Source organism: Ptychodera flava, chromosome 9, assembly GCF_041260155.1.
Source record: "Ptychodera flava strain L36383 chromosome 9, AS_Pfla_20210202, whole genome shotgun sequence".
In the NCBI taxonomy this organism is placed as follows: domain Eukaryota; kingdom Metazoa; phylum Hemichordata; class Enteropneusta; family Ptychoderidae; genus Ptychodera; species Ptychodera flava.
This window is the reverse complement of record NC_091936.1, coordinates 13761844-13820857: the sequence shown is the minus strand read 5'-3', so window position 1 is coordinate 13820857 and position 59014 is coordinate 13761844. Positions and strand designations below refer to the sequence as shown.

Below are 59014 nucleotides of genomic sequence, written 5' to 3'. Positions count from 1 at the left end.
ACTTTCACTGTGTATGGATTTTAATACACAGCTACATTTTAAAAAATTTTCTTAATCAGTCAGATATAATTGACATTAAATTGCTATAAGATCATTCATAAATTTGTGAAGGAAATAAAAGAGCAGCTTGATAAGTAAACCAGCTATTGGTACATGTAGTAGTAATTATGGTTATAGTGAACAGTTTTGTCACTTTGAGAGTGACACTGTACATCTTTACCATTTGATTATTTTCTACCAGACACAGAGTGATCTTGCAGCAAATTATATACATTTCTCTGAAACAGATAGTAGATTTATGCAAGCTGGCCGCTCCATAATACCGGTATAAGATCAGTACATATTTATCCTCACTTGAAATTTGTGATCTGTAAGCCAGAATCATGCAATTCATATGCAAATATTAACATTGGCATAGGTCTATAACCTGTCATGCAAATATTTGACCTTCATAGGCTTGCATACTGTGAATTAACATCAATGGTGTACACAGGATTCCTGTACCCTGGTATTTTATTATGTAATGCTATAGAGCTTCGGAGTGTAAATATAGGTATTTATTTTGCTCCTTATAATCTTGCTGAGTAACTCATATATGTTTGATTTTTTTCCAATGAAAAGCATTGAGTTGTTACAGATGGATTTAATAGGTAGTTTTCTCAACAACAAGATACATAGATCTACAAATCAGCAAAAGCGTACATGGAGAGCCAAAATTTTTCCAGTCTCTTGACTGACTATGACTCATGCGGGTTAACCTTGAGGAACAGCGCAGAGAGGGCAAAATCAAAGGACAAGCACAGCTGGTATCTAATCTTGATATCAGTCACGGGATTTTCAACTTCTCATGATGGATTAAGGTCTACCCTGTACGTATTAGAAAGTTGATGTGCAATTCAATGTGAACAAGATTGAAATGCATCAAAACAAAATGTGGCCTTGATGTCTGGCCAGGGTCCCTTTGTAGTCAAGTGTGGTTGATAGGCCGTCTGTAGTGAAAGAAAAAACTAATTTAATTACGTAAATGTAAGTGACATTCTTGCACTTTATCAAAGCCCCTAGTCTGATTCAGATACCAATTCAGATACCAATTATGTTGGTAGTTTTACAACAGAATCTCAGTTAATTGGGTGGTTTTACTGAGATCCCTAATTTGTGGTGAACAGATATCCACTTGACATGTATGGAGTTGTGACCCAAAGTAAGAAAACATTGGAGTTGAGATATTACAGATATGTAGACCAGTGTTGGTCTGTATTTTGTTTGCACATGCTGGAATCTGATCTCGAGAACATGGAATATACTTAATGGCCATCCCATGATCTTTCAAAAACTAAATCCAGCTTGCTTCTGCAAAAAATAACAATTGTGTGGTTGACGTTATTGTTTTATATCATTGCAATATTATACATAAAACTTACTATATGATAGAATGTTTTGGTGAACAGGTAATTCTGTAAACATGGTCCAATAAGAAAGACTGATGTATAACTTTTTAACAATGCAAGGAGTGAGCTAGACAGAAAGATCTGTCACTGGAGGGCTACATTCGGCAGATCGTCCATGTAGCCGACACGAACACGAAGTGTGTGTTACCGGCTATCAAAACTATGAAAAATAGTAAAGAATGAGCTACAAAATCACTATCAGTTTTAAGTTGCAGGTAGAATAAGTCTGTGCCTTTTGTAAAAAATACTAAAAAATAGTAGAAAGTGAAGAACCAGCTGAAAGTTAGTTGAGGAGACCATGACCGCATATCATTTGCATCTCATTGTCGGCTACATGGACTGTGTGCCCTACATTCCTCCAAGAGGGGGAAGCGCAGAGAGCATCCGTGAGTGATTGATCTTCCAGTCTAGGGGTGAGTATGGCTTACTGATAACATATGTAATTCAAAAGACAACAACTGACCAAAGGGCAGAAGTTGTGCAAAAAATCACAGTTGCTGACGTCTAATGAAACTGGGCAATTCTGCATTGATCTTCAGCCGCTGATAGGTAAGTATGACCTGGCACTGCTACTGTTTGAAGTCTACTACATTCCTTGTTTCTTGGTTTTAATAATAAAGGAGAAAAAAACCAGCTTGGATTGCCTGAGAGTGAAACAGAATAATAGACTGTAGTGGACACACAACCATCTACAGTAGAAGAGACAGAAGTTGTATGTATCTACACACTGTGCTATAGGTCCAATGACCTCAGAATGTGCCTTGAGGGTATCGGAAATGCTTTCATTTGTTAGAAAGCAAATGAATCAAATTTGCAAGTGAATATCTCCAAAGTCATTTAATAGGTCCAGCAAAGTACCAGATTTTTGCAGTGATCAGTGTCTCAAAATGGTTACCATGGTTTCATGTGTGTTACACACAGATATATATATATATATAATATATATATATATATATATATATATATATATATATATATAATATATATATATATATATATATATTATGTATTTATTTGTACAGTACTGAAATTTCAGTTCTCTGGGCCCGCTTTCTCTTGAAAACAATGGGCTCCTACATGTACCAAAGTCATGTGGCAAGTGATGTCTGCAACAGAGACATGCTCTATTGTCATTTAAATTGAGGTTACATTGGGTCAAATCATAAATTGGTAATTGCACTTTCTATTGTCTACTGTTTTTCTCCTGGTGTGTTGTCCATTTACATTCATAATGTATCTTGATGTACCATGCCATACTTTCTGTTAATATACGTGTCAAGTAAAGCAAAGATTGATTGGATTATGTGGATTATATGCTGGACAAGTGTCTGGCATCAATTACAGTATGAATTTGTTTTACCTCATAATCTAGCAATTGTTGCATATAAGACATGGTTAGGAAATAAAAAGACACTTCAACCAGTTTTCAAAAATTTGAAGTTTGTTTTTCTAGTCACATAATCGTACAATCAATAATTATCTCATTATCAGTGATACAGCAGAATACTAGCAGTTGGCAAATGTCAATGATTCATATCATTTTGAAGAAGTGAGTAAGGTAGACATTATAAGTGTGGCATGTTATTGTCATGACACAACAGAATGAAATCAGTTTGCAAAGGTCACCATAGCTTGTAAGACATCCATGTCCATATTACTGTATAGCAATTAGTAATTTGTAAAAAATGTCTACGGTACCTCATTTTTAACGCACTGTTATTGTGTTATTTTCATATTAAGTTTTCCTGTTCATTGCTTAGATTTGTTGGTGCCTGAGCCTTGTGCATACACTAGTTTTATGTATTTTTCTGCCAATATCATCAATAATGAGCTGAAGCAATATACACCCAGTGGAGTACAGAAACAAAAATGCAGCATTTTTATGTAAAAATTGATGTGAATGTGACTGACGTTGTAGGTTATTTCACTGGACAACAGTGAATTTTGTCCTGATGCCAACTCTTGTCCACTGAAACATGTTATATTGTTTGGAGGATTTTTGTATTGGAAAGCTGGCCAAAATGTATTGGTTCTACTGAGGCTGCATAGCAAATGGATCAGCCTTAAGTCTGAGTCAGAAATAGGACAATGTTAAAAGACTAAAAATCTTGCTTGAAAACTACACTCATTTCTTTTTAGCTATTTTCTGTACCACATACTCTCCCTAAAAGACAAACTACCTCAACCATGTTAGCTTTCTGGCATGATTTTCCTCCAAGAAATGTTATTGTTTCAAGTAAAATTATAGTCCAACATGTGTAAGTGCAAATAACAGCATATTTCATGAGCATCAATTCACAGACTCTTCTTAAAGTTTTTGAATACAATATCCATCACTTGTCTCGTAAATTGACTGGCAGACTTCTTCTGGCCAAGTCTCCCAGCTTCAATAACGATATATTTCTGCAGTTCATACAACAGGTAAAAAACTTGTCGTGTCTTAGCCTCGGGTGTCTCGTCACGTTTCTTCCCATACCCTTCCCAGAATGCTGGTCCTGATATATCGCAGTAGTCCAAGACAGCAAATTCTATCTCAGGGTCCCCCCACAAGGCCCTATCCCAATCTAAAACACCCGTGACTTGGCTGTTTTCATCCACCAGTATATTTTGATGCCAAATATCCATGTGGAGAAGGTGTGGCAATACAGGGCGGTCGAACAGTGCTCGGTGTTCTTGGAACAGCCCCGTCAAAGCATCCTTTTCCTTGTCTCCATAGTAACCAGTCATGACGATGTCATCGATGAGCTTGCCCCACATCACTTCAAACGCGTCCACCCAGGTGTCCTGTGGGTCCATTGGTTGGTGTTCACCTAAGTAGCCGTATTTCTGAGACACCGCCGTCAGAGAGTGGACTTCAGCCAGATGCCTCCCAACCTGAAACAGGATCTTCTCCCAGTCGGCGTTTTTCTGATCCGTGGCAAGCTTACCGGGGAGTCTCTCCATGAGCATGAAGTCTCGGTCAATGACCTTTCTCGTTGTATCATAAGCCACAATTTTTGCGACTGGCACGGTGGTTTTTGCCTGGATCAGCTCGTGCAGCCCCTGTTCCTGTTTCATCATACCACGTTCATAGAACACAAAGACAGAATCGTCAGGCGGTGCAACACGGACGACGAAGTTATTGTCAACGTAATATGATGAATTAAAAAGCCCAGACGAAATAGATTTCAGCTGAGAGGTCGTGGTAATGCTGGGAATGTGTACCTCAATGGCTTTAACCAGATCGCTCTTAGGAAGTTTAGCCATTTTTAAAGACTGTTCATAATACAATTATCGGTAGCACCCCGACCTAAAGGATGTCCACGGTTCCTACCCGCTAAAGGGCCATACTACTCGAAAAATAGTAGAAAGTGAACAACCAGCTGAAAGTTAGTTGAGGAGACCTTAACCGCATATCATTTGCATCTCATTGTCGGCTACATGGACTGTGTGCCGTCGCGCCTCTTCACACGTACAAAACACAATGACCTTGAATGCGTGTGCGCGACTCGACGGTTTGTTGACAAGCGAACCAGCTGATAATATGGACCATCTAACGTGACATAAAAATTACCCAATCACTGATGATGATTAGGGTATGACATATGGAGCAAACGAGGAAAATTCTCCATGATAATCATATCCAAAGGAAATTCGGACGTTTTTCATTCACTTATGCGGGGTTGTTGGACGTAAATACAGCATACCTGTATGTGATGCGGGCCAGCTATCCAACAAGTATTTAAAAAAAATACAGTCTTAAAGGGCCTTTCCCCACAATTCTGTGCGTGGGTATGGCGTCAACAACTTAACTGATCGTCGAACTCGGAGCAGCCAGTTAGCCAGCATCTTCAGGAACTCGAAATCTATCATCGAAGCCATATTGCAAATTAATCGAGCGAGCGCGCGTCGATAAGTGTGCTTTGGCGACTTGTAGAGTCTTTGCACGTAAGTACAAGTTTCATAGTACCGACGTCTTGTTTGAAACGCTGTCTGCAGATCAGGTCCCAAAAGAGCTCCATACATGCATATATACACAGCTACAGCAGCCACTGTGGCCAGCTATGCGTGAAACTGCTGGTCTGGTCGTAGTAAATGCATTGGCCGTCCTTGAAAAGAGCTGGCTTTGTAGATCGCGCGACACCACAGCCTTCATGACGTTCTTACGGACGATGACTTTGATTATAAACCGTAAGGTGACTGTTCTTTGTCCTCCTCGACTCTCGAGCGCGATAAAAACTTTCCAGAGTACACGTCATGGTGGTTTGTGTACATCTTGATTTGAATAAAAAAGGCACTCACCTGCAAGGCTGCCACGTCACTCATGGTGTCTCAAGGAAGACTTGAAGTGGCAGTTTATTGTTATGAAAACTGTATACAACTATAAGTGTCCATTAACATGATTAACCCGCCTTTTGTTATCGCATTGCACCAGCATTGTAACCGTATGTTTTTTGTATTCTATATTTGTCACAGTTCTTTTGTTTTCTTTTTTGTTTTTTAAATAAGAAAACAGTTATTTTGCTGCAGCATTGCAGACACCTTTCCAAGCAAAATGATCCCCTCTTCAAGTGGTGATTCCTACACCATTAAAGAATGGAAAGCTGGCCACTATGTGCCTACAAAGAAGAGATGGGTGTATGGAGTTCTCATCTTAACACCAAACTTCTTGCTGTTTCAAGACGATGACAAGAAAGAGCCCATTGATGATGTGATTGTCTATTTTGCGGAATTCACAGAAGTCAAGCGGGAGAACAGCAGTTACATGTTCAGATGTGTCACTGTCAACACCAACACAGGCAAGCACTGGTTTGGGTCGCTGCCTAACAGAGAGGAAGTGTTTCATTATGTGGAACACTTCTGGAAAGAGAGGCTGGTCGGCAAACCTGCCCCTACGATATCCCTCGGTGAGAATGGAGAGCAAACTGAACTTGGCAGGGAGCTGCTGCGATTGGCCTATGACTCTCAGAACACCCTGAACACAGCTGGGGAAAGACTAGCCAACCAGGGCGATCAGCTGGATTACGCATCGCAAGTTGTGGACGATATCAATAACGATCTTACCATAGCTGAGCACTTGATAGAAGGGCTGGATTCATGGCTAGGAAAGTGGAGCGCCGTGGCCAGAGTCCCAGACTCTCCGGTTACGGAAGATTCCAACAAGCCCAAAACCTACCCCCTGCTGTATGCGAAGAAATTCAATGACTACGCATACCCAGCAACACTGGAAATCCAAGAAGACAAGTTAGAATTCAAGGACTTGAAAGGAAAGAAGGTGCAATCCTTCAGCTTTAAGGACATATCCACCATGGTGATCAGCACACCATGGAATGTGAAAATCAGTCAATACATGATTGGTAAACCAGACATAAATTTCTTCATCACCTCCTCCAAAATGGTGCAGATTTTGAAAGCTTTAGAGCCAATATGTGGCCAAAAGTTTGAATATGATGAAGCCAACTTGCCTGAGAATACAGTCGACTTGGACTCACAGCCAATGAAATCATATGGAGGTAAGACACAAAGATAGACCTCTACCCATATAACTACAACGGTACAATTACAACAATAAACATTATCAATAAATACCAGGGTGTCCCCACACAATATGTAAATGTCTGTATATTTGTGCAGTCTAGTCAAAATAATATCTGTATAGACACTAGTGTCAGTCTCAATGTTAATTTGCATGACAATAATGTGCCATGAGATAGTGTTAAAATTTTATTTATGAGAAAATGTTGCTTGTTATATTGTGCATGTGCAATGAAGGTCAATTACCCTTTACTGTTTGCAGAAAAAACATGGTACAATGGTGTTTTGTTTTTTTATCACTATTGTAGGGGAAGACCTTGCCTGACTAAGCTGATTGTGTCATGAATAAATTATCATCTAATTTGTCTGATTAGGAAAACATTACAAAAGCTTTCACTCATCTCCCAAAAGACAGGTGACATAATACATTCCAGGTGTCAATATTGCATAATTTGTTAACTGATACAGTGTGCATCATTACCTAAAAAAAAGAAATGCGTCACAAATAGCTCAGTGAGTGACATGGCTGGTACTCTGAGAGTGAGTAGTAAATGGTTACAGTATGATGACCTTTCCATCTGATTGAAATGCCTGCCTAGCCTGTCAAGGTATGGAGATTGTTAACGATGATCTGTCTCAGAATCATGTGACTTGTAGCTTCCACGTCACAGGGGAATCTAAGCCAAACTGTGCATCATAATAATAGACAAAAATAGAAATAGCACTCATGTCAAGCTGTCATTTACAGCTTTATACCATAAATTTTGGGTGTAGAGAATTAAATAACAATATTCATGTTATATTTTGACAAATTCTACAAGGGTTTCTAGTTGTATTACCAGGTTTAATTAATTATTTGATATGCAGAGGTCCAGGAAAAATCAACAATCAGAAATACATTCTCATGATGACTAAAAAAAAATCATCATAATTAGCATAAATGAAAATTCAAAATGTGAAAATTCTGCGTATGTTTGGAACACAAATATAAGGAAGAATGTTTTCAGTCATCAGAAAAACGGCAAATTTCTGCAACATGAAAAAGTAAAAGATATCATGGTTCACAAACTTTGCTTTTTTCATGCTTTATACTGAACTCCCATCCAGAGTTCTTTCAGTGACGCTGACTTAGAACATTATGTATGAACCAACATCAGTATACGCAAGCATTCAGTTTCCATGAAGTCACGGTTTACTTTTTCAAATGGAACTGTTCAAACTTTTATGCTAATATGGATATGCTGTATGTTTATCAGCTGACATTTATATCAACTTTTAATATATTTCTCAAAGAAATTTTAATGCGTTTTTCAAAAAATGACATAGAGAATTTCTATAAACAAGCAGTTCAGTGTTGTATTTTGAATTGGATAAATGTACATGCCATCAAAAGTTAGCACAAGGCCATTGTACCAAGGTTTTCATTTCATTGAAATACTTCAGGCTGTATCCTTTCTTTATAAAAAAATTTTATGTTATGAGACTGACATTGCACAGCACTTGTACGGAATCCTTGGTTGGATTACAAAAAGGCAGAAAATTATGTGTCCTGTATAAGTTGTTTGATGTGAACAGTTAAGTCAGTTGGTGTGGAGATAAGTTTTGATAGTGTGTTCCATCATTTGATCCTTTTGTCATACTCAAATCACTTTATTCTGTGAAACATACGGAAATAATTTTTACAGAGACAACCTCAAATTTCCATAATTAACAAAGTGTCATTTATGATGTGTTAAGATTTGATACTACATTATTGGCCTAAAGGAAGCAAATACAGTAAACAGCTGTATTGATGTAATTGCTATTGAATAATGCTAGTATGTCATCAAATTGTCAATATGTCATTTCAGCTCTGTGAAATAAATGTCATCTGATCAGTCGAGCCATAAGTCAGAGGAAAATTTTTCTAAAAGTTTGCATGTTACTGAAGTATAAACTCCTGTTCTTCAAATCTTTGTCGTGTTTTGCAATTGGTGTTCCTCATTGTGAACTCAGTTTCATTTTGTTGAACTTACACAATAAGCTCACCTCGTAAAATAGAAATGCTATTGAAATTGCTTTCAAACTAAAGTCTATTGACCCTTTCCTCTGTTTGAAATCGGTAAGTTCCATAATGATTTAACTACATGTAACAGAAGAAATCAACTCTTTGAAATACCTACTCTTTTCTTTGCAGATCTTGACACTGGTCATGAACACTACGGTGGAAGTCCACGCGTGAGGGCAGGACACCAACAGAGTCACGCGCAGAAAACATCTCAGATTGTGTCCGACTCAGAGGCTGATGAGCTCAAGCAAGTGGTCGGAAACCTGAAATCCATGGCACTTGATATACAGAAAGAGCAGGACTTACAGAGTGAGAAGATAACCCACCTGACTGGAAAGGTTGAAGACACTACAGAGAGAGTTAAAAGTGACTCTAAGCACATGAAGAGGCTGTTGTAGACTGACATAGAACCCAGACATGGTATTTTGTACACTGTGTTGGGTTTTGTGAATTTATCTTTCCCAGAGTACTTGTTTGCTATTGGCAACATTCATGTGAGGCTTTTTTGCAACAGCATATACATAGATATGTTTACTGGTAAATTTTGTGCTTTACCACATGGTAATAGCAATGAAGTGTAAGATGGAAAAAAACCCGGACTGCTTTTATCTGTCAAAGCTTTGTTTTCAATACAACAGAAGTACTGCAACAATATACATCACTCATCAGTCCTAGATTTATCTCTGATCAATGCATAGGACTTTCTTGATGACAACTCATGACTATAGGCTTTGAACTTGATGTCACTGTTTTACTGCACATGTCACCATGACATGTCTAGCTTTGCAAAGTGCAAGTTGTCTGTGGCGTCCAGGAGTTAAAAATGTTAGTGATTTAAGAGCCAGGCCAGCAGATTCAGGCTTTGATCCATGCTCATTTTGTGTTGGCGGACCGTGAAAAAAAGGAGTTTGTATTTTACTTAAATTTTCTTCACAATATCAATTACTTTGTCTTTAGATTAAGTTACCTTTTTTCAGTAATCACAGTCTGAGCTATACACTGATAATTATGCCGACAGGCCAATGTGCAAAGTTTTATCAATTATTGTAATTAACCATTGTTTTGTCATTTGAGATCAATTCATTTATCAAATTAGGTGCAGTAAACATACAAGAAAAAGATCAAGGCTTCTTGATTGGGCCCTCTGATATATCAAAAGGCAATATTTCAAGCTGTTTGTAATATCCCTCCTTCCACAAACTCTGTTGGAATAGATACTGGCTGAAAGGTGACAAACTGCCCTCCTCTGAATTTTGAGACAAACTCTTGTCATCTGCTGCCTACAGTAATCCAAAGCACTCATTACATGTTAGTCAATTCTTAAAGGCCCATGAGCTGCAACTCTGCGCAGTTTGTCCAACCCCAAGGTACCTCCAGTTTCCTCAGATATTCATTGCAATCTGCAAATTGAATGATGTAGTCATTAACTATGCCTCAACAATGTTTGCTTGTGGCAGAATAGGCAAGAAATTGAACAGATTTTTGTTCATTTTAAAGTTCCCGCCATTTCCAAAATCTTGCCAGTTGTACGAAGCCGACCATATTTTGGTGCGGCACCCGTTTATTATTTGTCTTACTCAAACCTCCCCATGTAGTCCCACTCGGTGGATAATTATACTTGAGTAAACATCTCTGAGTAAGAACATCTCTATGGACTGATTTTAATCTAAATATAAAATCATGAAAACAATGCCAAAAGTTGCAGCTCATGTGCCTTTAACCGCTTTAACACATAGCTGTCTCCCATTCAAAGTTAGTTTTTCTGCAGATATAAAAAAAATGTTGGAATAGTGTTTTTAAGCCTTATTCTCACCACATGTGAGACAAATGTGTCCTGTATATTGTCAAAAAAATATCTTAACCATTAATAATGTGAGAGAAAATGTTCAATCTGTGATAAAATATCTCTCTATGCAGCAGTCTACACTCTGCTTTAAAATGTGAATAGTTTTACCAAGTTGAATGTCCTGGTAATTTACCCAGACTTAAAAAGTTATATAAAATTTTCTTTGTAATGACAATGTAGTTTAGTGCACCTGATTTATAAAAAAAATGTTTGTTTGCTCCTGATAACTAAAATGGACATTTTTATGTAGTTTTAAGTTATTGAGTAGTCTTACATGTTTAGGAAATGTGAAATCTCAAGAGTACAAAAACATAACAATGCACCATTAGCTGAACGTAGATACCATCCTTATCATTTGGTTTTCATCTGAAATTTATCTACAAAATAATCTGTGTGAAAATACAACAGCTGTTTAGTTTTAACGTTAAGTTTTAGATTAAGAAGTTGTGAAATTTAAATAGCATCAGAGCTGTATCAGTAACTATAAGTGACGTGTTTTATAAATAGCAACAGCAGACAATTGATGATGTGTTGGCAGAATTCAAGTGTTTACGTATCTCACTTCAAAATTATGGCAAGTGTTGGCCTCAATCCCTTGGGTTTAATATGTAGTTTGTCTAAAAAGTGCATGACTTCATTTCTTGCCAAAAGTGATCACTTAATAGACAAATGCAATATGAATAACATGAATTAAAGTCTATGTGCAAAGCACACCAGTGCATGTACTGTGTGTGTGTTTTATCAGTTGCAATATGAAATTTGCAAGGTCTGTAGAATTAGTTGCAGAACGAAATATTTGGACTGCCTAACACTTCCATAATGCAAATATATGATACAGTAACAATACAAAATTAATAAAACGATTTCTTATTTGCTGTAGCTGGTAGAGCAAATGTTTATTTTGAAATGATGAAGACATTAGGTAGAGGTAAAGCATTTGTAGTGTCCAATCAGGTGAATAAGCAAAAATAATGTGAGATTTTGTCAATCCAATTGTGATACTTTGAACTGTCAGTCAGGTCAGGATAGCTTCTTGTTTATATCTTTAATTTGCACCTTTTTTGAAAACTTTTGCCGATATTGAATAATTTATGTTGATTTTATGTATCAGAGCTTCCTTTTCTGTTTCAACGTACACACTATAGTATTGTCAGATCCTCATTTTATAATGTATAATTTTAGCCTCATTATACCAGTTTCCAAGGTAACACATGTACTGAAATGGAAAGCAGGGCACTATTTACATCCTTATGAATTCAAGTTTCAAAATTTTTGAGAGTTTGTACTTTTGTAAAATTGTATTCACCGTGAGAAAGCTATTATCCCTTGAAGACAGAAATTATGGGAATGGTGGTCTGTAGATTCAAAGTACAAATTGACCCTAACAAAGTTTACCCACAAGGTAAATCTTTTCACACCCAGTGTACCTGTACATCTTTTTTAATGTTTTCTATGTACTTTATCCTGATACTTAAGTTTCGCAGGTGGTGGCAGTATGGCAAATCACTCTGTGTGTTTTTAAGTCACTCATCTCAGCATACAGATTGTAATGATAATAGATCAATGTGTTGTCTGTATGAATGGGGATCAGGGCATTGGTTCTCTTGTCCTGAAAAAAATGCATGATTCACCTCATTCACCAGCGTCATTCATCTGCATATTTTGACAGAGACGTATAGAAACATCACTTGACACAGAGTTATTCACTGACTTTTGAAGGTAAAGTTTTTCGTTGGAGGAAATGTTTTTAAAAAGGAACTACAAATTATATTTTGTATTAGGAAATAGTAATACAGCAGTTGGTGCTTTTATGATTTACGTTGTTGTGCTATGTTGAAAATGTTTTTTCTTTCCCAATACTGCCGTTTTATTTTTTTCATTTTTTGCTTCACAATCTATAGCAAAGTTGTTCTTTGTTTTTTTCAGTTTAACTTTACTGTACATTTTGAAGAGAAGATTTACAGACATTTAAATGCCTCTGTTTTCTTGAAAAGATTTTTAAACTCCTTGATAATTTGAGTAGACTCAAAAACAGACCTCCCGAGGCATTCTGAGCATGTTTGCCACTGGCATCTGATTATCAGTGAACAGACTGCAATGTAAATTTTCAAACCCACTGATAAACTTATAACATTAAGGCACAATATGGTGACTGTATTTGATAGAGTTCTAAATTTCATACATGGTACGTGGAATGTTGGTAAATTATTCCAGATGTGATAAATCAGAAATAATTTCAAAGGATTCAAAATTCAGTGACAGAATAGACCTGTCAAGTTGTGAATTAGATAAGTACACCTGTGGAACAATAGTGTTGATACAGAAAGATATGCCTCAGTCTTGAAATGAATGACAATGGAGGTAGGATCATTCCTGACTACCATGCTTGGGTTGATCACTTAGTGGTTTCACATTTATCAGTCGGAAACTGCCAGGGTTGTGACAGTTGTCTGTATGAAGTCAATACCATCACCTGGAACATGCAAACAGTTAGACAACAGGTCAGGATACAGTGACTCAAAACTACCAAGGGTTAAAATAAGGGAAACATTGATCCAGATTTCTGTCTATTGTAAAATATAGCAGTAGTTTTTGGCTGAAATTAGACATTGTGATTGATTAGTGAAATTTTTTGCCTCTGTATTTCATTATTTTGACCATCTGTGTTTTGGAAAAATTAAATATGGCACAGCTGTTGAGATAGTCATGTTACTGTGTATTTCAGACAACAAAGAGTACCATGATTAATGCCAGAGGTCAGAGTTCATGGTACAGGCTTTTAAGTGGCTGTCCAGCAAATGGTAAACCAAAATTGTCAACAGATATCTCTTCATTCAAAAATCATGTATTACATTTAGATGAAAAAGAATACTGCATTTCTGTGCATAATGCATATGACTTAAATGCTTAGAATGGCTGAATTCTTTATTTTCCTTATGTGCTTTTATGAACATAGGCATTTATTTTTGAAAATGAACTTGCTATTTTCATAACTGCCTTATTACACTAAGTATTGTAAGTTTTTTTGTCGTCACAAACACTGCAACCTTGCAAAGTAATTGGCAAATAAAGTTCACAAGTAATTTTAAGAAATTCTCGCGTGTAACTTTTGATTTCTGTAGTGAGGAATTACTCAGTGAAGAAATATAAAAGAAGATGCAATGATTGAAGCACAGTGTGGGTTGTCAGTCAATTGAATTTATCACAGTAGTAATCTCTTGGTAACAAAAGTTTAGTTTGAATGTGGTATGTGTAAGTATGTTTTCAATGTCATGGTCAAAGACACTGAAAATTATGGCTTAAAATTTATAATATGGCAGATTTCAAAGTTAGCTCATGTATGTAGTACACATAACATTTTCATGATTATCATGATTCAATGGAAACCATACCTTTTATCATACTGTGCATTAATAGGGTCTGTTTAGGGTTCTTGCTTTCAAACCTCATCACAAGTATACAGTCTCAGTTCATTATATTTCCATCTCTACTGATTTTAACACTAACATGTAAAGAGAACTGATTCATATTGAAACAGGAAAATTTTGATGCCCTTTTCTAGCAAATTGCCTTTTTGAGTTGTGATATATTGCATGCAACACAGTAAAGGTATGCATGAAGTGTGCATATGTACACACATATGGTACAGATCTTCCCTTGATTAGTTTTAACAAAATGCGACGATGGATTGAGTTGCTATTATTTGAAATTAATTGAAATTCCAATATCCTCAAGGATATGTTGCGTGCATAACTAGAATGTCATGTCATATTTCATCCACTGCTGATTTCGTAAAACTGCCATATGTTGATGTTGACAGTTACCATATCAATCAGATTACATAAAGAACTGTTCTGAGATTGGTATGACCATGAAGAAATAATCGGGAAGATGTGCCACTAAAGAAACTAAGTTCAACTGATTTTCTTCACAAGTCTGGACATTATATATGTAATTTTTATCGAACGTAAGTTCTTTCTGATGATCAAGATGATACATGCACTGCGTTGTGATGGCATGGAGGTTAAGTCGATATGTCACCATGACGACTAATAACGTAAACCACAGTCCCTCTATGGATAGAGGGACTGTGCGGAAACATAGAAATCCAGCAAACTCTACATCATCAACGACATATATATTACTGGTGTTCGAGACTGAAAGTGCGCTGTATACCGCCCTCTTACGACCTTAAGTGCCGATCTGTCTTCTTTCACCGACGAACAACCTAGCAGACCTACACAGCTACGCTACCTACGTGCTCCTGGGAGAGGACGGTCATGCAAGACGCTGATATGCAATTTTTTCATGTTCAAAAGTTGGCTGATAATATTTTTAATATTTTTTGCAACAGCATGTATACTTTTTTATACATCGCGTCCAGTGTTTGTGTAGTTTTGCTCATCAAGGCAATTTTATGAAAGATCTAGACAAAAAAATGTTCTCCACTGCTTCGAAAAAAACAGAGGGGGCGGCCCAATGTACTTTTAATTAAAATGCTAACTTCGCACGTTTTTTTCTAATAATGTTTCTTTTTTATGGTTATCAACACATGGGTGGATCGCTCGGAAAACAGAGGGGTTGGCCATCCCTCAAAATCTTCTTCATACATGTTTTCTGTCTATCTCTGTCTCTCTCTCTCTCAAAGAAAAAATCAAACAAGCAAATTAACTTTTGTTTTAATCATAGACCTTAAAAACGGTCTATGTTTTAATCCATGAAAAGAAAAAATCAATGTTCTCGAACTTGTACCTGCTTGTACTTGAACTTGTACATGAATAGAAAACATCGTTGAAACTTTCACTCATTACTCCGAGTTCAGCAATTGCTGATGTCTGAAATGTACATGTAAGCTTACTGAAGAAGAATATGAATTCTTTGCAATTGTTGGTCAAAAAGTGCACAGAGCCAGTTTAATAGTGTCTTTCGTGTTTCTTATGACAACTACATAACATTGAAACAACAATATATAGCAATGTTCGTTGAATTTTATTGGGCTACGACATGAACACGAGTAAGGGGCAACATCAAAAGTTCAATATAATAAATCTAACTTACTTGCTTAAGTTTGGCCTCAGACCCCCCACCCCCACCCCCCTTCTAACTTAACTGACCTAAAATTGAAAAACATTGCGGACTCGTACCCTGTACTAATTCTTTCAAACGACGTACCGATGTACCATTGAATTAAATAAAAATTGAAAACCATTCTAAAGTAACAAAAATATGGGTGGCTGGATCGGTTTTAGCGTACAAAAACAGCCTTGAAATCGTAAAATTTGCCAAAAAGACGTTAAATCGTTTTTGACTGCACAGAAATTAATTTGGCCAAAAACCCCCCACCCCCAAACTTAAGCAATTAAGTTTTTTTTCAAACATCGATCTTTTGACGTTGCCCCTAATATAAACCTAAACATCAATACAATCAACAACAACAACCAGATTTCTGGGTTCCCTCAGCATATAGAGCTATCAGTGCACGGTACAATTTTAATACATGTCAATTGTTTGGTTTACACTCCACAATCTTGCATAGACCATAGACCTTCTCGAGGGTCTATGCATAGACTAAACCATCAGATGCAATTTCCTTTCTTTGACGACCTATTTCATGTATTTTGTGGAGGATAGTGTAGCAGCTGGGCCCAAAGAGATTAGCAGTTTCGATACTACTCTGAAGGGTGTTCATCTGGTCAGATCTAAACATCTGTTCATACGATTACGAGTAGTATCACATCGAATACACTGAATTATACAGACTTAGTCAACGACTAATGTCTGAGGTAACGGAAAAGAAGCGGTATCTTGTCACAGGTGAGCGTGTGTCATCACCGAATCACCGTCATCGTTTTTCGACAACATATATAGTAGTTTAGCCTCTCTCTGGCAACTCATTCCCGCGCGCACTTCTGCGCACTGGACTCGTTTTCAAAAGTACTGGCAGTGCAGTGCGACGGTCTAGAATGCCAATTTCGGAGAATCATATTGGAAATGAAAGGTGGTAATATCAATACACCTCCTCCCGTTATGCAAATTCCTCCTTGTAAGAAAGCGGCTTCGTAAGCGTGAAAGAAACAATAACCAAAGATGAATAGCGAGGCCCCGGGTCAATAGTAATAAACATTTCAGGATGCCAAAGACTTTTTGTTAGATATTGTTTGATTGGACGTCACCTTTAGAAGCCATCTTATGATTGGCTAGCTTGTCGTCACATGGTATATGTTGCTATGCACTTACAACACAAGCGGCAGTATTTAGGAAGTGGGTCCGATCGAACAAGACGGTCGAACTGTACTGCTGTGCTGGTGAAGCGGCTGCCCAACATAAAAAGCGAATTTCGGTGAGTTTATGATGAGTAATGTAGTCACTATATCGCACTTCATGTTTTAAAGCCCACCATATGTTTTGTATCGGAGCAAGCAACGCTTCTTTACGCTGGTTTTGTCCAAAATAAGTTGACGATCGGCCCTTCGTTGCGTGCACGCCGCCGGCAAATCGAATCAGCTGACAAGGCCATTGCCCTCTCATGACAGTGGCACTGTCAGTATTGGAAGTCGTAAAGAAGTTAAAGTTTTGTGAAGAAGGCCGCTTGTAACTGATTGTCGTCGTAACAGTGGCTATTCGTCAGCCATTCTTGCCTTGCATTCGGAATACAATGGTGTACTTTAATCATGTCGATCGAAAAATAAATCTGAAATATTCATGTGAGGGGTGGCGGCAGCCATTGCATTTTTTATGCCACCTTTCAGTCGGGCTCATGTACCTGACCACGTTCAAATCATGGTTGTTCTAGTATTTCAATTACGTGGTACAGTTATGACGAATCCTAGAAATAGTCTTCAAACGACGGTTTGCCCATTATGGCTGTAATTTTTTTGTAGCTTGGTTCCTTTCGAAATGTGACACAACTTAACCAGTTACCGTAGAAAATCAATGTCATCCTCTTGTCACATCAATATCAATAATGCAAGGTAGACCATAGACTTTAAAAACGGATGGGTAGACTCGGTTTGTGTTTGATTCCAGGGTATCACCAAGCCATCTTAGATACACCTTTTCCATTCCCCTTCCCCGGTGATCGTACAGAAAAAAACTTAATCGTTTTGAATTTTCTCTGTCCAATGATGAACTAATTTTAGTAAATCAAACAGGATCATCCATAGACTCATCATGCGACCAAATTGTCTCTTTTTACATCCGTGATTGTACCTAAAACCATTGTTCAGACTACAGGGTATTTAAATACCAGTGACTGTTGCCAACCAAACCATTCTGAATAAATTCTTACAAAACTTTGTACCTGTGCCATATTAGAAGTGTTCTGACTGTGTTGTGTTAATTTTGATCCTATAAAGTGTTGTGTTAATTTTAATCCTATAAACAGTAACTTGAGATTATTTATTGACTCTCACATTTCATAAACCATTTATTTGAGACCACATGAAAAAATATTTGATGTGATCATACTTGAGAAACCTGCAATGAACCTCTATCAACAGGAATCTAGCTAGTTATCACTTTGTTGTAATTTCATCTAGAAAAACAGCTGGTCATTCTCTCACATGTGAACTGAGGACAAAATATCCAGCAACAATCTTTAAAATTGTGGCTGAATGCAGAAGCCATTTACATTAACAGCAGAGGGTGTCAAAAGCATCTTTGGTATAGCCACTCTGTGTGGCATGGGTCAAGTGTCTATTGCCATCATAGCAGTAGATACATTTATATTCCTTGTGAAGTGGCAGTGGCAGCAACTGTGCTCCTGCCACCCATACCCAAGCCCCTTCCTCAGAAGTCACAATGTTAAAGGCATGCAGACATTGACAGCAAGTTCCCCGTAGCACACTGGATGGCCAATGCATAGCTGCTATTGCCACTCTATGCTCAGTATAGTTCCGATCGAGTTACCACTCTGTGTAGCACTATAAGTGTGGTGTTTGATCTTACATTCATTTCATTGTTCCACCAACTCTGTTCCCTAATTGCTTACCTTACAGTTACTAACTGTGATAAGATTTGCAAACACAGATGAAACACACATACTGTGAACATATATATATTATATATGACATATTGCACCTGTAGAACACCACATAACTATGTTCATTTGGTTTAATCTATTGTAATATGATATCAGGTTATATGATACTTCAAACAGCTGTCCAGTGAGTCTGCCGAAATCTTTGATGATTTCTTGCACATTCTAAGATAAGTTTCAAATTTTTTGGACAGAGAAAGGGAGCGGAAAAATAAGTAACATTGCACTCTACATCAGTAGACCTGGCCAAGGTGACATTGAAAAGTTTCCAGGCATTGTAACAGTAAGTGTACTGTTAAAGCTGTTTACTGTAAAGAGAGGGTAGATGAGATGTCTCAAACATATCATTGTCTCATGACATCAGACTGAAACTCCAGGAAGATTATGTTGCTAGTATATGTTTTCAGTTTCATCCAGGTCGGAAGGTGTCACTGTCCTGAAGTAAAAGCAGATGCACTGAGAGGGTTTATTGTCAGTTTGTAATGCAATCGCATGTACCCAGAGGGTTGCTGCGAAGGTGTGATCATATTTCAAGCTTGTCCATTGGTCTGAATTTTAGGCTCACAGAATTCACTGAGAAGGAACTAGCTAGCCTACACTCTTTATTTTACATGACTATGTTGCCCCTTTTGCTACATATTTTTTTTGAAACCATGGCAACAGAGTAGTGATGAAAACACTTATGAATCAGCCTCTCTCTTGTGCACTATAATTGTGTTCTTTATTGTTCTTTTCCGGTGGTACCAACAAAATTAATGAGCTGTGAATTTTTTGCCGGTTACTGTGGTACACAAGTAGAACAACATGTCCCCTCTGTGAAAAGACTGTGAATAAATCACTAGAAATAATGTGAATTCCCCTTGTAGTCAGACTAGACATTGTGTTGGAAATCTCTTTTGACATGTAGCAAAAATTTACCCAGCAATGGAGGATGTGAGATCAAGTGTCGCCGTGATATTCAGGACGTGAAGCGAACAAGGAAAAATGAAATCATTTGTGCTTTTAATTTGTAGATATTGTTATTTGTTATCACATGGATCCACGAGGGCTTTAGAAGGTCCGGAGTTAGAAGTACATTGTGTAGTTTATTTATAGGGATCTTTGTTAGGTGCTTTGCAGAGACTGGCATGCCTAGCAACACAGGCTGGTCTGCACCATGTGTTGTACGGCAGCCAGGCTTCGTTTAAATCAACATAGGGATTTCTGACTACTGATACAAGACAAACGGTCAGAAAATATTTATGTTGACGTGGACTGTTTCATGGTAACCTTATGCAGTATTGTAGCCTGGAAGATGGTAGAAACAATTAAACTTTTGTTAAGATGGGAGGAAAAAATTCTTACCAAGAATGTTCCAACCTATCTTGACGTTACATGCTGAATAACAGTATTCGTGGTATCGTATTACATCCTGGTAAGTTACAATCAGTCTGTGAAATACTGATAATTGGAATGTAATTCATGGGCAATTAATTTTGTTAATGGATTAATGGCAAACATAAAAATTATTGAGGAAGGGTCAGAGTTTCTCAAGGATGTAGAAAATAGCAGGCAGCCGGCAAAAACAACTGGCTGCTAGCTAAAATTTGCCGGCTGTAAAAATTTAGTTTTAGTAAAATTATATCAAGACATTTTGTGCAAACTTTGTGCACTCACACACCACTTACAGTGTATAACCACCTATACTTTTCTTATTGCCACGTGTAACCAAAATATTCTACATCCCTGGTTTCTTTCTCAAGTTCATTTTTATTCCTTCACACCCTAACTTTCATTGCCGATGTAAAGACTTCCATGGCAATACATTGTCCTATCCTGTTCATAGAGAACGTCATGGTCAATGTCATAGTAAAATGCTACATGTATTTTTGTACAAATTCAAGGACAGTGAGTGAATGCGGCAAAGGTAAACTGCTAGGAATCAATTGGTAGCGGCACTTTTTTTCAGTGTTCACAATGGGATAAATTTGAAGTTAGATTCATTGTCCATCTACTTAAATACTATTTTCTATTGTTTATGTCAGAATGTTTTCCTTGTTCACATAATACTGGTCAAAACCATACTAAAACTGAAGTTAAATAAATGTGTTCATGCAATCAACTATACTGTACATGTACTTAATCTCATCTCCAAACCTAAACATTTTTTAGAGCGTTTTACATGTAATTAAGCAGTAGGACAGTTTTGCCATATTTTGCCCCCTTTTGATAGATCATCTTTTTTGATGTGTCACACCTACCGGGGAGGTGGGGGTGTGTAATTAGAGATAAAATAAACTAAAAATACCCAACTGACCCCCTCTGTTTCCTCAACTCATGTAAAGTGGAAATATGCTCATTATATACTAGTATAAGTTTTTTGGGGCCTCAATAAAATATAACTTAAGTTCTGCCCATTGGTACTGTTTCCTCTGTTTGATATGATCATTTTAGTGTGACAATAACATTATTAACTTGACACTGATGTGCCAAATCAGTAATGCTAGACAATAGTAATTGTAAAGGATATCAAATGCATCATATGTGAGCTTGTTGCCTCTCTCATGACTCATGAACACGTCACTAGGGGTTGTGGGTAGAAGCAATTGTAATGTGAAAGGTCATCAGTCAGTTGTTTTCGTTCAATTGCTTCTTTTATGACCCTAATTTCCAAGGACCAAGAACAATGAGAACAATAAGAGTGTGACCTTTGACCAAGGTAACAGTTTCCTTTTCTAAATGTTTCTAGTCCTACATGTAGATTGTGTATTTCTTAACAATTTTACTGAAGTCGTCATTGTTACAGTATTGACCCTGAGCCTTCCGACAAGAAAGGTTTGTGTTTGTCAATAATTATTAAGCTTTCCTCTGACTCTTCAAAATATTCTTTTTTATATGTGACAAATTTGATTTTGCTCATTTACGCATACTAGCTGTTTCAAAAAGAGGCATATCACAGTGATGAAATTCAACAGAAAGCAAATTGTTTCAACCATTTTAGAATTCAGTGGAAAACAAGAAGGAAGTGTGAATTAGAATAGAACACGCAAAGAACAACGACTGTTATTGTGTACCATGCCAGGAGAATGCCCCATTGAGAATCACCAGCTATATCAAATTGTCAAGTGTGTGTGTATATTTACTGTTTATTTCACTGTAAACAAGAAAACTGCAAGCGAGGATGACTCTGCACACTGCCTTCTAAGTTTAAATGTTGTCTTTAGATGTACCTGCCCTTGGGACTACACTGTACATTGTAATGGTGTTCACTTGGTATCACTGTTGAAATATTTATTTATGTAATAATTTATTGTTTAACTGAACAATGGTGTTGTTTAGTGATATGGGTTATCAGTATTGGGCACCAAATATGAGCGCATACTTTTGTTCTGTCCATGAAGATCTGGAAGTTTGGCGTACTAATTTAATAATTTCTACAGTATGTTTCCTATTGTAGTCCCTTTGCCATGGAAGCTATTTGCCATATGTGACCTTTAACCTTGTGCCCCACAATACCTGTTGTACTTGGGAGAGGCGGTGTTCACCAGTTGTGTACTGTACTTGAGATTATATCAGATATTGATAAACCATAGATTGGGATTTAATTCACTGCTTGTATAATTAAAGAGCTGTCAACTTTAATAATCCAATATCCCTGGGTAAATTTGTACCATAATCAAAATCATAGGAGGAGGCGTATGGTGGAATGTTTTCATATAGATGTTCATATTGCGCTTTAATCCCTGATTTAGGATAAGATCTATATGGACCGTGGATCTATGATGTTTTGTGGCTGTTTTGAAATCTATCATATTCCCCTAGGTTCAGGGTTTGTCTACCAGACACTTATGTCAGTACCCTCTAGTATTTCTCATTTTTGCTGTGACCTGGATTGATGTGACAAGGATTATTCATTACTTGTTACAAGGTGTGATATCAATCCTTGCAGTTTCCATATGTAGCGACTCAATGACTGATGTGGACCATTTTATCACAAAATGACGGTTACTTACTTTGATTTACTACTACAGTCAAAAAGTACTGTCAAAATGGTGTACCTGTCACATTCCATTTGGAAAAAAATAGTATTTTTCGTTGGTTATTTTTGAGAAAATAACTGAAGAGAATATAAAGGAAAACCAACAGCAATTACATGTAGATTATGTTACTTTTAAGAGAATTCAATTTCTACTAACTCAAAATTTCAATGTTATTTTCAACTTCGGAGAACAGATATGTCAACGTCTGATTGATAACATGTACCGGTACATGTGTTGCTTGGGATACAGTTGCTAATCAAACCTAAATTAACATGCAATATTCATCTGAAATCAAAACATCACGTTTGGATCCAAGATCACAAACAATATAGTGTTAACTTAAAGGCAAATTCTTTCTTTGTGAATAATGTACACAATATATTTTCAATACATTTGACCACTTTGGTGTGTGGCTCCAAAGTTCTAAGTTAACAATGTGAATTGTTATTGCTGAATAGGAGCAAGGACTTGGCCAAACATACTTTGCAGCCGAGGCATTTTTCAATCAAGGATAACCCTGTGACCTCTGTCTTTGTATTGTCATTTATAACAATGAAACCAGCCCCTGTGTCCATGACATTTCTGCCCAAGTGGATGAGAATTCAGCCCCTATGATTTTCAAGGTACATGTATGCGTAAATGTACCTGTCTGTAGACTCATCAAAGCCGTGTTACTAACCACCACTCCACCTCCACTCTCTGACCCCTCTCCCCCACTTTAGCTTTTTTCTCGTTCATCGGCAAGCTCACAATCCCAGTTTTGTGAACATCTTCAGCAGCAGTGCAAAAATTTCACTATCAGTGAGCAACGCATTCAAAGGAGATACATCTACATGTTAAAAGTGATGACAAAATAGCCAGCATAGGCTAGCACATACATGTAGATGGTGAAACCCCCACCCCTCACCCCCCCCCCCCCCATTCAAAGTCTGTGGGCAGCTATCACAGCCTGTTCAGCATTGTCTTGCTTCTTCATCTTATCACTTTTAGTATAGATAAGATTCGATAACTTTCAAATAGGACTGATCGCAAATGATCATTTTTTTCTCTTATTAATATGCATAAATAAATGAATATGTCTACATTTTCCACATAAACAACAAAAATGAAACCTGTTAGTGTTATATTGGCTACTAAAAGACACACTAATTTGTATGAATTTATGGCTAAGACTACAAGCCGCAACAACAGCCGTGTATGCAACAACAAAATTTGTCCAAATTTTGACCAATTTCACGCGCAAGGAGCTATATTTAGTAACAAACCTGAAATTGCAATCAACGCTTTTGGCAACTGTGGTTTTCCCAAACACCAAATGTTATTTCATGTACAAATGAAAGTACATGGAAGTTCAGACTTCGTAATTTGTATATCTGCGACAGTGTTCAGGATTTCTAGTTTATGATATACCATCACGACTACACTTTTTACACTCTTACTGTAATGTATTTAACATTACCAGATATAATTTGGTACCATGTTTAATTCTGCACTGAATTATTTTGCATAAATATTATATTAAACTTGCAGTGCATATTGAAATACCCAACATGTAGCAAAGGTTCATGTTTTTGACAGTGTTGGTTAAAGTTCAAAATTTCCACCAGAGGAGTCTCTACATCTACCTCTGAGTGTGTGTCAGTCATCTCAGTCGATAGCCATTGCCATGATAACAACGCAGGAATGTGCCAAATAAATGGATGTTGCTGAATAAATCAATATTGAGTAAATTCCACCACAGCCTGTAAGTGTTCTGAATACCAAAGCAACTTCTAAAGACTATTAACGGGGAACGATGGTCAAATATTTGTATTTTTCAGAGTTATTGACACGTATGGCTTTCACAAAAAATTACTGGTTTAGTTTGAATTCTCAGACGAGTATTGTAGCCCAAAGCAAGCTTTAGTCAGTCTTCAGATCAATAAATGTTAAATGTCATGGAAATTTAAGGTCTTTGAGAATAGCATTTTGAATTCTCAGACTAGAATTTTACTGTGTTTTCACTGTCTCTTGGTTGTTGCAAATATTTACACATTTTACTTCTAGCACTGTTATTGTGAAGTGCAAATAAGGACTTGGAAGATTAGTTTTAATGTTCTATATTTTTGAAATGGTTAGCAAAATATGGCAATCACCCTTCTTCCCAGCTAGAATTTAAACAATAAGAATACACTAGGAATAAATTTCTTCATAATTGTAGATGTCATACTGTGGTTGGTTTGTGGGAGAGATGTTTGCTCACACTGTAGAAAAGCATACCACTGCCAACCGAGTGTACCTTTTTATTCCCTCTCCAAGTTCTTCTTGAACAAATTTGTCTTTTCGATTGGAAACACTTTACCAGTAGATAACTCAAATTGATTTTCATACCCAGTTCAAAGGAAATGGAGGATATAAATTTACATTTTCTCATTGTAGACATTGGGCAGTAAATATTTAGACATGTAGGACATAGATTTGTTTCAAGGCAATGCTAAATAACTCTCCTATCCAACAACCCAATAAAACTGCCAGTCACGTTCAATAGTCAAGGTCACTTTTATGTGTGTCTTGCCCACTTTATCGATAAAAAAAATATATAGCATCGCATTTTGTACATTCTATACCAATGGTTAGAAGGACCTAGTTGAACTCTGCACGTCAGATAATCAATACATATGTGAGTTGCTAGGTGCCGGTTGTGGAAACGTACACAAATTTTCTTCCAATTACAGACGATATTGTCGGCAATAGGTGTACCTTGCAGCAGCGATAATTGCATTCTTAACATGCGCAATTGTCTTTCTGTGTGAAACGGACCATGTTTGCACATTTCTGTGTCCCGTACATGGTAAGGACTTTACTTTTAAGGTTTTGAGTTTTTTGTGAGAATATGTAGATTTTATATCATCGGATCAGGCAGTTGTTTGGTATTACCGGTATTATTGTGTGTGTGTTGACAGTCTGGTTGATGTGGTTCACCTGAAGCGTATGATCATTGTTGAAGTGCTCAGAATTTTACACTGGTGTAGCATGTATAATCCCGCACAACCCCTGTGCTCACAACATTGAATTTAATTTCAGGAAAAGATATCATCTGTTGTAGTAAGCTAGAAAAAAAGAACGAGTTGACCATATTAATTTTGTAGATGCAATCAAATGACGGTTCAGTTTGCAAATTTACATATCTTCTATGTATATCAGACCCAACTGTGTGTGGTATAAATGGTAATTATCACTATGACATTCATCTTCTGTCATTCCGACAATAGTTACCATGGCATCGCCTTCATACAAATGTAATCACCCCAACATTCCGGATCCGAGAAGATTACGACCCACTGATGCGAGCATCTTTGTCGGCATTTAATTTAGAGGATTTTTTTATGTGTGGGTTTGTGTTTCTGCTCTTCTGGTGATGATCGGTACACTGACAAGTAAGGCCAGGACTCTACAGTCAGATGTGTCTGGAGAAGCTTGTACTGTCTGATCAGTGGGTTTGATGGTGAAATATTAGGGATTAAAACGTAGTAAGTACTGACTCATTGTGTCCTCAAATGCCATTGTATACCAGCTGCATAGTGGTCGTACTGGTAGATCAAAATGTTGTAGATGTAACTTTGAGTTCTACATGTTGACGTGAAGTGTACCATGATGAAGCTTAGAAGATCAAAGAGAGTGTTTTGATGAAAAAGGCAATTCTGCTGTGCTGATCACTACATGTAATTATAGGTTTTCCACTAAATATGGCATACACAGTATTGGATGTTACAATGTAAATTTAACAAATTATGTTTTGCAACATGTTATTTCCTGCTTTACTTGTCTAATCCCTTGACTAATATGTCACTTTTATGCTTTTCATTACAACATTGGTGGTAAACTTGTACATGTAAACAAATTTCTACAAAGTCAATGTCAGAAATTTCAGACAAATATTTCTATACCTCAGTGATAGAATAGTGACTTCAGGGGGAATCAGCTGGATTATCCTGTATTTTGTTGTAATGTCTGAGTAGCAGTTTTAAAATTCTGAATTGTGCTCTCCCCAACGCACAGGTTACCTTTTAATGTTACAAAGGAACAAACACAAGTTGTCATGTTTTTTAAAGCCAGCCAGACTCACATGTAGGTGCTGTAAATTTACTGTTGCTTAGCAACAGTCTGTGAAAGATTGAGTGTACATGTACCTGTCCCTGGGGACCTGCTCATATTTGTTGGACTGCACTGAGGGTTATGCATTACTGGTAAATTCTGAGTGAATGCATCTAAAGTGTTTTCATGAAAAATGCTCCTTCGGAAACGTTTAGTGATTTGTAAATGATATGTGTGGATGTTGAGGAAGACAGAAAAATGTCACTGTTTTGGCCATGCCAGTAGCAGATATGATCTAGCCTACATGGACACTTTATTTGAGAAATCGACTTTACTGAAGACACATCAACTTTACTGAAGGTTTCTTATATCATTATTGAGACAATTGTTGCTTTACATAGAGACAAAAATGGTACATGTGTTAATTTTCTGTTCTCAGAAAAATATATAAGAAACCATGCATGCAAGGCTCACATGAAATTCCTCCCATGGCAGTGCCGCATATTCTGTTGTTAGTCCGGTAGTCGCCAGTTTGTGTAGCATTGTAATGAGCCTTTGGGCCACATCTCTTGCAGTGCAATCTTCTGGCGTTCAACATTATATGGCTGCCGTCTGAAAAGAACCTGACATGTATTTAGGTGAGGGTACATTGTTGCATTAAATGAACAATGACACCAAAGTATTTTACAAAATCAAATGATACCTTCGGTTAGCTGATATGCAACAAACAGAACATATTCCGCGTGTAGTAAGTCAGTTAATAGTTTTTATCTGTTCGTGCTGGTATGTTTTTTGATATCATGTACTCCACAAATATACACATACACACACACATATTCACATACACACACGCATACAAATGTATAAATATATTATCATATGTCTATCATAAGACTAATCTATCAACCACTTGGTATTGATTATATTGTACAATTTGTAGACAGATGACATATGTACATGTAAGGTCTCTTCTAAAAATTGTACATTTGCAAATATTTGTTCCCGAATGTGTGTCCACTGATCAGGCAAAAAGACTGATTCTTCACTTTTCAATAAGAAGAGGCAGTGCTAGATAACATTCTTGGCAAAAAATCTCTATGCTCTGACTTCTACCACAGTTACTCTACCCTGCAGTAGAGTAACTGTGCTTCTACAGACATACAGTAAAGCTGTTTGTGCAGACTTTTGAAGATTTCTGAAGTTCCATTTTGCTTATTTACTTCATGTCTCCTAAACTGTCCCGTTCACAAAATCTCACACAAAAGAGGCATTGGGGTCATGACGAGAACCATACAAAACTGGTATTGATTGCCATCAAGATCTCTCTCCACTAAAATAACAATGCTTTATTGTCGTTCCGTACAGTTATCACATTGTACTCAGCATTGCTGTGTCTGCCTGAAACGCCATTATAGTGCACAGGGACTATGATTTCACCCACCAGTAAACCCCCCTCAGTTACAATACATGTACCTCTTATGAGGTCCATCTTGACAATTGGGAGAAACCAAAGTAAAATACAACGTAAAGACACTTAAAGAGGTCAAAACCATTCTCTCAGTGTTAATAACAAGAACGAGATGAGAATATCATTCTCCAATAGTACTTTAATGTGCCTGTCATCTTTTTTTATTTTCTTCCGTATTACCAATGGGGTTTGGCTTTGTTGTTGTCATGTCCTTTCATTGAACTTCGTTTCTTGGGGATTTTTCTTTTGTTGAATTGTGTTCTGTACAAAGGAGGTTTATGATTGCTTGTACTTGGTAGGGGAATAAGACCACTGTGTTTGTTTTTAAAGAGTGAGAAATTGATTTATTTTAATGTCCACTATCATCCAAGTTGATTTGTAAATGAAAGATCTTGGATTTACATGTTTTCTCGGTGTTTATGATATGTAATTTAACAATAAAGGCGTTCAAAGATACTATAGGAAGTTTAGAAAGCGGACTTGACTGAACTTTTTGTGCATTTGTTAATGCAGACAAAATAGACCATTAATGTCGGTGTTCTTGATATCTGATCATGGCCTGCTCTTTTCATTGTTTACAGGTAACCATGGATACAGGATGAGAACCGTCAAATCAGACTGTGTCAAAATGACAGCGTGCTTGGTCACCATGGACTGTATATAAGCACCAGTGCTTTCATCAATTTTACTGGTTTTATTCAAGTTTAGAGGGTAAAAAGGGGCAAGTGGATCGCACCATGGCTTCAGCCAGTGATTATGAACAGTTGCGAGCCAGCCTGCAGAGGGGCTTGGAAAATCTCCTTATATCAAATAATAATAATCAGAAACAGTTACCTCTGAGGCAGCAAACTAGCCGCCCTGTGCTGAAATATAATAGTTCCAGTACTAATGCTTCAATCAGCCCAAAGCCGCTGATTGTAAATTCTATGGACAGCAATCGTAGCAGTGGGCCAAACTCTCCGGGGACTGGCTCCTATTCGGCAGGCTTTGCAACGCCAAAACCTGTGAATCCGTACTCAAGGCCAATCAGCGCACAGGATGTTTACACGCCACAGCCCAGTACCGTCCGTTCCTCTCACTCTACTGGGAACATAACTGCCAATAACAGAACCGTACAGAACGTTAATTCTTTCATGAAACCAAAGCCAATGTCACCACCCTCTAGTGATGCCAGAACCAGCAAATCTACTGACCACACTCAGAACATATCCAGACAATCCAGTGGAAAAAAGTCTGCCAAGCAGGTGACATCACCCATGCCAAATAAAAATTCCAGCTGGTGGCATACACAGGAACCCTTCCAGGGAATCATTTACACTGAAATCGGAACACGGAGTCAGGCAACGGGGCGACGGCTCCTCCAAAGTGGTCCGGACTGTTCGGGAGCGACCAATCGAGGCGGAGGAGTGGAGTGATATTGACGAAAATGAAGAAGGTAGCGAGGATGACTTTGGGAGGTAGGGTATTTCATTACTTCAGTTCCTTATGAGTAATGTGTAACATCTCTACCTGTATTCATGAGGAGGTACATGTAGTGTATCACAATGTGAAAAGAAAACCGAATTATAGACTTTGAGAGTTATGCCTACAAGAATGTTAAACATGAATGGTTATTGCAGAGCAGCTCATAAATGATGTGACATTGACATTCAATACCATTGATTAGTCGTTGACACAGAGAGATGTAGTACTTTGCACCACTATAGCATTTCATGTAAATTTGCATCAGAAAATTTCTTTGAACGATATGATTTTCCAATTTATAATCCATTCAGACAAAAATTTACTCAGGGTGTGTCTTTGATCAAGCAACTGTCCCCCCACTCACTCAAGCATACAAATTAACAAGGAAGAAATATCTATACATTGAATCTAAAAACTGTAATAATTGTCTTCATAAGTCCCCATGGACAAAGTGTGGGGAACTGTGGATAGGGTGCTGTGTGTGTGTTCATGCATCCAGGAGATATCTCTGACAGGCTCAGGCCAATTTCTTTTGAACACGGTACAAGGATAATACACTATGGTGTACCTACATGTACATGTGTGCACGCTGTGCCGGCTGGTTTTGTAATATGATCCACTATGGCCACCAGATGGCTTTTTTTTTCTTAAAAGCATAACATTCATAAAACACGTAGGATATAATTAAAGAAACAAATTGTGGTTATCACAAGTTTACAATATATTCATGAAACTGTGACACCCAGACTAATGCTACCAATTCAACAAATGTGTTCAGTTTTTTCCCCAATATCAGTTTACGTCTGCCTTTCAAGTGAAAGAGTAATATAGAAGATAGCATTTTGATATACATGTAAATAGTCTATTTCAGTCCGTTTCTCTGGTATGTTGTTTCCTAGATAGAATATGCTCAACGTAGTGAAGATTAACACTGCATAACTGCATTTGGAAAAATGTTAATGCTTTGCAACGATGCAAAAGATGTATACATGTAGATATGCAGTGTTGATTACACACTGATCAATAATATTTTTGTATACATCATCAGTGAACGAACACCTGGTGATGGTGCCTCGTTGGACTTTGGTGAAGAGGATGATGGGATAGATGGACTGGAGGATGATCTGGCTGACGATGGTGGGTATCAATTATATGCTCAAATGTCATGGAAACTGCCCAGAGATTTTGTATCAGCAAACTGCAAAAAAAGTATGATTCTACTCAGTGATGCACCACTGATTCAAGAGTGTGCTCTCTGACCCAAGACAAGTTTGCATGTATACATGTATGTGTCAGTCAGAATTTTGCTAAGTAAGGGAAATTTGAAGACCTTCCTAATGGACTCAAAGAGTGTAGAAATGTTAATGTTTTCTACCATGGAATCTGTCTCAGCATTGAATATTTGTAAATTGCTGACCAAATATCAAAATCCTATGCATTTGAAGAGAAAATGGCAACAGGTAATTTGCATTGAGAATGGATTACCTGTCGTCTACAATCTTACATGAGTGAAACTCAAATGGCTTTTCCGATTCAGTGCACAGTATCACCTTACAACATGAGCATAATGTTGTATGATGTCTCAACATAAAGACATTGTTACCTGCAAATAAAGCAGCAGCTGAAAAGCGTCAAGACTCCTCTATTCCACAATATGATACCTTTGACCTTCCTGCAGACGACGAATCTGATGGCTACTCGATATCAAGCAGTCTGTCTAGGCAGTCGTCAACCCATCCTTTCTCTCCTCTGAAACGTGACACCCCATACTCGGCTGAGAGACTAGACTCCATTGCCAATGAGATTGATCGGACGTCAGTTGGAAAACGGGCGTCGATGAGGCTATACAAACCAATGGTTGTGGATGGTGACGAAGTTCAGCCTGCCTTGACACCGAGTCTGTTCAGCAATATAGCCCCCACCATCAACTTCATAACACAATATGAAAAAGGTAAATAAACAAACACATATTCTCCTTAAGGATTCTCAGACAAGACTAGGCATATGAAATATAGTTTTTCCTTGTTTACAATTGATATGCATGTATATACACATACTTGGCAAACTTTATTAATCAAACGATATTTTTATTTTTATTTCACAGTGGCTCAGTTGCCATGGGAATTGAGGAAGTTGTTAAAATGGAGAATGAGTCCCATCACTCCGCATGTTGTGAAAAACTGCATCGCCAGGTCTGGATTCAGGGCTTCCAAAAGTAAGCTGTAAACTTGAGTGTTCACTTGAAAAGCTTACCGTCTCTCACCCTGTAAAGAGCTCAATGCTGCCCATCCATTGAAACCAGTGAAGTGAAATGAAAGTCTCATAACAGAAAATCTAATCATGGAATGAGATCCCGGAAAGCTCAGAATTACACCAAACTATTCAGTTGTTGTCCATAAATTAAACCAATCAGTCACAAGGTTAAATGTTGTTACAACAGAAGGTGGTGGCTTAGTATTGGTACAGTTTACATACGTTCTCCTAAAAAAAAGGGTCAGGGCAATAGCGCTGTTCACGGTTACAGGTTTGTTACTAAATATAGCTGTACGCGCGCAACATCGCACACGCAGCTTGAAATGCGGACAAATTTTATCAATGTTGCATGCATGGCCGTTTTTGCAGCTTGTACTCTGAGTCGTCAATATGTTTTTTAGTATTCATTGTTACACTAGCAGTCGCCCACTGAGATGTATTTTTGTCGTTCTTGCATGCGTAATTTTCAAAAGTGTGATCTAAAAATGCGGACAAATATTTATTTTTGCATATTAATGAGAGAACAGTGACGTAAACTGTGAACGGCCCTATTGCAATACCTTCAAACAGTCTGCACATCTAATTTTGTAACAACTGCAGTACTAGTGTTAGCACACAGTAGTGTGGTGTGACCTGTGGATTGGGTAATAGAGGCATGACAATGACCTTTGTACATGTAGAGGGCGCTGTGCTATTTGTACTCACAACTCTGGATTTCCTTCCGTATTGCTACCACCTGGTGTCAATATGTTGTGTATTCTTTACAAAGCATAATCTTGTGGCTATTTTGTGCCTCATTTCATAAGCTCTCAGCAATCTTTGCAGACCCTGCAATTTATCAACCAAGCACATATGTAGATAGATCATTAGCCCACATGTGCAAATGGTATGTGGTAATCAGCAGATGACTAGCATAGTTTTAGAGCCAACAGTACAAGGATTTAGTGTTGTTGTTTTTTTTTCTCTCTCTTTCTTTCTTGTTGTCTAGCAGCTGATGATCTTGACCACACAAACAATAACACCAATGATGATGGTAATGAACAAAGAGTGCTTACACAGCATGGTCTGTAATCCTCTCACCCCCATTTTGATGTGTAGTGATCCAACTTTGATACTGAAAACAAAGAGGATCATACCATACTATGGTGCTGAAAGGATTAAAATGACAAAAAAGACCTGATTCATGATTTTTCCAACCTGCACAGACACCCCATGGTCCATAAAAAAAATGAGTGTTCCTACAGCAGTGTTTTAGAATCCACCAATCCAGCACTTACTTCATTTTCATTTCTCAGATGACATAAACTCAGTTTTTTTGTACCGTATGCCAAGGCGTACATTTAAAGAGATAATCTTAATTCACGATTTTTTTGTCTCTGACCCATTTGCTGTGGCGTTTTTGTTACGGATAAACTGTTTTTTTTCCTGCATGGAGTGGAGTAGGAACACATAAACACCCACCAATCTTGAGTCCACTTTTCTCACCTTCATGTCTGCAACACAAATCACTATGAATACTCAGTAATGCAGAGCTCATGCTCAAGGAGTCATTGAATGCGGTGTAGACTTTCCATCTTTGAATATATGTGTTATTATTCCTTGCAGAGTCACATGACTGGCTGGGTTACTGGGGTAAACACATGAAAGCTCAGGGATTCAAAGCTATCAGGGAATATCAAAAGGTGAGTTCTTGCAAAGTTGGCCATGCACACTATTGCCAAAGTCATATTTTTAACCGGTTCCCCCCCAATTAACTGTAACTAGGTCCACACTTGCCATTGATAAGAATTGTCTGGGCCAAACCATTGCAGTGAAAGGGTTAAGCTGCTTCAACTTTTTACCCAATTAATGAATCTGAACTTGTGGCAGAACCATGACAAACATAATGAATTGGTTTTTGATTGATTGATTGTTGTGCACGAGAGAGAGAGAGAGAGAGAGAGAGAGAGAGAGAGAGAGAGAGAGAGAGTGTGTTTGTGTGTGTATGAGAGAGACAGGCAGAATCATACAGACAGATAGACATGAGCAGATAAATATGGATACAGGCTGATACAGTTGGCAGTTGTTGATAGAGAGTTTAAACGGACACTAGTGGACAAAGTTGTCCAGCTCAGTAGCGATGTAATTATCACAGTGCTATTGCATCTAAATGAAGCTACATGTAAGAGATGTAATAACTTCAAATGAGATGAAACACTTACCAGTGATATAACTCCAGTCTCTGTCTGCAGTTGTCCAACTTTGTCAGACACCATTACTCAAGAATTTGAAGATGAAAGGTTAAGAGTGGATTCTTGTCAAGAGATGAAATATCCTGGAAAGGGGCAATTATACCTCACCATCTGTCTTAACCAGCTATATATTATTTCTTCCAGGTCAACCACTTTCCTGGCTCCTTTCAGATTGGTAGGAAAGACCGTCTGTGGCGCAACCTGTCCAAGATGCAGTTACATTTTGGCAAGAAGGACTTTGGATTTTTCCCGCAGACGTTTGTACTACCTTACGATACCAAATTGTTGAAAAGGGCCTGGGAGGATGGTGGTCCTAAACAGAAATGGATTTTGAAGCCAGTATGTCAAATCACAATCTTTTGAAGTCTTTCATGTTTCACCCAATTCAGATAATCATTTTACTTTGCTCTCGTCATCTTTGAAAAGTATACAGTCTTGACGGAAGCCAGGAAACTCTTTTAAAATATTTTGATTTGAGTAAAAGTTCAGATGTCATTTTTTGTAGGGTGTCAATAATGCTGTCATTTTCCTTGTGTAAATTTTGTTGTTTGTATTGACTTCAACATCAAGGTGTAAAAAGACTTGATTCCATGTAAAATGTGAAATTCTATGTTCAGTTTAATTAAATCAGTCCGCGGGACAGTTTTCTTTTTCAGACTTCACTTTAGAGGAACATGTATGAAGTGAGCACAGTTAGTCAAGCTACAGTCATGTGTTTGTTTATAACTCTGGCATGGAAAATTCTCACTTTGTTTTTCTCCGCAGCCGACACCTTCCGTAGCCCCTTGTCCCCCAATATCTCCTTAAATGTACCTGAATATGAATCTGAGTCTGATTTCATCCACAGCCTGCATCTGCGCGTGGCATTGGAATCAAAGTGATCCACAAGTGGAGTCAGATTCCGAGGCGGAGACCTGTCCTGGTCCAGCGGTATTTATCCAAACCGTTTCTGATCAATGGTAGCAAGTTCGACTTGCGGATCTATGTCTATGTGACGTCCTACGATCCACTGCGAATCTATGTATTTGAGGATGGTCTTGTGCGATTTGCTACCATGAAGTAAGTTATTCAGCTACTTTTAAGTGGGTACGGTTGAGTTTCCTGTTGATGTGGTCACAGTGGAATACTGAGCTAGAAACATAGACATGCTGTGAATAGTCTAACAAAGGTGTTACTGTGACAATTAAATATCAGATTAGAAAGATGCCCAATAGAGAAAGAGACATGATGAAAAGGAAGAGGAAAGGATGGACAGAGACGTCAACAGTGAATTGAGACAAAAAGGATATACAGTTGTATAAAGTGTGCATTGTCAAATACAGTTGTAATTCTGTGACATACAGGCAATAAAGCAAATCGTGGACGCATGCGTTCATTGCAGTGATTCCAAAGTAACAGTACTACAACATGGAGGTCTTAAAATGTCAGACAATGCCTGCTAGTGACTGTAAATTTTTACTGCTTGTACAGATTCACAATTGAAACACTTGCTACACTGCTGACATAATGCTCTATTTCTTTAGTAAAATTTCAATTAGAAGTGTATAAAGATTGGTTTTGATGTACTTGCACTCATCTGTTCTTCCATGGTATTCTGTGTTTCAGATATTCCTCTTCCATGAAGAGTCTAAGTAACAAGTTCATGCATCTCACAAACTACAGTATTAACAAGAAGAATTCAGAGTTTACACCGAACGACGATGAAAACATCTGCCAGGGCCACAAATGGTAGGCACCTTGTTAAACTTTGCAAGGTAGTTTCCATGTACAGAAAAATGTCCCAGTGAACTATAATGGACATGGTCTTGAACAGCATTTCTGGAGATATATCAGTTTTGTAGAACGTCTGACTCAAAATTGACAAATTAAGAGTTCTGAAATTAAACCTTCCACACCTTCTTACTCCTCTCCCATTACCCTTTATTTTCTAAATTTTGGTTTGTTATTTTGATCGACAAAGTTCACTTCCCTGTGTGAAGCCATTTCTACCTCAGAAAATTGCTGCATTTTGATCAGAACTGGTTAATAAGTATATGATTTTGAAGTCACGTCTCTACACTGTCCATTTAAGTGAAGGGCAAGTCAATTAAACCTCAATGCCAAGACATCGGCGGCAAAAACTTCAAATTGACATCAAGTTACCATGGAGCATTAAAAAATAGAGTCAAAGTGGCAGAATGGCAATTTTGACAAATGAATATTTCTTTGTTTCAACAGTGTATGACCAGTAGTGAACCCAACTTTCGATATACCCCCTACACATCTCATAACAGCTGTTCTTTTGCATAAATTTAATGACTCAAGTACAACAAGGACACTGGAAGGACGGTTGAATACCATAATTGAGAGACATCCTTCATACATTGTAATCGACAATTTCCTAGATATAACATTTATGAGAGGAACAACTTTGTTTTACTTTATGTTTTTTAATGATTGTGTTTCTTACGAGCCATCTATCTCCCTTTCAGGTCACTGAAAGCGTTATGGGGTTACATGCGAAAGAACGGCATTGATTCGACTAAAGTGTGGGACAGCATTAAAGATATTGTGGTCAAGACCATTATCTGGTGAGTGTAAATCAATATTACATGGAACTCTTTGATGTGAAAACGAAATTGCAAAAAAAATCCCATTCTTTTCATCTTTTCTGGAATTGTTGAAACGTTGGTATGTGACCTTATCCCAAGGAAAATATGGAACGCGACTGCATCTGAATGCAAATGGTAGTCTGTGTGGTAGTACATATAACTGCCGCCCCACAGTGCTGTTTTGTGACTAACTGTATGTTCACTGCTGAAAACCAAAATTTAAGTTTTCAATGATTCTGGGTGTCTACTGATTATGTGCATTCTGTACAATAGTTTGGGCATATCAGCTACTGAGGCGCTGTTTAGAATATTTAGTGATTGTCATACTACTGTACTTCTGCGAGTACAATCCCCTGCATGAGTACCACACTCCTTGAGTTTGTGTTGAACAATAAAGTAAAGGTATAGGCCCCTCCACCACTTTCAGAGGATTTTTGAATATGCTGTACATCTGTGTAAAGCCCTTACTAAAGTTATCTCAAATGTGGAATGGTAAGGAGAGTATAATGGGGTGGTACACATAGGAAAAGTACTTTTCAGATCAGAGAAACTATAAGAAAATTAAAAAAAAATACATGATATCTTTGTTCAAAGTTTACTTTTATTCAAGATATGATCCAAGTAGAAATTCCACCAAATTGTCACATCTGCATCCAGGGATTGTGTAATCTGTTTGATTTGAAACAGCGATATAAAATACTGCGTCAATTGAGCTTGGAAATCAACACATAGTGTTGCTGTCTTTTGGCTGTAGTTGTCTATCAGTATCAATGTGATCATGGCATGCTAGTTCATGAGATTATCAAATCTTGTCAGTACATTTTTTGTCCTTTAAAAGTTCGTTGGATGTCAGTGGATTTTTGAAAGTAATCGCAAGTTCAAGTGGTGTTCAATATTCATGCATAAATTAGCATAAATTAAGCTTGTATGGCAGATAACATGGGTTTCTCAAGTATAAGTCCATCCCGTAGTATAATCACTGTTTTGTGTTGCCAAACTTAGGGGGTTATACTCTGATCACTAAGGTATGCTAAGTAAGCTGTGGAATTCAGGTATAAGTCAAACTCAGTTAGGTGTTTAACTTTTTATGTTTATGGGCCTTTTTTCAGTTCTGAAGCTGCTGTCAATAGTTTAGTCAAATCAAATGTCAGAAGACGTTACTGTTGCCATGAACTCTTTGGCTTTGATGTCATGTTAGATGAGAACCTCAAACCTTGGATCATAGAAGTGAACATTTCACCAAGGTAAGGAGAGGTCTTTGCTTATCCCTGCCCCACCTACTCCCCATTGGTTTCTCCCATCACTTTCCACCTCTGCACTAAGTCTCACCAAAATGCCCAGTATTTGACTCATCAATAAAGCAATTTATATTTCAACATTAACAGCATATAGTATACAAGGCATCTTTTATGCAAAGCGAACACCTTTTATTTCAGAACATTGTACAGAGCAGAAAAAATTATCTAATTCCAAGATCATAAATAATCAAAATATTATAAAAAATTTAGTTTTTGTCTCTTTAAAAGTCACTTGAGTGGAAGATTCTCACCATACAATTTTGAAAGAATCTCATTTCATTTTTCACTGAGTAAAACTTCCCATATATAGTTGTATTTGCTTTACATATTCTTCAATATCCAGATTCTTCGTGAAAGGAAGATTCCTTGTATACAACTTGTATACCGGTGTAAACATTATTTTTCGTTACTTCACAGTTTACACTCAAATTCATCTCTTGATGTCAACATCAAAGGCCAGATGATGAAAGACTTGTTGAATTTAGCTGGCTTTCAACTTCCTGACAAGAAAGATGTTTACCCTAACTTGCCACCAAACAGTGCCTCCGTCAGGTACAGTATACCATGAGATATCTACAGTGTCACTTTGGGCCTGAACATGATTGCAAAAATGTTGTTCAGTCACCTAAAATTTGCATTTTATGGTAAAAGAGGCATGTGTATCATGACAGAATTTTTGGGTCACACTTTTTCTGTGGCATATGAAAATCTATATTTTGTTCTGTGAGTAGAGGGGACTAAATGATTTTACAGTAGAAATTTCTAAACTGTCAGCATTTCTTCTTCCAGCGCAGAATGTGAAAAACAATGAGAGAAAGACAATCTTTGTTAGAGTTTTCTTTGGCTAAATTTGATAATTTAATTCAATGTATTTTAGTACTGTGTTACCGTTTGGAAAGCAGCAGATTCACAAGTTGGTATGAACATGTAGTGGTACTATTGTATGATCAACAGCTTTCATGGATTGAAACCACACTGAGCATGTCAAATGCATTTTGTTGTGAAGTACACAATCAAAGTTTGGACATTATTTCTTGTGAAGTTCATTATATGAAATTGGAAATGTTTTGTACATTTGCATTTTACAGTCATGAATATGGCAACGTGTTCACTGATAAACAACTGTGGAATGTACCAATCAGCAAAGATGAGCGTGCCAAACACGCCTTCTACATCCAGAAACACCTTGATGATGTAAGTGTTGTACCAGATCTTATGCAGTTTGCCTATCCTGAAGGATTTCAAATCTTTATAAACTGACCTGCAATTGTCGTCTTATTGTTGAGTTTCAATATAACACAGATCCAATTTTTGCTGTTTGATGTATTGACAGAAAACTTAATTTGCTGGAATAATAACCAAATTGAGAAATGTATTTACTTACAAAAACACTAGTCTAAGAGAAAACCATGAAAGGTTCCTGAAAATTATTGAAATGATTAGATTAATCAGAAAAATTGATATTTTAAAAATAGTGAGATATGTTTACATTCACTTCCACTCAAAATTGACCACATCCATATTGGCTAATCCATTCTTCCATACATGTTTTTATTTCAGCAATGTCGCATGACAATTCTAGACTCCTTGACTCCTGATGACATCAGAATGCTGGCAGAGACGGAAGACGAGTACAGTCGTCGAGGGTTCTTCATACGAGCATTCCCGAATCACACAACGCACCAGTATTTACGATTCTTTGAGCAGCCACGCTACTACAACATCCTGGTGGACGAGTGGATTAAGAAGTACCACAGGCAGCCAGCACGAGGTGAGTGGTGACCTCTGCAGACAACACAGAGAATGAAAGAGCCAGCTTGTCTTGTGTATGATAAAAAACAAAAAAGCCATATCTTTTTATTATTGACAGAATATAATTGACAGGTTGATGTAAATACTGTATAGGCCAAAAACAACAATAGATAGCTTTGTGTTACATGATCCAAAGTAATTTGTGTATAAAGATCTTGCTTTAAAGGGAGGCAGTCGTCTGAACTCTGCTCAAAGTTTGCTAGGGACGCCTATGACCAATGTAGATACTGTATCTAGGGTACGTTTGCAATTGATGAAAGTTAAAACATGTTTGTTAACAATGTATATCTCAAAATTAAAATGTTGCAGCTGTGTTGACTGGATGCATCTAGATATCGTGCATGAAATACATTGTTTGTAAACAAGAAAGTCGCACACATGCATTTCCGACAACCCCTCCCTTTAACCCTTTCACCCCCAGTTCCCTGTATACAGGTCCAACTTTACCATAGAAAACAATGGATTTGGGACAAACCATGGTGGTGAAAGGGTTTAATGTTCCTGTTTGTGTTTTGATCATGCAGGCATAGCACTGTTGGAGGAATACTGCAGAGAAGGTATACACTACGGTCCAGGCAGTGAAACAGGCCATGTGGTAGGTCCTGAATCCATCAAATACTCCACTAACACTTGCTGTAGTGTGTGTAGTCGTAGAAGTCGAGACTCGTCCATTAGTAGCAGTCCCATTGATGAGAACAGTAGACTGAAAAAAGGACCATTGCCATCTATACATTCAGTGAGGTCAGAGGTTCATTCAAGGTCACCATCAAAGTTCGTAGGCGCCGTAGCTAGGGAGCCAATTGCAGCGACAGCTTTGGCTATTTGTAGTAAGGAATATTACTTGACTTTCGGTGCTATCAAAACAGAACAGAAGCTTGCTAAAGCTGAAGTTAGTGACCGCAGGGCAGAGAGCATCAGACAAAATCGCATGGCTAATTTAGACAGGCTGATCAGAAGCAGTTTACAGTTTCCGCGACCATCGCCGCCGCCGAGTAAGCAGAAAAATGTATCGGCACCCAAAAGTCACCAGGCACTGAGTCTGCTACCGAGACCAGTGAGGTTAGCTAGTCGTTGCAGAAGGCCCGTCTTCCGTAGTAATAGCCGGTCAATGAACCCACAACGGAGAAGGCCAAGTGCAGAAGATCCTAGAGATATCGTCGTTAGCTACAACCGAGAGAGTCAGAGTGTCTCTAATCGAGATTTAGATAGTTATCAAGAAATTACAAGTATCACTATTGGTGATAGGGGAACATCGCCAATGTCAGACCCCACTCCAAGCTCTTCCCAGTACCAAGTGCAGCTTGTTCCTAGAAACAGTGGCCTGTATTCCCGTTACTCTGCTAGCCACCGGAGAAGGCTCCCTTCAACCAAGAAATAGAGTCAGAACTGTTCAGCGGCAAGAGTATATGATTTTTTACTTTGATTGTTTGTGATAAAAGTCCTCGTTCGATGAAAAGAAAATCAAAGAATTGAGGGTAAAGCAGTTACTGTATAGAAGATCTTGAAAATCTGGTTTCTGATCAGTTACCAAGCAACTAGTATAGCACCTGTCAGTCGTGTTTCTAGCCAGAATACATGTATAAAAGGTAGGGAGTCTAGACACAGATAGTTTGAGACATAAGCAGTAGGCATTAAATTACACTGGGTATTTTACTAGAACATTCAAATTCTTCCCAACACTGTAGGACCCTTTGGTTTCTTTGGGCAACTTTTTCAAGATAAAATGATTTTGTATTATGATTGAGTTTACTTTGAAAACAAAGATGTTGGCCAGAAAGGTGCAATGCTACGTTGATCTCATTTCTTTCAAGAAATATTATATTATTATATTATATTTCAAGAGCTGTTCCAAAAACTGCTGTCAACATGGAGTAGATCACTAATCTACATACATAGAAAGTAAATTTTGTGGTTCATATATAAACATATTTATCCAAAATGTTAAACTTTAGCTCAATTTTACCCATAAGCAATCACAAGAAGCAATTCACATATAAATTTGTTCACAGTTCTTTGAAGAGTTGATGTGTTAAATTGTTACAAGTTTGACAAGAATTTTTGCATTTTAAATATTTTGACGCTAATTTTGCTGATGATATTTACAGCATGTTTTCCTACCCGAAGGCTATTTTGTGTGTGATAGCGTTGTTTCAATTTTCCAGCATTAATTTGTTTTATTCAAATGTTTTTTTTCAAATGTTTACTTCTGTTCCATTCAGTGGACACCTGTCTCTAGCTTCCTGATGGTCAAGGATCCTCGTATCCACAGTGCCGGTCACAGAGACAGGAGTTTGGAAGGGAAGATGGACACGCCAGAACCTGGAATTGGTATCAAATCAAGGTAATACTGATGCCTCAAAATAAAACCACCAAGAATTCAACATTTGAAACACACACAGGTTTCCAAATGCTATTCAAGCTAATAAAGTTTAACCCTTCACACTTGTATGTGAAAATAATTAGCCATTGCATACTGTAGGAATTCATGGGAAATAACCAAATGTATAGGCAGGTAACTCAGTTTTCCAGGTTTGGTACAAATTTCATAAGTGTTGATAAATGTTAATTTGAATACAAAAGCTTGATCAAAACCTATTATTTACATACAACACCATTTGTTTTGTTTCAGCTCATCATTGTCCTCATTGCCAAGGCTAAAGAGGAGACTGGCAAAATCAAAGAACCATCAGATGACAGGCCCGCAAAACCGCCGTCCTGCACCGTTGCCACAGACTCACTCCTCCAGATCTTATCACCACCTCCAGGCACAACCACCAGGATCATCATCAAGGACTATCAGTGCCCCAACGGTCGTTTCTCTGACTACCCGACCGCCGCCGTACCCGACAAAGTCTCAAGTGGTCCGCAGTGACCAGACCTCCCAAAGCTGACTGGCTGTCCGCCTACCTCCACTCAGTGATGTTTACATGATGCCCCCTCAAGTGTTCAAGAAGTCCTACAGATACGTACTGATGCAGGACGACAAGAAAGTCAAGAAGAAGAAGTTCCTCTGAGAGATGAACTCTTCTCAACGTGCGAACCAGACGTCACAATCATCCAATCATATGTAGTGTGACGGAAAGATTTATACTTGATTTTGAAAAGGCTATGCTGTGGAATTTAATTTGAATGGAACGTGAAGATTCTTTTCTGACATATGCCAAGAAGAAATAACTGTCTGTTTATGTCATCCCTTCATAGCTCATACATTATCCTTTATTTTATTTTGATACTTTCACTTTTTCTGCAGCTTTGCATCTTGCGGTAAAAGCAGTATGCCACAGCTTTCCTGAACTTTGCCAATATTCCGTATTGTCAGGTCACAGAAAATGATTATGGTTCTCAATTATTAGTGGGATCGGTTCAATGATCACAGATTAAACTTCCATGCTTGTGATTAAAAAACTCTGCTACCAGCAGATGGTCAGGAAAAATAGCAAATAAGTCAACAATGTTTGATTCATTCATATGATTTGGAATGCTTCTTCAATTAACCGAAGGATTGCTCTGTGATCCTTGTGATATGACTGCCAAGGTCAAATCAAGGTCGCATCCAACGTCAATTCAAAGTCGTGTCAGTTTGAATGGAAGTAAAGAGATAGGCTGAATTAGACCCAGTTGGTCTGCAATACAAGTGAATATCCATGCCAATATAGGCAGATGCACACACACATTCACACAAACACGTACACATACACACATATTCACACAAACACACACACATACATACACACATACTTCAATTACACAGTGTACATAAAGATATATAAGAATTGAATACTTAATCTGAACATATCATGTTGAATTTTTTGAGCCACATTTACAAGGACACAGATCAAAATTAAATCAGCCAAAACCATGACATTTCCTTAGCCGAACAGTAACAATCCTTCTGACAGCTTTTAACTTCTAAATAATCAACCTTGAAAACTGTAAATAAACTGATTTGTATGCTAACATTATATAGTCAATTTTCTAAGGGAAGTTTACTCATAAAATTTTGCTCGAAAGTATCTGGAACTATGTCTTCCATAGTGTAGAAAAATACAAAAGACAAATATTGCCAAAATTTATTTGTGACTTGTAAAAAAAACTCTTCAATTGAGAAGAGCACAAAGAAGTCTTCGTGTTAAAGTTCCAGTAACTGTAATTTGTTACAATTTTGTCAGTATTGTTGTTCTGTATTATATCAACTTCAGTTTGTTTTGAAAATAGAAAATGCCTTGGTAATTGGCCTTCCAAAACGGACAGCATATCAGCGTAGGAAATTTTGGGAAATGCTCACCAGACATCTGGGGAGTAACTCAGAAAAATTGCCTGTGTAAGCAAAATGTAAGCAACCCTGATGGATAATATCGGGCATACCGTTTACCTAGTATAACTTGCCTCTGATCTCAGCAAACCAAAGAATGTAATTATTTTTACTTGCCCATTTGGAAGGTAAATATCAAAAATTTACCTGTCTGGCCAAAAATGTTCTGCCCTTGCTTAACAGGTTGGCAGCCATTTATTTCCTAGTCTGCTTATATCTGTGAATTGTATTGTGATCATTGACTGTTGAATGTCCAACCAGATGTGAATTTGCACGTCAACAATATGTAGTTTGTGCTGGCAGTGTCAAATACCTGGTAATTCACCGTGCTGTAGGGATCTACAGTACAGAAAGAAACTAAAACAATGAAAAAGAAATTACAAAATTTACAGTTACTGGTGCTCTAACATCATTGTTCACCCCTTTCACCACCATCATTTGTTTGAGTCTCATTCCGTTTAGGGTGACTTTAGACCAGAACATTGGACAGTGGGAGTGAAAGGGTCATACTTATACAAGGAACTGAATTAAACCCATGTAATGCTGATTCTTGAAAACATAAAGTACACACATGTCACAGTCATTTTGAACTCAGTTTTGTTTGATAGCTGATATCCACTGGATATATATATTAAGTTTCTCTTGCAAGAAATTTACATGCATCTTCATAAACAACGCGTTTGCCATCATTTTTGCAAGCATTTTTTTTTATAAATCACAGAAAAAAAAAAGTGAAGGGGTTAGCAGACAAGGTCATGTTCATGTGAGTTGTAAATAACAGTTTGGGTCTTAGAATGACTAACACATCGCATCATAACAACATTCAGGAGGTGGGTGGCCCCTGAATTATAAAATGTAAGACATTTTGTAAAAAAACTATTTTTGAATATTTTGTACTGACAGGGTAATATTTACTAAAATTTTAAACGTGATAAATTAAACTCCTTCCTTTAAGAGTGACTTACTCAGAACATTGAAAAATACAAATATTGATTTCCTGTCAAATCTGTCATGTTCAACCAGAAGTATCCGTTTTACAAAAAAAAAAAGTTACTATATGTTTGAGGGTCTACAAAAATACTATGTTCGAGCAGTAATTTTCAGTTTGTTATAATAATCAGTGTGACACACACAGGTTGATATGTTTTGGGTGTCCTGAAGGGCTGAGGTACTGTTGGTGGTAGAAGTGTGTTCTTTCATTTGAGTGACAGTGATTTAATTTTCTTTCCAAATTTATTCTGATTAAAAAGACCATTTGTACTGACAATTCCAAGAGTGCATCAAAGATAAAATTAAAAAAATAATGTTTACAAAAACTAACAGTACTACATATTAAATCAGGTACTCTCTAGTGTGTGTCTATTGTTACAAGAAATGGGTTATAGTTCTTTGTGGTTGAGATACTCATTTTCACTTTGTGTTTCGCCAATTTGTCTCTGAAGAGCCCAAGACTTATTTCAGAATAGGAGCAAGATGTGTTCTTATCTGCTCACGTAAGGGGGCTTCTTGAATTTAATCATGATCGAGATAATGGTTGCAGTTTGTTAATCGATGAAAAGGTCCCCAAGGACAGTATTTGAGTGCACAAGGGTTGACATTACGTAGTCAGCAGAGTCGGGACTGTTGCTGATTTACACTTGTCATTGTGGATTTTTTCAAAGTGTCTGGGTAGCATAAATGGTGATTGTATTTATATCTCAAGTTTCAGATTTTAAAGGTGTTATTCTAGTCAGACATTAACCCTTTGAGTGCTGTAATTTTTACCCGCCAAAATTTTGCGCAACATTTTACCAATATTTATGAGTTTTTCTGTAATTTTTTTGACAGTTTTGGACCAAATGGACATCACATTTCATTGGCTAGTTTTTCTCAAAATTTTGGCAAAAATCTCAGAAAAATTGACTGGGGTTTATATATAAAGGGGACGAAAATAGCCTATGGTGCTCAAAGGGTTAATCATTTGTGGACATCGTGCCAAGAGTTACAAAACTTCCAAAGTTTGATATGTAATTGTGGAGGAATGCAGGGGCTATTCTTCAAGAATGAATTAAGAAATCATTGTAGGGAAGTTGTTTTTGTCCTATTTTTGTTTTCATTTTTGGTGATCAAGTGTCTGTTTTTCAAAAGTCTCACATCTCCAAAGACCATTAACAAAGTGACTCCAAGAAAGACATTTTTTAACAGTTGTCGAAATTTGTCTGTTGTGTACTTGTAAAAATCAGTTGTTGAACTTGTCAGTTGTGAATGTGTATTTAGAGCAGTATTGTCACTTGTTTGTGATTGTAACCATACCAAAAATTATTTTGGTTTAATTTTCTGTTTTGTTTACTACATTTAAAGGGAGAAAGTCGGCCATTTTTCATGAATTTTATTTGATACAAGATACTGCTTATATGGTTTGACATGTTGAAAGATAATGAATGGGTGACCATGCATATATTCGACCCCAGTTTTGGATACAATACATGAAACCATCACAAAAATGAATTAATGGTCATGACCATTAATTCATTCTCGCGATGGTTTCATTTAATTTGTCTAAAACTGGGGTTGAATATATGCATGGTCACCCATTTATTCATTATCTTTCAACATGTCGAACAACATAAGTAGTATCTCGTATCAAACAAAATTCATGAAATATGGGTGACTTTGTCCCTTTAAACTAAATGAATACTCAAAAGTTGCTGTTTTAGTCGTGCAGTATGTGTGTACATGATGTTGTTTGATGATGACTGCCCCAAGATCTCTTCACTATTATTTTGGTGTTTAAGTCCTGTGTAATTTAATTATGCACATTCAGTTACAAGGAGGGGGTCATGCCATCTTTGGCTGCGTAACCTTTGTTGATAAACATCGCCTCTTCCCAAACATTGATGATGATTGTCGAGCGGATGTTAATCAAATTCAACATTCCATGCATGTTCACAGTTCACCAGTTTAGTAGCTTTCCAGTCACTGCGAGACTTGACAAACAAACATTAGGTGTGTACCTTCATTGATGTGAAGCAGTCAGTACAGCTGCCATTTTGATATTGCACAAGGGCTTATGGAATACATATTGTCCTCAGCAATAGACACATTCATGGGTGCCCTACATGCAGCCTCAGATAAGACGACCCCCTCCCTTTACAGAAAGATTAGCTTTGGCTAAATTTCTTTCTCTGTCATACATTGCACATTGTATTTCATGAACTTTCTGTATTTTGTTTGTATGACGAGGATTTCATTTCGATGTTCTTGATGTAAAATTGAAGTGAATTGATACATCTTTTTTTTTAAATGACAAATTGTTTCAAACAATGATAGAATAGCAGTCTTGTCAAGATGCTTCCATACAAAAAATTGTCTTTCAGTGTGTGTCAATTTCAGGTATGTACTGTCAATCTAACTTTCAGTGTAAGTTTCCTTCAATGCTAGACACAAACAACTCCCCTAATCCAGTCTTTTGACCCTCTGTCCCTGATATCCAGTCTAGTGAACTATGCCCCCCCCCAAAAAAAAAACAAACAAAACTTTGAAACATTCTGTCACCATGCGCATCAATTTCAAGACCTGTGCCAAGCTGTTTTGTTACCTAACGTAATCTCCCTGGCAAGATTCCGATATCATGCTTCTAGAAGATGCAACCAAAGGGTAGTGGACAACTGAAATTACTGGTTGTAATTTTATGCTGTTTCTTCCCGGTTCCTCACTCAATGAAAATCACTTTGCAGTAAGGATAACCATACTTTATATCATAAGGATTATAAGCCAAAGCCCAATCCATGTGTCTCTTTGAAATACTACCTATATCTTTTCCTATTATAGAGAGGATAGGTGGTCCTCTTGTATGAGAAGTATATTTTTTCAACTGAAATTGCTCGTGTAAATCTGAAGATTCTTTCATATCAATGTAGAGTGTTTTATACTCCAAAGAAAATAGTCTGGATATGACTGTGGAACTAACTTTTCAGAGCAATAAAATTATCTGTTGTCTTTCGTATGTCAGTTTCGTCCTGTGTGATATTTCCTACTCTGTGACTGCCATTGTTGTTTTACTGATCACCATCCATGGTTTGGCCCTACCCATTGTTATCAACGGCTGTTTTGGATATCGACAGGAAACATGGGGTGTACAGGTGAAATAAATCGCATAGCTTTGCAGCAAAATCGAATTTTTGACAATCATTCCAAATAGGCCTACACACATGCATATATACAGGGGGCACGTATGTGCATTGTCCAATTTCTTCTCTCATGATCAGGAAATCAATCTATCTGTGTATACATATATATGTGTGTGTGTGTGTGTAAATAACCAATAGCATTTCTTCAAGTATAAAGTAATATAATATTATGTTAAAGACATATCTGTCTAATGATTGCAAGATGCATAAAACTTCTCCAAGAATTCATATCTGCATCAGTTATTTCCTTAACTAAGCACAATATCATTGCACTCTAAACTTTGGTATAGACCAAACATTGAAGACTGAAACAGTCTGGCTACACTACGATCACAAATAAGTTTAAGTAAACACAACTTTTTACTTTGTACTTGAAGTAATCTGTGTCATCGTTTATAACACTGGTTTTTGCATCGAGCACTGTAATTTCTCAACCAGGTCGTCTTATGATTTTACAGATATACATATAATCATATTCAGTTCACTGACTGGGTCTATACAAAGTGGTGGAGGGAGAGAGAGACAGAGAGAGAGAGAGAGAGAGAATGTTCCCACCAGTTTCAAAATAGAGGAACCAATTCACATATTAATAAACTTCACTTTTTTTCACAAATCGTCTAGTTTTTGTTAATAGGCGACCAGTAAGAGAGACGAATGACCTAATTCTCTCCAACAGAACACTGGAACCAAGTAGTCGGGTTCTGAGTCTCTGCCAGCAAACTAGCCCAGAAGTCAGAATCACAAGATAGCAGCGATGGGGGCGCTCTCTAAATGTGAGCTCCGATATTTACCACCGTTGTGCGTTCAGTGTCTTTTGCGTACCTTTAATAACGACATTGGCAGAGTTACTCATAGCTGTGGGTCCATAGCTGTGGTGTTTTCAGACGGGATTCCTGCCTTTTACGGGCTGGTTTTGACTTTTACGATTTTAACCCCGCCACCACACGGTTAAAATCGTAAAAGTCAAAACCAGCCCGTAAAAGGCAGGAATCCCCTCTGAAAACACCACAGCTATGGACCCACAGGTAAGTTACTCACTGCAGCACTTCTAACTCATATCATCCCAGACCTGCAGCTGACCCCATCCTTGCCAAACCATAGAGGCCATAGGCCTATCTGTAATGTCGCATATGAGTTACGATGTAAAAATGCTGGGAAAATTTTGGTTGAATAACATTTGTCACCATGTTTATCTAGAGTATATACTTGAAGTAGGCCAAACAATCCATTTTGAAGCTGCGTTGGTACTCAAAAGATGGATACCTTGGTAGTTAAGCTTATGTTGGTTCAAGAAAGTGTAACGCGGGGGATTTTGTAAGGAATTTACTCCAATACTGTTCCTTGATTAACATCCAGGGTTGGATGAAGTTTGAGCCTAACTATGAAGGAGCCATGCCAGATCAATGAGCTTGGTTTGCATTTATTTCAACTGTTCAAATGACTGGTTTATTTTCATTTCATTGTGTATTTGACTGCTGATACAAGACTAAAGGGAGGCTATAAAAAAAACCGACGAGGAAAGTTGAGAAAAAAGTTGTCTTGTTCAATCAGGACAATGCTCCACCCTACAAGTCAGTCATTGACATGGCAACAGTGCGTGACTGCGGCTTCAAACTCGTTCCACCCCACCACACCCTTTTCTTCCCCAAAATGAAGAACCAGTTAGCTGCAAATCATTTTGACGATATGACGTCATATTCGCCCTTCAGGACTTTTTGGACGACCGAGATGAAACTTGCTACAAACCAGGGATCCAAGCGCTGCAGCACCGCTGGGCAGAAGTGTGTGGACCGCAAGGGGTACTATTTGGAAAAATAGCATAGAAACTCATTTCAGTAGGACTTCATAGTTAGGCTCAAAACATTTCGTCCAACTCTCATAATTTTCTTGCAAATGTACAAAAAACGGGGGAGCGTAACTTCAATAGTGTATATTCCTTCAACCATCCATCATTTTACGATTGGCTAGTGCCAGTGGTAAATCACATCAGATGAATTGAGGGACAATTGAGGGACAATACGGCTAGTTTTCAATCGGGTTCGAACCCACAACAATGTTTACCGGCGGGGCTGAAAATGTTCATTCCACCGACCTTCTTGACAGCCTTCTTGTTGGTTCTATGACAATTTATATGGCAATTAATTCAACCTGTTCATCTGTGATCTTGGTAGTGATGTTATTTTTCTCGTTTCACATTTGTGTGGCAAAAACAAAAAAGATTGTTTCTTGTTACTGACATTGGCAATCAGGATGTCATTTCCCCTTTTAGTTTTCCTTCCTTGTTGCTGACCACCTAGGTACCAGGTAAAACAGTTATAGTGCCATTCTTATGATTTAGGGTAGTGTGTTCGCTGTTTGTTAGGAAACAATGTGCAGATTTTGTTGAATGCACACCATATAGACCGGGGTGAAATTGGGCGCTCAGATCTCGTGGTGATCTTGATGTGATTACTAAAACTAATCTAATTTAATTTTTGACAATATTTTTTACTATACTGATCACGTAGAGGGTTGGATGTAAGTGACTGTATACGATTTTTTACAGACTCAAGTGAACAATGAAATTATAGAAAATAAACGCATGTATTTTTGGAACATTCATAACCCAAATCTAGTTAACGCATAAAAAACTCATCATGACCAGGGAGTTTGTGTGCTACCTCCACGATATGAAATATTATAAGTTGCCATCAATCAAAAGCTCCACATACGTAGTCAATAATATGTTCCGAAACAAGGATTTGTTTCTATTCGAAACTGGTTTCCTTGTCGGTGAAACAAACTGTAATTTATATTATTGTTATTTTAATCCATAATTAGACAAATGTAAACATAATCGAAGCGTCATTTCAAGATCTATTAACCCTCACACATTTTAACGTTTATTTGCCGTGTTCGATCTTTTGAGTTGCTTTTCTCTCTTTACAACATGGCTGAGGTGTGGATTGCAAGCACCGGGTTGTCGTTGGAAGGAACGTAGATGTATGCGTTGCCATCCCAACCCACCGTGACAGTGGTCATGCCACCATCTTTGTTGGTGCAGCTTTTGGAAGTGTAGTCTGATGTGTACAAGTTGCAGTACGTGCCGGCGGGGAGACCTGTGTAGATCGTATCGGAGAGGTCCCAACTGTCTCCGTTGATGGCAATAAAGCCAACATTTCCACGGGAGAAGGCGATTTGATTGCTGCCGTTGTCCCACCAGTTCTCCACCGAGGTACCGGCTGCGAGCTTACGGAAATTCACCATCTCTGATATTTGTCTCCATCGATGTTCGCACACCCAGTCTCCGTCGAAACATTCCACATCTTTTATAGACCCGTCGCCGTTTGCTGGGGGACCAGCGTCACTATCATAAAACGAGTAGCTACTCATGACTTTGCTCACACCGTAAGGCCAGGCCAACATGAAGGCGTTGGCCATTTTGTACTGCTTGGGCTCCTTGTGTGAGAGAATATTGCCACCACCACCATGTCCGCGCTGGTTGTCATGGTTATCGATGAATACAAGGGCACTGCCGCTAGCAAGGAGGCCCCACGCCTGGCCAAAACTGCTCAACCATTTCAGCTGGTTGTTGCCATGGAAACAGTTTCCCAACTCAATACCATACTTGAATTCGGTTACATAGCCTATGTAGGTGTAGTCAGTAGCCTTGACTGCTTCTCCACCCTGGTCAATGACTTCTAGGTAGATGAAAGCACGAGCTCCTGACCCGAAAGTATCCGATGGTAAGTTGTTCAGGCTGCTGAACATGCTATCCACGTCACCGGGCCACATGTGTTTACAAGCGTCCACGCGGAAACCAGCCACGCCCATGTCGATCAAGGTGTTCATGTATTCTACGATTTTACCTTGGACCCAGCTGCTACTGTGGTCCAAATCAACAAGGCCTGTCAGCCTGCAGTTGCGCACCTCGTTGGCGTCGTTGTAGTTCTCGATGTTCTTGTCGCAGCGCCAGTCGTTGAAGTCGTAACTGCTGTACGGTACGCCAGGGAACGAACGGGCACCGGTGTCAAACCAACTACCGGCAGTACCGTAATCTGCCGAAAGTAAAACAAAGGAAAGTAGTTCATATAGCAATCCAGAGTCCGCAAATCGAACATGTCGGCACATTTTTTTTCATATTCAAAATTCAAAAACCACAAACTGATGAAGGCCAAGGTACAAAACACGAGGCGATTTAGAGGTAAAATCGAGAAAGGAACATGTAGGGGCGTGTGTAGTCTCAAAACCAGATGTGACGTCAGGTATTTCGAAAAGAATGAGCACACCCTACGATGATTTTGAATAAAGAGAGAAACTTCTAACCAGGGTTTTTGATCAAATGATTTCACCTGACAATATAATTGAAATTACTTGAAGAGTTAACATCAGATGTGCCCTACACTGTCACCTTCGCGAAAGGACATGCCCCGGGAGTTCGTGATAAATGCGCCAGCGATCAAGTATGAAAGACCCACTTTACTGAAGTTTTTTAGGTCAAAAAAGAAAAAGAGTTGCCGATTTCGCTCGAGTTATTCGCCTTTACTGTTAATAACACAGAGAAATGATATCAGATAAAGTTCCAAATGATAGCAACTATTCGCCGAAATTAAGTCATCACTGAGTGGAAGCGAACTGTCCCAGCTTATGGAGCTTTAAATTAAGTGGAATATAATAGAGTCAAATCACGTCATTTCTCCAACACTTGCCATGGATAAAGCGATGACGCCCCAAGAAAATTTTGAGATTTCGCCTAGGGCGAAAATAGTTCATAATTTCACAGAAACAAAGCCTTGGGACATTCAGGATTACCTTAGCTTTGCAACAGAAAACCATTTACACGTGTATTGACTAGGTGTATAGGCTACGGCTATGTTTTGCAATGATAGACAATTCAACCTAAAAAAGAAACGATTTTGTTTTCTCTAATGAAATAGTGAATATTACGCATTTCCGTTTGTCACTTCAATCATGTATGTATGTATGTATGTATGTATGTATGTATGTATGTATGTATGTATGTATGTATGTATGTATGTATGTATGTATGTATGTATGTATGTATGTGTGTGCGGGCGGGCGTGCATGCGTGCGTGCGTGCATGCGTATGTATGTATGTATGTATGTATGTATGTATGTATGTATGGTTGTATGTATGTATGTATGTATGTATGTATGTAGGAAGGTATGTATGTATGTATGTATGTAGGTAGGTAGGTAGGTAGGTAGGTAGGTAGGTAGGTAGGTATGTATGTATGTATGTATGTATGTATGTATGTATGTATGTATGTATGTATGTATGTATGTATGTCTATGTGATATCCGACCAAGAATTCCCTTCTGCAGAAATACTGACTGTGAAAAAACAGAGAATCTTGGCATGCTCACCGTGGTCTCGCAAGAGATGACTCAAAACGACTCGTCTAATTCCACAACACTATGACACCTGCAAAAATTCACTTACCTGTGCCACCTCCGGTCATGTGATTGATGACGGCGTCGACGTAGATGCGCACACCGACAGCGTTGCATCTTTGCACCATGCTGCGGAGTTCGTCTTCGCTTCCGCTTCGACTGGTTAGCTTGTAACTGACCGGTTGGTAACGCTCCCACCAGGGACGCCATGGACTCCAAACTGTGGGGTGCTCGTTCGGCGGGGAGATTTGCACAGCACCGTAACCAGCGCCGGAAAGGAAGCTGTGTGTATGTCAAAATTATTTTTGTTATAGAAAAAAATATAATATGCCATACACATAGATGCAGAAGGTACTTTTTGACTTGAGGAACCTCGCATACAAAAGTACTAACTGCTTAAAATGTGTACGCAAACAGGAAGCCTACTGTTCGGTTTGGCCAAGCGAGAGGACAACAGGACGCTATGGTCCAATATCGCCAATTCAGTCTGAATTCCAACCATATAGGATTAGCATTATCGTTTTACCATATAGGGTATCACTTCATAGACTACCGTTACAATACTCTACTTATAGATGACCCTGTTTCATCATCATCATCATCATCATCATCATCAGTTTATTGAAAACCAAAGATTTGAATATTGAAATGTCTGATTCACTTGTTATCGGACTAGAAACCATTGCAACTCACTTTTCACATTCTGAGGCTATGTCATTCCACTTCCATCCAAACAGTTGGACGATAGCTTGTCGGTTGTCAGCCATGTTGGTATTCCACTGCGCAGTTGCACAGTGCACCACAGACAGACAAACCAGAGTGAAAATCAACGCCATTCTGAAAGAGTGTCAAGTGAAGATCGAAGAAAAGGATTAACAGAAAAGATCCAGCAAAGTTAGGAGAAATTACTGTTATGTCAACAAGTCGCTCTTTGCAAGCAGGAGAGTCACCATGTGTTCAATCCAACGTTCTGCCGGCATATCAGTGATTTCAGAAGTTAAAGTAAAGAAGCTGGAAACTCCACAGGCTAATTAGACATTATTTGTGTTGATGTTTCCAGTTATGATCAAAAATTAATTATGAATATTGATAAATTATTAATATGAATGCTACAGAATAATAAAATCTTGCTTTTTTGCAAACAATGTCGCCCATTCTGGAAACACCATTGTTGTTATGATTATTAATGAATTATGATTATTTTTAATAAAATCATAATTTACACATTGTAATCTACTCATGTAAACAACCCTCTGGAAACACTTCTTTAATTCACAATCTATGCTAAAATATACACGTGACACCTTTACCCATGTTCAGTCTATGGCGGAAGTGTTCAGTCTACGGCGAAAGTTACTACACAGTGTATATAATATACATAACTGGAAATATCAGTACAAATAATGTCTAATTAGGCTGTGGAAACTCGCGAAATTAATGCTTTACAGCCATAGCTAATCATGTAGGTCGACATCTGAAAAATTAATGAAATTCGACATTTTCTCCAACGATGTGAAAGAAACGAAAAAGACAACTTGAAAATTTAAACTAAAAGGAAACATCTCCGTAATTCACTTAAATCTTGAAGTGCTGTGACTATATTCTAATAATAAAAATAGAATTTCTTCTCTGTTTGCCTACAGTATGATGAAATATAAAGTAAACATGAATGCATTGTATGGTTTCTGGTCTGGACTAAAATTCAGTTGTCAACGATACATTGAGCATTTCACATATATGGACTGTGTTGACAAGTATATAGAGGAGGGTGGGTTTTTTTTTCAGCAGAAAAAAGAAGTCAGCGTATTTTACAAACAGAAAAAAATACCGGAAAGGCAAGAAAAGTTACAGCTACAATGGACAACGTTAATAAGAAACTTACATTCACCAAACTAGTCTTCTTGCAGTCTGCTACAGACTTCCAGGCTAACGGTCTCTTTGGACTTGACGCTCCTGGTGAATCTTGCATTGCTCGACTTTGCCGTTTTATATCGTCTTTGATGTTGAGATTTCCGTTCTGTATTTGCTCCACCTGGGTTTGTTCCCATAAGAGATATTTTAGGGGGTGTACACTCCTATTACTTTTAGCCAGTCACCTGAGGAATATCTCGAACGATTACAAACCACCATCACATCTTCGGTTGGAGCACTCCCCGGCAGGTGCGCGCAATCATATTTTCCCGAGGAGATTACGAAAATCTTCAAACAAAAACATAACAAGAACTGTCGTAAATGGGGATAGATGGTTATGAAATGACGATTAATATCGACACACATTATGTGAACCAACTTTAATGATTAGACTAAGCTGGTTCACACAACATGTGTCAATGAAAACCATGTGTGAACCTTTTACGTAAAAGTAGCAGATTTCATTTATATTTTCCGCTGTTCTTCAGATATAACTGTAATCGGCTGGTGAGGCTTGCAGAAATTTACTGTCATCTAAAATTGTGTATTTTCTTACTTGATATACCAACGAATCCCTTGCTTCCCTTCATCAGTAACAGCAACAACGCTAGGAAGCACGAAGTTATTTTGTTTTTCGAAAGAAATAGAGTAAATCCTTATATCGAGTGCATAATAATTCAAAATTTTAATACCCTTCCCCGGAAACTCGCAGATGATTTTAACAAATCTTTCAAATGTTTCAGAAAGAAATGTGTGAAAAATTATCGTCATCTTTGTTTGAAACATAAGTCCTGTCCCATCATGTCCAGTCTCTGATAATCTTTCCAAATGTATAACACGGCAACACCTGTTGCGTAATGTTCATACCACTTTGAGGAGTCAACGTTGCCAATAAACGTTTTCAGAAATACCGTGTTTCGATAGGAGGTCAATAAGATTAAAAATCCGGGATTGACGCGATGAAGTGCGGCATCATAGCAAAGGCGAACTTGCACATTTTTGTAGAAATGTCTGTTTTGGGTAAAAAAAAATAGGTAAACAGCATTGCTAACTAGAAAATAGAACACGGCTCCTTGATCTCGAGGCGGTGCAATGGCCTGGCAGAATTCTCTATTTTATTATAATTCGATGCAGACAAGGCAAAACAATGTTACAATTTACAAAAATATGCCAGAACTACCACTCTTTACTATAGTATCACCGGAAGAGAAGCGCAGCGTAAAGAGAAAAAAACATACAGAAACAGAAAACAACAACAACAACAAAACTGAATAAGAAGAGACTTCAGCCCACAAGATCCAAATAAAGCTATGTACTCATTTTATATCATCCTGGGAAGCTTTCAGCTTTGAACAACTTTTTTGATCCGGCTACGTGCCTCAGCGAAAGGGGATTTTTTCGTTAGATATGCCTCAACTGGCACCGCTGTCAAGCTTCAATGAAGTCCTACGTAACGTATAGCCCAAGGTCCCGGCCTATGCTCAGCTGAAACAGTATCAACTACAAGTGATAGAACGGCCCTATCTGAAGACTGCCAACTTTGGGGAGGAGGCCCTTCGGTATCTCCAGTATTCCATGAACAACGTACTTGCAAACACCAGTTACAACCTTAGTAAAATTGCCTGTCAGAGCCGTAACGACGATTTGCTGGAGTAAGACTTGGTGAATTGAGAGGTACTCGGACCCTGGAACGTCAACTAATTTATCGAGGATACAGTATCATGCAAAGCGATGCGCTAACACAGCTATCTTCTAGTCTGTGATTATTTCCAATATAACACTGCCAACGTAGATATAACGTTACCAATATTTCTTCTTCTGTTTTTAAAGAATCATATAGCCGAACACCGAACCCTTTCTTTCTGTCTTTTAGAAATTAGAAATGGACTTTTGCAGTTCTAGATGAGACCCAGCTCATTTGACAAGAGAAATAAGCGGTAATGTAACTATCAGTCTGGAAGAAATAATGAGCAGGTCTTCCTTCTTAACCTTTTCGACAATCTTTTCCGTGTGAGTATTCCATGAAACATCGGTTACAAGAACAACCCCTAAATACATTACACACTTCTCTTTAGCGCGATTGTGGCGTTTTAAATATCTTTGGAACGCAGCTGCTGATCTCTGTCCGGTAATCCAAATAACACTACATATTCCACAATGGAACGACAAGCCTAAGGTATACAGTAACTTAAAAATCATTCTGATGTGCTTTTTCTGTTCTTGTTGTCTCCTAGACGCTTTTGTCAACTTTTCATGTAAATTTTGGGCGTTTTACCTATACAAACCCAGAATCCGTTTCGAGTAAATTCAGGTCTATATGTTATAATCGACGATTTTAGGTTGCGCCTAAACTTACATAGCTACGAAGCTTACAGGCGCATGTATACATACCTCACCTTCTTTGCAACTTGTAGGTCACTGCCACCGGTCTCGTATACCTCCCGAACCGTAACGGTAGAACATTATGTCGTGCCGATAGGGGGTACACTTTTGCTATTACTTTATAGTTTTGGCGATACCAATGAATTTGTAGATCTGGGGCTATGCTGGACACTCGGACACATTATCAGTAATAATCTTAGAGTATGACGTCACGAAATTCGCTGCTATTCACAAAATTGTAATGTAATATGATATATTGACGAGTACAAGAACGCGGTCTCGATATTTTAGTTCACACATTCAGACCATTGTCCCGGTTTCGAAGGGGATTATGTAAACTGTCGACAGTCCCTTGTGCCTCTTGTCCATTACTGATGTAGTCTCTCCACAGGCGTTATGTTGACTGGGTAGTTCGTAAAAGTGTAGTTTATGCTACGTTCCGACGTTCTGGCGGTAGTAGTTCGTAAAAGTGTAGTTTATGCTACGTTCCGACAATCTGGCGGTAGGTGAGGTTACGTGACAGTACGTCGGAACGTAGCATAAACTCACAGCATAATCTACACTTTTACAAACTACCCAGTCAACATAACGCCTATGAGTTTCTCGCACATTTGGCGATGGTGATTCACGAACGCACTAGCGATAATGCTGCGACATTCCCGGGTCGCGCCTTTAGAGTGACGCTTGCGAATTCCCCCGCCCCCCCCCCCCCATCAATAATAGACGGAAAACTCACGCAGGAC

At 38.0% G+C, this 59014-nt stretch overlaps 4 protein-coding genes across 5 annotated transcripts; 2 read left to right on the top strand and 2 right to left on the bottom strand.

The window, feature by feature from the left end:
• Positions 1-3743: 3743 nt before the first annotated feature.
• Positions 3744-4694, bottom strand: LOC139141124 (probable ketoamine kinase slr1563). The gene has a single exon (XM_070710714.1). It carries the CDS (start codon positions 4692-4694, stop codon positions 3744-3746), a length of 951 nt encoding a protein of 316 aa, XP_070566815.1.
• Positions 4695-5203: 509 nt separating this feature from the next.
• LOC139140063 (synaptosomal-associated protein 47-like) lies at positions 5204-13948 on the top strand. 2 transcript variants are annotated; one of them, XM_070709068.1, is made up of 3 exons: positions 5204-5375; positions 5937-6940; positions 9139-13948. In XM_070709068.1, the coding sequence occupies exons 2-3, from the start codon at positions 5983-5985 to the stop codon at positions 9405-9407; spliced, it is 1227 nt and encodes a 408-aa protein (XP_070565169.1). In that variant the 5' UTR covers positions 5204-5375; positions 5937-5982; the 3' UTR covers positions 9408-13948. The 2 variants fall into 2 exon arrangements, with proteins under 2 accessions (XP_070565169.1, XP_070565170.1); XM_070709069.1 differs by having other exon boundaries at positions 5206-5375; positions 5944-6940.
• A 5209-nt stretch (positions 13949-19157) lies between these two features.
• On the top strand, positions 19158-45453 carry LOC139140062 (tubulin monoglutamylase TTLL4-like). The gene is given in 18 exon segments (XM_070709067.1): positions 19158-19176; positions 29036-29764; positions 29766-29911; positions 30967-31055; positions 31597-31869; positions 32023-32133; positions 33777-33853; positions 34547-34741; positions 35250-35461; positions 36008-36130; positions 36874-36972; positions 38103-38237; positions 38709-38843; positions 39380-39485; positions 39852-40062; positions 40628-40698; positions 42323-42444; positions 42733-45453. Coding segments are annotated over 17 exon segments (2940 nt in total). The 5' UTR covers positions 19158-19176; positions 29036-29191; the 3' UTR covers positions 42995-45453.
• Positions 45454-51372: 5919 nt separating this feature from the next.
• On the bottom strand, positions 51373-56020 carry LOC139140061 (alpha-amylase 1-like). The gene is made up of 4 exons (XM_070709065.1): positions 55861-56020; positions 54672-54815; positions 54028-54260; positions 51373-52621 (listed from the first exon to the last, which is right to left on the bottom strand). The coding sequence occupies exons 2-4, from the start codon at positions 54812-54814 to the stop codon at positions 51507-51509; spliced, it is 1491 nt and encodes a 496-aa protein (XP_070565166.1). The 5' UTR covers position 54815; positions 55861-56020; the 3' UTR covers positions 51373-51506.
• Between the last annotated feature and the right edge of the window lie 2994 nt (positions 56021-59014).

Coding starts and splice junctions, on each gene's coding strand:
- LOC139140061 (XM_070709065.1), bottom strand. CDS start 54,814: ATGGCGTTGATTTTCACTCTGGTTTGTCTGTCTGTGGTGCACTGTGCA. Junction 54,261..54,671: donor ATAGCCTCAGAATGTGAAAA/GTGAGTTGCAAT, acceptor ACATACACACAG/CTTCCTTTCCGGCGCTGGTT. Junction 52,622..54,027: donor CATGACCGGAGGTGGCACAG/GTAAGTGAATTT, acceptor TACTTTCGGCAG/ATTACGGTACTGCCGGTAGT.
- LOC139141124 (XM_070710714.1), bottom strand. CDS start 4,694: ATGGCTAAACTTCCTAAGAGCGATCTGGTTAAAGCCATTGAGGTACAC.
- LOC139140063 (XM_070709068.1), top strand. CDS start 5,983: ATGATCCCCTCTTCAAGTGGTGATTCCTACACCATTAAAGAATGGAAA. Junction 6,941..9,138: donor GCCAATGAAATCATATGGAG/GTAAGACACAAA, acceptor TTTTCTTTGCAG/ATCTTGACACTGGTCATGAA.